The sequence below is a fragment of the Papio anubis genome, chromosome 12, assembly GCF_008728515.1.
Source record: "Papio anubis isolate 15944 chromosome 12, Panubis1.0, whole genome shotgun sequence".
Lineage (NCBI taxonomy): Eukaryota > Metazoa > Chordata > Mammalia > Primates > Cercopithecidae > Papio > Papio anubis.
The window spans coordinates 44387096-44459184 of record NC_044987.1 but is presented as its reverse complement, the minus strand read 5'-3'; the positions used below and the strand labels follow the sequence as shown (position 1 = coordinate 44459184).

General features: G+C 37.7%; 1 protein-coding gene and 2 pseudogenes across 5 annotated transcripts; 1 reads left to right on the top strand and 2 right to left on the bottom strand.

The window, feature by feature from the left end:
* Window positions 1-7563: 7563 nt before the first annotated feature.
* Window positions 7564-13185, bottom strand: LOC110741261 (annotated as a pseudogene).
* Window positions 13186-27044: 13859 nt separating this feature from the next.
* Window positions 27045-38516, top strand: LOC101026044 (tripartite motif-containing protein 64C). Of its 4 annotated transcripts, XM_031653051.1 has the most exons (8): window positions 27045-27452; window positions 28308-28412; window positions 30786-31197; window positions 31737-31832; window positions 32533-32763; window positions 33539-33561; window positions 34513-34610; window positions 35705-38516. In XM_031653051.1, the coding sequence occupies exons 3-8, from the start codon at window positions 30790-30792 to the stop codon at window positions 36196-36198; spliced, it is 1350 nt and encodes a 449-aa protein (XP_031508911.1). In that variant the 5' UTR covers window positions 27045-27452; window positions 28308-28412; window positions 30786-30789; the 3' UTR covers window positions 36199-38516. The 4 variants fall into 4 exon arrangements, with proteins under 4 accessions (XP_031508911.1, XP_031508912.1, XP_031508909.1 ...); XM_031653052.1 differs by lacking the exon at window positions 28308-28412; XM_031653049.1 differs by lacking the exon at window positions 27045-27452 and having other exon boundaries at window positions 28021-28412.
* Window positions 38517-55647: 17131 nt separating this feature from the next.
* LOC116269704 lies at window positions 55648-62481 on the bottom strand (annotated as a pseudogene). The gene is made up of 6 exons (XR_004177418.1): window positions 60840-62481; window positions 60479-60574; window positions 58530-58760; window positions 57802-57824; window positions 56836-56932; window positions 55648-55727 (listed from the first exon to the last, which is right to left on the bottom strand). The product of XR_004177418.1 is annotated as a tripartite motif-containing protein 49D-like (transcript).
* Window positions 62482-72089: the final 9608 nt, after the last annotated feature.

The window sequence follows — 72089 nt, the reverse complement described above, 5'->3', positions numbered from 1 at the left end:
AATTTTAGTGAATGCTACGATGTTGTTATAAGATATAACTTAGTGCATTTTTATATTATTTAACAAGTTTTCACTGGATACCTACTACATTCTAATATTTGAAGTAAAAATAAATGTAATAATTGGTCCTTGCCCTGGAATAGTTTATTATCTAGCTTAGGAAACAAGATATTCACACTAAATTGGTAATATCAGTAGTTAACACTAATCAGATTCTTACTATTGTTCAGTTTTTATTCTAGGTTCTTTAAATATGTTAAATCATGTAATCATATACAAACTTTGTAAGACAGGTACTGTTGTTTTTCCTTTTTTATAGAAGAAGTTACAAAATCACAGAGAATTCAGATAACTTGCCCACGATTGCACAAATAACAAGTGGTACCATTTAAACTAGTCAATGTGATTCAGTAGCCTGTGCCTTTAACCCTTACTTAATATTGTTTCTTCTAGAAGGAGATAATACCATCAGGTTGGTTGTTCAGGGTCAAACTTTAAGTCATATTGTTTTACAAGTTCCATTTTTACCATTTTATTAAACCCATTTGCCATATAATCAGTATATTAACACAACCATTTTTGGTCATTATATAATTGAAGACATTGTTTGCCATTATAATGCCCATATTTGATGACATGTTTAGGAAAAGCCTCTTCTACTTAAACATCTTCAAATTTATTTTGGGAGACTTTCTGAATAACTGCCCTAGATTGGACTAGAAAGTTACATTTAATGTGGAGATTTTATTTCCTAACTGGTCATGTAGACATACAAAAAGAGTCAAGAAAATAATGTATTATCATCAAATAAATCTACAAGAGTTGGAAATTATTTGGATTACAATGATGTATTCTAAAGGATGTTTCTGTATGTAAGGCAATTTTAGTTGTTGATACTTCCAACATTCCTGTCAGGAATTCCTTAATCCTTAATCCAGTCAGGAATGAGTGATATTTTTTTCTTCCAGTAACTTCAATAATAACATCAATAGGACTTAAATTTGATGTGAAAAAGTTTTTCAGTAAATGTATTTTACTTATTGAGTATAAATTTTCTAAGTAAGTTCAAGTAATCCCTTTGTCATTCATGGCTGAATAATTTAGGCTTTTAAAAATTTAATTTATTTTTATTATACTTTAAGTTTTGGGATACATGTGCAGAATGTGTTTGTTCTATAAGTATACATGTGCCATGGTGGTTTGCTGCACCCATCAACCTGTCATCTATATTAGGTATTTCTCTACACATATCCCTCTCATTGTCCCCCACCCCCGAACAGGCCCAAGTGTGTGATGTTCCCTTCCCTGTGCCCATATGTTCTCATTGTTAAACTGCCAGTTATGAATGAGAACATGCAGTGTTTGGTTTTTTTTTTCCTGTGTTTGCTGAGAATGATGGTTTACAGCTTCATCCATGTCCCTGCAAAGGACATGAACTCATATTTTTTAATGGTTGCATAGTATTCCATGATGTATATATGACACATTTTCTTTATCCAGTCTAACATTGTTGGGTGTTTGGGTTGGTTCCATGTCTTTGCTATTGTGAATAGTGCTGCAATAAACATATGTGTGTGTGTGTCTTTATAGTAGAATGATTTATAATCCTTTGGGTATGTACCCAGTAATGGAATTGCTGGGTCAAATGTATTTCTGGTTCTGGATCCTTGAGGAATCGCCACACTGTCTTCCGCAATGGTTGAGCTAATTTACACTCCCACCAACAGTGTAGAAGCATTCCTACTTCTCCACATCCTCTCCAGGAGCTCTTGTTTCCAGACTTTTTAATGATCGCCATTCTAACTGGCTTGAGATGGTATCTCCTTGTGGTTTTGATTTGCATTTCTCTAATGACCAGTGATGATGAGCTTTTGTTCATATGTTTGTTGGCTGCATAAATGTCTTGTTTTGAAAAGTGCCTGCTCATATCCTTTGCCGACTTTTTGATGGAGTTGTTTGTTTTTTTCTTGTAAACTTGTTTAAGTTCCTTGTAGATTCTGGATATTAGACTTTCTCAGATACGTTGCAAAAGTTTTCTCCCATTCTGTAGGTTGCCTGTTCACTCTGATGGTAGTTTCTTTTGCTGTGCAGAAGCTCTTTAGTTGAATTAGATCCAATTTGTCAATTTTGACTTTCATTGCCATTGCTTTTAGTGTTTTAGTCATGAAGTATTTGCCCATGCCTATGTCCTGAATGGTATTACCTAGGTTTTCTTCTAGGGTTTTTATGGTTTGAGGTCTTATGTTTAATTCTTTAATCCATCTTGAGATATTTTTTTTTTAAAGGTGTAAGGAAGGGGACTAGTTTCAGTTTTCCACATACGACTAGCAAGGTTTCCCAATAGCATTTATTAAATAGGAAGTCCTTTACCCAGTGCTTGTTTGTGTCAGGTTTGTCAAAGATCAGATGGTTGCAGATGTGTGGTGTTGTTTCTGAGGCCTCTGTTCTGTTCCATTGGTCTATATATCTGTTTTGGTACTACTACCATGCTATTATGGTTACCATGCCTTGTGGTATAGTTTGAAGTCAAGTAGCGTGATGCCTCCAGCTATGTTATTTTTGCTTAGGATTGTCTTGGCTCTATGGGCTCTTTTTTGGTTCCATACGAAATTTAAAGTAGTTTTTTCTAATTCTGTGAAGAAAGTCAATGGTAGCTTGATGGAAATAGCATTGAATCTACAAATTACTTTGGGCAGTATGGCCATTTTCATAATACTGACTTTTCCTATCCATGAGCATGGAATGTTTTTCCATTTGTTTGTCTTCTCTTTTTTTTTCCTTGAGCTAGTTCTCCTTGAAGAGGTCTGTCACATCACTTATGAGTTTTATTCCTAGGTATTCTATTCTCTATTTAGCAATTGTGAATGGGAGTTTGCTCATGATTTGGCTCTCTATTATCAGTGTATAGGAATGCTTGTGATTTTTGCACATTGATTTTGTTTCCTGAGACTTTGCTGAACTTGCTTATCAGCTTAAGGAGATTTTGGGCTGAGACAGTGGGGTTTTCAAAATATACAATTATGTCATCTGCAGACAGAGTCAATTTGACCTCCTCTCTTCCTATTTGAATACCTTTATTTTTTTCTCTTGCCTGATTGCCTGGCCAGAACTTCCAATACTGTGTTGAATAGGAGTACTGAGAGAGGGCGTCCTTGTCTTGTGCCGGTTTTCAAAGGGAATGCTTCCAGCTTTTGCCCATTCAGTATGATATTATCTGGGGTTTGTCATAAATAGTTTTTATTATTTTAACATATGTTCCATCAGTACCTGGTTTATTGAGTGTTTTTAACATGAAGGGGTGTTGAATTTTTTCAAAGGCCTTTTCTGCATCTATTGAAAGAATCGTGGTTTTTTTCATTGGTTCTGTTTATGTGATGGATTACGCTTGTTGATTTGTGTATGTTGAACCAGCCTTGCATCCCAGGGATGAAGCTGACTTGATCGTGATGGATAAGCTTTTTAAAGTGTCGCTGGATTTGGTTTGCCAGTATTTTATTTTGATTTTTTGCATCAAAGTTCATTAGGGATATTGGCCTGAAATTTTCTGTTTTTGTTGTGTCACTGCCAGGTTTTGGTATAAGGGTGATTCTGGCCTCATAAAATGCGTTAGAGAGGAGTCTCTCTTTTTCTATTGTTTGGAATAGTTTCAGAAGGAATGGTACCAGCTCCTCTTTGTACCACTGTTATAATTTGGCTGTGAATCTGTCTGGTCTTGTTCTTTTTTTTGGTGGGTAGGTTATTAATTACTGCCTCTATTTCAGAACTTGTTATTGGTCTATTCGAGGATTTGACTTCTTCCTGTTTCAGTCTTGAGAGGGTGTATGTTTCCAGGAATTTATCTCACTCTTCCAGATTTTCCGGCTTATTTGCATAGAATTGTTTATAGTATTTTCTGATGGTAGTTTGTATTTCTTTGGGATCAGCGGTGATATCCCCCTTATCATTTTTTATCGTGTCTAGTTGATTCTTCTTTCTTTTCTTCATTAATGTGGCTATTGGTCTATCTATTTTGTTCGTATTTTCAAAAAACCACCTCCTGGATTCACTGATTTTTTTGAAGGGTTTTTTTGTGTCTCTGTCTCCTTCAGTTCTGCTCTGATCTTAGTGATTTCTTGTCTTCTGCTAGCTTTTGAGTTTGTTTGCTCTTGTTTCTCTAGTTCTTTTAATTGTGATGTTTGGGTGTCGATTTTAGATCTTTCCTGCTTTCTTCTGTGGGCATTTAATGCTATAAATTTCCCCATAAATTCTGCTTTAACTGTGTCCCAGAGATTCTGCTATGTTGTGTCTTTGTTCTCATTGGTTTTAAATAACTTATTGATTTGTGCCTTAATTTCATTATTTACCCAGTAGTCATTCAGGAGCAGGTTGTCAGTATCCATGTAGTTGTGTAGTTTTGAGTGAGTTTCTTAATCCTGAGTTCTACTTTGATTGCACTGTTGTCTGAGAGTCTGCTTGTTATGATTTCTGTTCTTTTGCATTTGCTGAGGAGTGTTTCACTTCCAATTATGTGGTCAATTTTAGAATTAGTGCTATGCAGTGCTGAGAAGAGTGTATATTCTGTTGATTTGGGGTGGAGAGTTCTGTAGATGTCTATTAGGTCTACTTGGACCAGAACTGAGTTCAAGTCCTGAATATCTGTGTTAATTTTCTGTCTTGATGATCTGTCTGATACTGACAGTGGGGTGTTAAAGTCTCCCACTATTATTGTGTGGGTGTCTAAGTCTCTTTGTAGGTCTCTAAGAACTTGCTTTATGAGTCTGGGTGCTCCTGTGTTGGTTGCATATATATTTAGGATAGTTAGCTCTTCTTGTTGCATTGATCCCTTTACCATTATGTAATGCCCTTGTTTGTCTCTTTTGATCTTTGTTGGTTTAAAGTCTGTTTTATCATACACTAGGATTGCAACCCCTGTGTTTTTTTTTCTTTTTCTTTCCATTTGCTTGGTAGATATTCCTCCATCTCTTTATTTTGAGCCTATGTGTGTCTTTGCACGTGAGATGGGTCTCCTGAATACAGCACACTGATGGGTCTTGATTCTATCCAATTTGCCAGTCTGTGCCTTTTAATTGGGGCATTTAGCCCATTTACATTTAATGTGATTATGATGCTAGCTGCTTATTTGCTCATTAGTTGATGCTGGTTCTTCACAGTGTCGATGGTCTGTACAATTTGGTTTGTTTTTGCAGTGGCTGGTACTGGTTTTTCCTTTCCATATTTCATACTTCCTTCAGGAGCTTTTGTAAGGCAGGCTTTTTATTTCTCTAAGTCCAAGTCACTTAATTCACAGCATATCATATTTCAGCAATTGTTTGTCTCCACAACACCTAATGCTATAGAATCTAAGTGTTTATAAATTAATTTATAAAGTAGACTTCTGCCATTTAAAAACTTTATATCTACAGTTACCAACTAGTAATTAACTGAACATATCAAATAACAAGATATTATTTGAAAAAGCCTAAATTAATAAAATGTTTAAATACATTTTGAGCTTTAAAATACAATAAATAAATACGATTTATTTTGGAAAATATTTTTAAAAAGTATAAACAAAGTGGATATAGCCAAAAACATGTACAGAAAAATGTCAGAAGGACTAAATCGCTTGGAGATTTTAATGGTAAATCTTGCTGATATTATATTTATTTATTTATATATTTATTTATTTTGAGATGGAGTTTCGCTCTGTCGCCCAAGCTGGAGTGTAGTGACCGGATCTCAGCTCGCTGCAAGCTCTGCCTCCCAGGTTCACGCCATTCTCCTGCCTCAGCCTCCCGAGTAGCTGGGACTACTCGCGCCCGCCACCTCATCTGGCTAGTTTTTTGTATTTTTTAGTAGAGATGGGGGTTTCACCGTGTTAGCCAGGATGGTCTCGATCTCCTGACCTCGTGATCTGCCCGCCTCAGCCTCCCAAAGTGCTGGGATTACAGACTTGAGCCACCACGCCCGGCCGCTGATATTATTTTTAAAAGTATCATCTTTTAAAAAAACATTTTATGGCCATTTGTTAATGAGAATAAGCTTCTATTGAAAAGGAAATCTTTGATTCTATAAGAATATGCTCTCAGATAAGTATCTCTTATATACCTAACATAAATAATTATGTAGATGTCTGTAGTTACAATGAGCTTTATAGGACGGGGTTTAGAAATAGCTATAAAGCAAGCCCTTTGGATAATTCTAACACATGCTACAGTTTGGGGATGTAAGCTTAAACTGTCATCCATCTAATGACTTAAAACTTGTCTTCTACGCTAAAATACATCAACACTCACACATATATATGTGCACATGCAAATGCATACAAATAAAATATTATGCTGAAATAAAATGCCTTTTTTTTATTTGTTGGTTGGTTTTGAGAAAAGTTCTAGCTCTGTTGCCCAGAATGGAATGCAGTGGAACAATTATGGTTCACTGTAGCATCAAACTCCTAAGCTCAAGTGATCCTCCTGCCTCAACCTCCTAAGTAGCTGGAACCACAGAGGTGTGCCACCATGCCTGGCTAAGTTTTAAAAAATTTACTTTTATAGAAATAGGGTATCTCAGTGTTGTCCAGGCTCATCTTGAACTCCTGGATTCAAGCCTTCCTCCTGCATCAGCCTCCGAAAGGCTGGGATTAAAGGCGTAATAAGGCTCTGTGTCTGGACCTGAAAGGAATTTTTATTCAGTCTTATCCAGATGTTTTTGCTTTTTTCTGGTGCTAGTCCTAAGAATATTAAGAAGTCCTAAGAAAACTCTTCCCAGCATGTAAAAGATGCATTCGTTGGTTATTATGGCAATATTCCCTGCATGAGTAATTTTGGTGGTTAGCTTCTGTCTCATCATTTCTAGAAAAGATTTTTATTTCTGTCATAACCCCTAATGCTTAGTCAAAAGGCTCTTTCTTTGTATGTTGGTCTTCTTCTTGCAAATTAGACACCCAGTATTAGCTAGTATTTCACTGTTGAGGACCAAACAAACAAACAAACAAAAAAGTTGTTATTCTGCCCATGTAGTCTTAAGGTTTGGAAAACTTTAGAATTATCACATACTATCACTGCAACCCTTTTTAAATGTATTCTCATCTCTAACAATTATACCAGTAAGACCTGTTGACAGAATCTAGTTCTGATAAATTCAGGACCCTGAATTTGAGTGAGAGAGAAAGGTGTGAGTAGTGACTGCGCATTGCTGCAGCTGTCTACAAAGTGGTCTTTTTCAGGGCTAGTCCCCATAGCATAATGTGGCTCAAATCAGGAGCATTTCAAACGTAGGCCTTCCCAAAAGGGGGAAGAAGGAAATGTTAGTTTTTCCCTAATTTCTGTGTATTATCCAATGGAGACAAAAATTGAATTTTCAAATGAATTTTTTTCTTCCAGAGTTTGAATGAAATGTGCTAGAGGAGAAAACTTGTGGTAGAAAATGTTTCTATGGAAATCTAATTGCACAATTCCATAAAGCTCTCTTTCCATGATTAGGTTAGGAGTTATAGTTTATCTCTGTAATCCATGGGAATGACTCCACCATCAATGCAGGAGATGAAGAAATAATGTCTTTGGTACCTGATGGAAAACAAAGATATAAAGGCCAGCTAACATAAATTGCCTCAAGGGTCACCCTCAGTTCTTAGGTAGAGCAGCTCCACATCTGGTTTATGACACATTTCCATTAGTTCCTGATACATTTCTTTCAAGTGTTTACTCTTTTGATCCATGGTGGTCCCAACTTCTCTGGAGTTGCTGAAAAATCTCTTGGTACTCCTTGTTCAGTCTCTCTAGATGTTGTTTTTCTTCCCTATGGAGAACTGGATGCAGCTTCCTATACTCATTCCCGATCATCTGTGCCCGTAGAACTTCATTGCCCTGTGGGGACATGGATTTTGTAGGTTACATACCCAGGCCTACTTCCACCTCACAGAACCCACAAATTCATCCTCCTCATTCCTTCTTTTATTTTCCATCATTTACAAACAGTATGATGGGTTAAACAAGACCTTCCTTCAAAATTTATGTAATTCATCAATTCCCGAACACCTGTCAAAATAGCACTTTAGATTTAAATGTTTAAATATATGTCCTCCTAAATCTTAAATACCATTAGAAAACAACTAAAATTTATGATTGTTAAATTGTCATCAATAATATATATAATCTTTGTTACTCAATTAATTTGTAGTATCAAATCTTTGTACTTCATAGCCTAAACAATCACTCTTAGTAGAAATGTCGTTAGTATATTATAATCAGGATCAGAAGCCATCACACAAAAAGGATCTTAGTAAAAAATTTAGCTCCCATCTCTCAAAACAACTACCTCTTTTCTGTCTCCTATCTTTCTTCTGTCAAAAGCCATAGGCTCTATATTGCCCTGCCATTCCTAAGAATATGAATCTCCATTCCATTGTGTCTCAATATTGACATAGTTGTTCTCTCACTCCCCCAGTCATTTTTTATCCCTTCTCCTCAGCTTTTCATCATGTTACATTTTCTCCTACATGAACTGGCAGCATCTGGGTCCTTTGCTATAAGACTTCACCAGCATAGGCACATTTCTTAAATGACTGTTCCCACCTGATTTCTTCCCCCTGGACAACATCATATTCACCAGTAAATACATTTATTTTCAATTATATACTATGTAATTAATATTACATAATTCATCTTATTCAGAAAACTCTGCCTGAAATACTTCTTAATTTTAAGCACATACTGGCCTTCAGAATTTATATTTATTTTTTACTTATCTGAACATTTCCAAAAACCTGAACAAGCGTTATATTGAACAGTCTGGTTGTTTTCCAGCCTATGAATAAACACATGACAAAATCTGGCATGTGAGAATTTCAACTCAAGTTGGTAATATAAATGTTGTCAGCATGCCTGTCTCAAGCTGGTTGTGAGGACTCAGTCTCAAACTTACCCTCCAGAGGAGGCTGTTCTTCTCTCCTCATTTAGATTTCTCTGATTTTTTTTGAATCTTTTTCCATAAAATCCTCATTTGCTTCAAAACGCTGCGAAATTGGGGTTAAAAACAGAAAGTCAAATACCATGGATTCCACACTCTGAATGATATACGCAGGCAAGGGATGTAATATATAAATACATTAGAGAGGCGAAAAAAATTTCACTGCTCATCCTCAATTGATATTTTTCAATTCTGAGGTTTCAGAATGTAGAACAGTTTAGAAAACTGAAGAGTGAAGATTTCCTGTAACCCGGCTAATGTTCAGTGAAACATCCTGCTTCAGAACCCACTATGCTAGCCCCCTGATTTTGTAGTATGCTATTCCCATACTTGTTTGTCCAGTAATATTAAATAGATTTCCAAAATACGTTTCTTTGTGCTTGCAGTTTTGGTTGCTTTTCAATGCCTTTAGCATTGAACTGTAGAGTCAATAATAACATTTACTTATTCACCCTCTGTTTGGGTGCAAGCTCTTTGAAGGAAGGTAGAATTGCATATTTTATTCAAAATTTCATCACTGGTACCTAGAACAGCACCTGGCACTCAGTAAAGAATGGAGTAATCACCACGATGATTCTCATTGTCCTTCTAATCTCTTTACCTCTGGCACCCTCCAGCTTTCAGGTGATCGCATGGAGCCATCTCTTACCCGGTGTTCCTCAGCTGCCCCTTCAATGGGATAGTGTTTGTGAGCCCCGTGCTCCTGAGAGTTGGAGCACAGCAAACAGAGCAGACTCTTTTCCACATCACAGAGCATCTTCTTTGCTTCCCTATGGGTCCCACATATTTGTTTCTAGAGCTCAGGAATTGCCAGAGATTGGCTTTTCTCACAATGGTCACTAAATTATTCAGAAGAATATTGGTTTTGAAGTCCTGTTTCTGTGATGGTTCGCGGCATGCAGGGCAGTTGGTAGGACTTCGGGCTTCTTCCCAGGAAAGGCAGAGACAGGGCCTACAGAAGCTGTGCCCACAGCAGACGGTGACAGGGTCTACCAGGTAGTTCGAACAGATGACATAGGTGAGTTCCTTCTGGAAAGCATGTGAGAAGTCTGAGTCCCATTTTCCTAAGGAAAGAAAACCACAATAATTTAATCTTCTACCCTGGAGAGAAAAAGACGCAAGCAAAGTTGGAATCAGGTTGTGATTGAATAATATCCTTTTTTTTTTTTTTCTAGAGAAGAATAGGCTTTAATCTGCAATGACAGAAATAGGAAAATAGAAAAGCAAGGCACTAATAGATATTGACTTCTGTAGACAAACATGACTGTTCTCCAGTCAACACACGACCCACTTCCAAACTCTACTTTCCTGCATAGAAAATGTCAGATTTTCTGAGGTGTTAGTGTCCATCTATCAAATTGCTTGGGCTTCAAGGGTTTCATCAACCTGTAAACTCAAGGGTTGAGTCTTGAATCGTCTGAAAATCAGTAACACTCTTAATTGCCTGTGATTGATTTAGAGAAGGCAAGCTAACTAAGCTCTTCTACTCTCCTTTTTATTTAGCAGCAACCATCCTTCATTGACTTTTCCAGAAGGACCCTGCTTGAAAATGTTAGAGCAGAACTCATACTTAGACCAAAATCAGAAAAAGCTAGCCTTTGCTCTTCAAGGTAAAACAGACAAATTGAGGTAAAGGCACTTCTCCAAGTTAAAACAAGCAATCACTGTTTTTCTAGGCTGCTATGTTAATTCAATCAACAAAAACGTTCTGGAATGTTCACTATTCCTGGGCTGTCTGAGAATTTGAGGATATACTGGCTAACATATCAACCTCCTTAAAAGACAGGTAATTAAAATTACAAAAAGATTGATAAACTGTAGAAGAATACACAAAGGATACAAATAGTTTTTTAAGTTCTTTGGCAGCATTATCATTACTCTTTCACATAGTCAGAAAAATAGTAAGTATTATGCAATACTAATAGGCACTAGACAGTAAGTCAGAGTTTTAAATGTATGTTTTGAAAAAAAAAAAAAAGAAGAGAAAAGAAAGAAGAAAGAAAACGTAGGCCAGATAAGGTGGCTCAAGCCTATAATCCCAGTATTTGGGGAGGCCAAATCAGCAGGTTTTTTGAGCTCAATAGTTCTAGACTGGCGACATGGCAAAATGTTAGGTCAGCCTATCTCTATAAATATATATGTATGTATGATAGCCGAACATGATGGCCCATGCCTGTAGTCCCAGCTACTTTGGGAGATGAGGCTGAAGGATTGCTTGAAGTAAGAAGTAGAGGCAGTAGTGAGTCTTATTTCTACCACTGCATTCCAGTCTTGGTGACCCTGTCTAAAACAAAGAAACAGAGACATGAAAAAACCTAAATCCTGGTTTCTACACTTTATAAATATATGAGCCCTCTATTTCTGATATTTCTGCATGATTGCCAGTGAGACTTTTCTGTAGGAAGCTCATTTCTTGCTTTCTTTGACAGATGAACGGAGGTTTGTGAAGAGACTTTTACCATTTTTTAGGAAAAAATGTTTGCCCAAATCATTCACTGGACTCTGCCTGTATATAGCCATACATTGTAACATAGGCACATTACCACTAGTACAGTAGAATGTAACACATTCATACACATAAATTACGGTACCTGTAAGCCATTTATAGAATCTACAGAGATTAAAAAATTACTAGATAGTTGGAAACTAGTGCAAAATGTTTACAATCTATACAAACAACTAAGAAATACATTAAGTAAAAAATTAATCATAATCTTAATTTGAGGAACATGTAGCAAGACAGATGACAAAAATGTTAATTTGTAAATAGGTTAAGTAAACGGAGCTGGTAAACCTATGGATTATGTTTAGAATAATTTTAAAAAAGAAATGGTGCTGTTTCTAAAACTCAGAAAATGAGATAATTTCATGTAAAAAAAAATCTAAGTTTGCCGATAAATTAAATTCCCCAAATTGCGTTTGTTTGGATTTGTAACCTAATAGTAGCTCCTACTCTGAAATTGTGTACTTACCTCAGAAATATATCTGTGTTCTCACCAAAGCTTGCTGTCGAATATGATGGATTCCACTCAGGGATGAGAGTCTCACAGTGCAATGTTGTTAGCTTTTGGAAATCTCCAAGGCCAGTTGCAAAGCCACTTTGTGGGTTCTGGGGAAGAATGAGCTTGGTTCCTGAAGTGTCCTTCTATAAATTTTTGAAGACGACACTCTTTCTTCCAATTGATTGCATTTCAGGGGGCATGGGGGTGTTCACATAGATGATTAAGCATTTTCAAAACAGAAGTTTTTTGTTTGTTTGTTTGTTTGTTTTTTTTTGTTTTGTTTGGATGGAATCTTGTTCTAGTGCCCAAGCTGGAGTGCAGTGAAGTGATCTCAGCTCACTGCAACCTCTGCCTCCCAAATTCAAGCAATTCTCCTGCCTCAGCTTCCCAAGTAGCTGGGATTTTACAGGTGTCCACTGCCATGCCTGGCTAATTTTTTTTGCAATTTTAGAAGAGTGTTTAGTTAACGGCTGGGATTACAGGCATGAGCCACCGTGCCCAGGTGATTCACTTTTATTGTAATTAAGAATTTAATATAAAAACACTGTTGGCCTCCACTCCAGAAGGGACATTTTTCCTGCTCCTCATGCTCCAGATGAAGCCTTCCAAGGGCCTCTCAGCAACCACAGGATGTAGGATTCCCTCCTCTATTACCTGGCACTGCTCATCCCAACTCCAAGGGGTAAAGGAGAGAAAGTCTAGAAAGCTCCATCTCAGGGACCTCCCAGGTCCAAGGTAGTGTAGGACATGTTGCTCTAAGGTAAATTGAAGTGTATTTCTACTTGACAAAGTAATGATGGCAGGGCTTCATCTGAATGCATTTATGCCACTGCTCATGGAGAGGAGTGACATGCTATGTTGGACACATGAGAACATTCTCTGCCTAGTTCCCAGTGGCTCCAGATCTTCATGCAGTCATGGAAAACCATGCTGCAGATTCTGGAGAAGCAGCTCAGATCTTGTGCAGACAAGAGTTCTTCGAGAACCACCTTGGCTATGCAAAGACTATCAGGCCCAGCAACAGTCTGAGCTGGGTGAGTGATAGAGCAAAGCTCCCAGGAGCAGCAGAAGCTGTAAGGGAGAGAAAGGGAAGAAAGAAATCCTAGATTTCAGGATATCCCCTTTATATCTGTGAGAATCTCAGCACCCTCAAGGCCACCGTTCCTTTGTCTGACTCCTCTGGGATCCAGGAGGTTTCCTGGGTTAAGCCATCCAGGGATAGGACAGGAGATGCCATTTGGCTCTAGGAGCAGAGGAGAGAAACTCAGCAGGAAGAGTGTCTCTATGGGAGGAAAATTCAGTTGAGCAGGTTTGTAGGGTCACAGAGCTGGATATGGGTAGAGTTCAGTGTACATGTTTAGAAGCCACAGTTCCCCAAGATCTTCTGATTCTAACAGAAGTACACAGAGCCAATCAAATGAAGGAGGGGCGGGTCAAGGGAATTCAGGGACAAGGGGAATGAAGGATGATTAGCTGCGGGAGGATGCTGTCGAGGTCAATAGGCAGAACTTCTCCCCTCCTCTTATTTTGAGAAACAAGTAATGAAGCTTAAAAGTGTTGCTTGTGCTCTATGCCAAAGGCAGCAGAGCACTTGTCTCTGGTCTCCATATACACTTGTCATATTTTCTTTCAGTATTCTGAGTAAGATTTTGATTCATTTCACACGGAATAACACTCACCTACTATGCTAAAATTACCGTACATATTATGAGACTTTACTGATCATAAATAAGTTGTTCTCAACCTTGAGGTCTGGCTCAATTTTCTCTAATCCTTCTCCTTTATATCAGAATTTTCGTAATAGACAATGGGGGCAAATATGGTATGGAGAAATAATCAATTTAGATTTAGATATTTTTAATTTAGTTATCTCTCCCTAAAAAGCTAGGAAAAAGCTGAAATACATGAAACAGCCACATGCTTTAGTTTCTAGCCTCTTTTAGGTATCTGCCCAAATATATTCTATACTGTGTCTTTTTTGACCATGATCTTAAAAATTCAGTTTTGGGCCAGGCGCTGTGGCTCATGCCTGTAATCCCAGCACTTTGGGAGGCCGAGGTGGGCAGATCACGAGGTCAGGAGATCGAGACCATCCTGGCTAACACGGTGAAACTCTGACTCTACAATACAAAAAAATTAGCTGGGTGTGGTGGTGGGCGCCTGTAGTCCCAGCTACTGGGGAGGCTGAGGCAGGAGAATGACATGAACCTGGGAGGCAGAGCTTGCAGTGAGCCAAGATCAGGCCACTGCACTCCAGCCTGGGTGACAGAGCGAGACTCTGTCTCAAAAACAAAAACAAAACAAAACAAAAATCAATTGTGTCTATGATACTTTCTTTATTTTCCTTTCCTGCTATATTTTTCTCTAAAGAACTTATCACAATGCATCACTCTATCAATTTTTTTTTTTTTTTTTTTTTTTTTTGAGACAGGGTCTTGCTCTGTCATCCAGGCTTAAGTGTGGTGTAATACCAGTTCACTGCAGCCTTGACTTCCCATTTTCAAGCAACCTTCTCACCTAAGCCAGTATCCGAGACTACAGTAACTTACCACAACACCCAGCTAATTTTGTTTATCTTTTCTTAGAGATGGGCTCTCACTTTGTTGCTTTGGCTGGTTTTGAACTGCTAAGCATAAGTGATCCTCCTGCTTCAGAATCCTGAAGTGCTAGTATTACAGGCCAGAGCCAATGTGCCAGCTTCACTTTTTCAATGTTATATTTTGACTTTTTGATTTGTGTTTCTCAACCTACAACCTCATTAGCTCTTTAGGTGCAAGAAAATCTGTCTCTTTTTTTCATTTCCGTTTTGCCTTAGAACGCTTATTAAGACACAGTAGGCACTTTATATTTTGAAGAAAAAAGTATTGTAAGTTATATCCTTAAGGATATCACCTTTAAAGTATCAAGATGACTTATAATATAAATAATTAAGCTGATGATCTCTCTCTCTTTCACACAGAGCCAATTTCTTTCTTAGTGTGTCTTTAACATTATTTGTTTTTACTTTTCCATCAGGAAATCTTTACTTCTTTCGGAATGGGTATGTAATTTCATTTCATCTCTTCTCTTCACAATATTCATTTTATGTTTAAATCAGTAAATGATCAATACAGATTCTTCAGCCATGCATCTAGGCCCCATCTTGAACTACCCTATGTTACCTTTTCTGCTATATCTCTAGGCACTGCCTCTCTCATGATATATGTGTTAATCACATATGTGCACTATGTGGAAATCCGATAGTACAATGGTTTATCTAGTATATAGTTTCCAGCACCCGCGCATTCCCAGAAATTTCCTATTAAATTTTTTAATGTAATGTAGTTTAATTTACTTAGAAAATTGGAGAATACAGTTTTAAAGCTTTTGACCTATATATACTATTGACCCTTGAATAACACTGGTTGCAACTATGTGAGTCACTTATAATTGGAGTTTCTTCCACTTCTGCCACTCCTGAGACAGCAAGACTAACCCCTGCTCTTTCTCCTCCTTCTCTGATTACTCAACATGAAGATGATGAGGATGAAAACCCTAATATGATCCACTTCCACTAATTATATTTAGTATTCCATTAATGAATATTAAATATATTTTTCTTTTAATTTTCTTAATAATATTTTCTTTCCTTTAGCTAACTTTATTGTAAAAATACAGTATACATATAACATATATAATATGCATTAATCAACTGTGAATATTATCATCACTGCTTCTAGTCAACAATAGGCTATTGATAACTAAGTTTTGAGGAAGTCAAACGTTATATGCTGATTTCTGACTATGTGGGTTTTCGTCACCCCAACCACCACAGTGTTCAAGGCTCAACTCTAAGTTTATTAAATATCATTCAAAAAATCTGAGAATCTCCTTGTGAACATTCAAATACTTTATCTTTCTGTGAAACCCTGTGTTCATCTCATGCAGCAATTATTATATTTCATAGTGATAGTGTATTTTATCATGCTTATTGATACTTTATATCATTCCCCAGGAAACAAATATTTTTAGCTGAATATTTTCATATTAGCAAGAAATCCTAATAAAAAGTTTGCTCCCTTGTTGAAATGATTAGATGGAACCCTTTTGCTGTTGTTCTGCTGCTCACAGTAGCGTAGCAATTTACATCTCGGTTGTGCTCATTGTTCTATCTGGTACACTGAAGCATATACTCTCCATGGACTTCTGATAATATTGTGAATTACATTAATATTTTTGAAAATAATAGCTATATATTTTAAAGTGTCCAAGAACTGTTACAAAGTTTTATATTTTGTCATAGTATTTTCATTTCTTGTATTATTTCTTAAGAAAAAGTCTCAAACTTGGAAAAGAAAGATTGCTTTGAAAAAGACTTGAGTTCTAAAATGGTAATAGCAAGTATTTCAAAATAACCTCTTGCCTAAGAGAAGAGAAATTACTAAAGAAGTCGATATTCACCAACTTGAACATTTTATAATCATTAGAATCGGTGATTAGAGGCCTGGTGTGGTGACTCATGCCTGTAATTCCAGCCCTTTGGGTGAGTGAGGCAAAACTCCTGAGGTCAGGAGTTTGAAACCAGCCCGGATAACATGGTGAAATTCCATCTCTACTAAACAACAACAACAACCAGAAAAAAAAAAAAACAAAAAACAAATGAAAACAACTAGTCAGGCGCTGTGGCAGGCACTTGTAATCCCAGCTACTCAGGAGACTGAGGCAGGAGAATCGTTTGAGCCCGGGAGGTGGCCAGCCTGGACGACATAGCAAGTTTCCGTCAAAAAAAAAAAAAAAAAGATTATTACAGACACAATATAAGAAGACATTTTAAACAAAATATGAAGTAAGCAGAAAGAATATAAAGTTGTAAATATAATTTGATTAATTTTATTCAACAAATATAGGTAAAACTTAAAGGGAGTTAATCAGTTAGTATAAGCATTGTATTATCTTCAGAGGAATATTGGGAGAATTGTTCCTTATTGTTAACAATTCTTTCCAGTTTTTTTTATGTGGGTAAAAAGTCAACAATGAGAATGAAAATTTAAGCAGATTCCATAAAGCTGATTTTCTATCTTTAAAAGAAAAATGATGTTTTCTCTCCCTGACAAAAATGCCTGATCATTTGAATTATGGTTTGTTAAGGACACACAGATTTTTCTTCCTGGAGTATACCTATATTTGTTTCATTGTCTCCAAATGATAGTAAAGATTCAGTCTATGTCTCTACATGACGTTTGCAATTCCTGAAACACCTGAGCAGTGCATTGCACATAGTAATAGTAATTTCTCACTAAGTAAATTAAGCGGAATGTTGAATTTCTCAACCAAAACTTTGAAATCTAAGGAAGAGACATGTCTTCATCCTGTTTTTCTTGTGTGACTTCTTTCCCCTGTATCAAAGGACACAGGGTGTTAACACAGGATACAGAGAAAGAGAATGTGTGTGTGTGTGTGTGTGTGTGCGCGCGCGCGCGTGCATTTACATGTGTTTAGCCACATCAGTTTTTGTATTTGTAGCAATGACTTCTAAATTTGATTCAGAAACCCATAGCATTTTATTGGAATTGTGCTTGGTTTGATTGTCTCATCTGTTTACAGGAGCTGCTAACAGTCTGTGTTTCATTTACCATATACTATTAAAAAATCTGAGTTCATGATGCTAAATTCATGAATGTTGAATAGAGCTGAAATCCAAATTATGGGGGTTGTAGTTATTCCTATTTTTCCTTTGTCAACAGGGTGCAGTTGAAAAAACAATATAGACTTCTGATTTCATTCTAAAACTATCTAATGTGAGTTCAGGAAAATTATTTAACTCCTGATCCTTTATTATTTCATCGATGAAATGAGGCTACTACCCTGCCCCACTTGTAGAATTGCTCTGAAGATTAAAAATCATGTAATGTGTAAACATTCAAAACAGTAATTGGCTCATAGGAGGTGATCAGCCATTTCTAAATGCTGTGAGTAAAGCAAAATTATAAAAAATAAGAGATAAATTAATGAATATAATATTGCTTTCTTAATGTAATGATGGTTCTCATTAGTTAAGTATAGTGTGACAGAATTAGTATATTGAATTCAGTGACTCATTGTTCTTCTACCCAGAGCTTGTTGATACACTTTCAATTAGATTGAATCATTCTTATTGCAATAGCAGCCCCATCACTCCTTTTGGAATGTAAGTTCTGTGAAAGCCGGGAGTGTCTGATACATAGCAGGCATTCAGATATTGTAGAAAGACTGAAATAAACACCACGTTTTGTTTTCCTAATAGGTTTAGCTTTAAAAATAAGAATATTGTTAGTTATCACTTGGCAAATATTTATAATTTGCCAGGCATCTTACTAAACTTTAGTAGATTATCTTATTTTAATGTTGATATTACTTCTGTGAGTAGATTACTAGGAGCCCTAAGGTGAAGAAAGTCTTGCCTATATTTGTATACCAGGGTTTATCAGTTAGTTGTTATCAATGTAAACATTTTTCCCATTGGCACATGCAGCTGTTTATGTGCTTTCATAAGCCTTAACAGAATCGTATTTTATAAGATTTAAAAATACGGTAGCTATGTATTTTATTGTTCTTAATTTGCATATTATAGGAATTTAAAATATGCATTTCATACTTGAAGAACACTGATTTGAATTGCACAGGTCTACTTAAGCACAATTAAAAAAAAAAAAAAGGTCAGCCCTTTCTATCTGCAGATTTCACATCAGCAAGCGAAGATGGGTAGAAAATACAGTATTGTTCACTGTAATCCCAAGTACTTAGGAAACTGAGAAAGGAGAATTGCTTCTTGAGCCTAGGAGTTTGAGGCTGTGGTGAGGCATGATCAAGCCACTGCACTCCAGCCTGGCAAAAGAGTGAAATTCCATGTCTTAAGAAAACAAAATAAAATACAGTATTGAAGGAAAGATCCCCACGTATATAGAGGGCCAGCTTTTTATTTTTAAAGATGGTAAACTTTATTTTGCCAAATTATTTTTTTCAAACTTATCTTTTTAAATATTAGTATTGTATACAGAAAATGATTTTGTTAAAAATATCACCAAGTAGGAAGGACATAAATCCAGAAAAAAGGCTTTTAAGTGAGTAGATTTATTTCTATGGAACAAACTTCAATGATTATTTTTCCTTTAGCTTTGATATGTTAGAGCTTTTTTCACAGAATGATGCTCATTACATGAGCTTGAATCTGAGAACCTCAGATGTGGCTAATAAAGAACTAATGAAAAATGTGAAGTAAGAAAATTATGAATGTTTTTCTAGAAAACAAAACTAAATAAAACAAAACTGTTACATCCCATTTGGACTCTTAGCCATGTATTTCACAAATATTTTGTTTTATATTATTGCCTACTTCACTGTCTTAACAATATGAAGACCAGGATGTCAAAGGGCATTACGCATGTGGTGAGAGTTATATTACGACCAGTTAACCCAAGGGAGGTCAGATGTGGCTTCAGATTCCACATACACAGCTACCTTTCCTCACTGAGGCAGAGCAAGGCAATCCAGAAAGTCTTTTCAGACTCTGAGAATGCTGTACTTACTTAGAAAATCACTTGAACAGATGAAACATTAAATAATTTATACTAAAATCTGGATTATTATTCTGATAAATCAATTTGATTTGTTTAGTGGTTTGTTCACATTCAGCTTGTTAATTCCACAGAAGAGGAGGGCCTGCTTTTCATGTATATGTGTCTTTTCTTCAGCACTTAAGTATGCACAAATTTTGATGTCTATCAGTGTCCTGGAACCAATTCCCAGAGATGACTAAGTTCAGTTTTGTTCTGAATTTTTTACTTTGTGTGTAGAAATACATTTTCATGAAGTTATAACTATATTCATTTTATTTCTCATTCCAATACTATTGAAAATTATGAATAATCAACCAAGGTTTCTGTAATGAGCATTTATTGATCCTCAGGGTTACCAGATAGAAGTGTCTATAGGTAGGAAAAGAAAAAATGACTCCCTATTATAATATCACTTTTTCTTTTTTTTTGTACTGTGGAAATATATCATAGTTGATTTCTTGTAAGTCAATAGAAAATTTCAAAATATATGTAGTAAATGATCAATATAATATTTTCTCATACAATGTAATATAATTTTTGCATGTCTTTATTTTCTGTATCTTTTTGTTTCTTATTTTAAAATAATGTTTATTTTAGAAACTGTAAAGATCAAGAAAGACACAGCAGAAAATAAATATCTTCCTAATTGCATCAGAAAAATATAAAATCATGATTATATTCTTGTGTATATAATTCTAGCCTGTTACCTATTTCAAATATATTTTTGTTTATGCATACATAAAACCCAGTAAATCTCTCTATATGTAAGGTATATAATAAACACATATTTATTTGTCCTTTTTCATATTTTTGATGTTTAGAGGTTTTTTTCTTCCTAAATCTTGACTATTGTAATTTTTTTTTGCCAAACATTGACCATCCCCAGGTTGATCTTATATGTATTGCAGAAGGGGTTAGGTCATTGGACAACCAGAAGTGGCTCCGTCTTTCTGTCCAGGGATTATCAAAGTGTCTGGCTTGGGAGAAAGAGCATGCTTTAAACAGTTTGATTGGTTGGTCAATGGCAGCATATTTTTAACTTACCCATTGCCCCAGCTTATTTTGTTGTCGTTCTTAAGAGGCAGGTTCTCACACTGTCTCCCAAGCTGGAGTTCAGTGTGCAATCTTAGCTCACTGCAGCCTCAAACTCCTGGGCTTCATCAGTCTTTCCACTTCAGTGTCCAAAATCGCTAGGACTACAGTCACATGCCACAATGGCCAACTAATATTTGTACTTTTATTTGTCGAGACAGGGTGTCCCTATGTGGCCCAGGATGGTCTCAAACTCTTGGCCTCAAGCAGTTCTCCCACTTAAGCCTCTCAAATTTATGGGATTATCATCATGAGCCACCAATCCTGGCCTTATTTGTCTCTTCAGAGTTTGTCCTTCCTTTCTAGGTCTATGACATGAACTGTCTTTGCCTGTTCTATAAAACATTCGTCTGTCGTGTTCATATGAAACATTACAAAATTGTTTTTGATGTTTCCTCATGCTTTATGTTAAGTATTCTAACATGGTAGTGTAGCTTTTTTAAAAAGGACAAAAAGACACAATAGGTCGGCTAATCACAAACAAGACTTTAATGATCTCAGTTGTGCTATAATTTATTATAATATATTAAAAAAATCAGCACTTACTTGTAATGTGCCTTGAGGCAAATCATTTAGTAACTTGATTTCTCAGACCTCAGTTTCCTCCTCTGGAAAATACTAATATCAACTCTGTGTAGTTTAATTTGAAGAATTAGAAAACTTGTAAGTAAATACTTTATCACCAAGCATGATTGCTGTGATTACTTTATCGTTGTTACTGTTGTAGCATTGAACCACTTACCACTTTAAGTTATTTGTTTGAAGTCAAATATTATTAATTAATACACATTTCATAAACTAGTCTTATTTATTCATTTATTTATTAATTAATATGTGGAGCCTTGCTTTGTAGCCCAGCCTGGATTGCAGTGGTATGGCATGATCTCGGCTCACTGTGACCTCTGCTTGCTGGGTTCAAGAAGTTCTCCTGCCTCAGTCTCCTGAGTACCTGGGACAACAGGCACGTGCCACCATGCCCGGCTAATTTTTGTATTTTTAGTAGAGACCGTGTTTCACCATGCTTTCCAGGCTAGCCTCGAACTCCTAACCTCGTGATCCGCAAACCCTGGCCTACCAAAACGCTGGGGTAGCAGGCTTGAGCCACCGCGCCCGGCCAAACTAGTCTTTAGAGTTGATTGAATGTGGGAGTTCAGTTGACAAGTGGCTGATTCAAATTGTTAAATTAGAAATATTCAGTGTTAGAATTGTGGAGTGCTCTTGTGTTTCTCTTCCATATCATTTGAGCAACTAGTAAACAGCATACTGTTTTATCAACAGGCATGTTATCTATGCTCCAAGCAGCCACAGCAAGTATTCAGGGGAGTCATTTCCAGGAATTTCTAATGCTCTGTTTGATATTGAAAGGAAAGTGGACCCTTGCAAGGCTAGGGGAGAAGTGAAGAGAAAGATTTCTGTTGCAGCCTTCACAGTGCAGGCAGCTTCAGAGGCTTTGAAACAGGTAGCCTAAGAGGATTCCTTAGAGAAGCGATAATGAATTTGTGTTATGTCACTCAGAAAGAATCATGATGGGTATATTGATGAATTTTAAAATTAGTATATTAGAAATAAAGATGGATATTATATATAGTTAGGTGAGTGTACATATATTTGTCTGTGTATATATTTTTTCTTTTATTTTCTTGTCATTGATTAAAAATAAAAACAAGTTTTCAGAGGTCTCACTCCTTGCCTGGCCTCCCAAGGCTGAGAGGATCACTATCTCAACACACTCCTTGGGACAGTGATTGAATTACACTTTTAGTAGATGTAATCCCTCTATAGCATAAGAAATCTTTATTTTTTATTAAAATATTTTATTTATATAAAAGACTGTAACACACAAATATAGAGAAAAATAGTAATGAAATGAACATTTGTGAACCTACTAGTCATAGTAAGAAAATAACATTTCCAATATCTTTGGGTTCCCCATGCACTAATGACAGTTGTGCTTGATCACTTTCTTGAATTTTATTTTTATCTTTATTTCCTCTGTTATTCTTTATAATTTTATCACGCATGGCTATATTATTTACATGTTTTATGGTTTGGCTTTAGGTAGTTTTGGAATTTTTTAAATAAAATCATACCATGTATAGTTTTATGGTACTGGATTTTTTTTTCCACTGATCCTCAAGTGTTCAGATAAATAGGTAAGGAGATAGATGGATAGCATTGATGTAAATGAAAGTAAGATTCATGGTCCATCAAGAAAGAGAAAACATATAATAATGTGAATAGGGAAAGTTAATATAAAGAATGATTAATTATAACAGCATTTGGGCAAGCAAATATTGTCTAGAAGAATGTAAGAAGAAGTCTAAATAATACGTGATGAGCACATATAAGGAATTGCCATTGTTTCCAGGGGGAAGTTGGAGTAGCCATTGGAGAGTCCCCTCACCCCTTGACCTCACTGAATGTTTAGACATCGTGATACTGTTGTGCTTGAAAAACTTGCTTTAAATCCACACTTCAGAGCTCCCCAGAAACTTGCCTTCTGGGCCACTGGTGAAGCTGTTTATGAAGAAATGTCATGCCAGACGGGCTCCACTGCAAATATGGAAAAGGGCAGTATCAGGAGAAGCTCGTGGCTGCTGAGTTCTCATGGGCCCCAGTGAACTTCAGGAAGGGGGTGCTACAGCAGCAGCCTGAACTACACAATCTGGGCATTGGTGTATCCCTGTATGTCCCCTGGGCCAGACACTGGAGGTGTCATTTCCAAAGCAGATTGGAAGCGCTTTTTTGGAATTTCTCTCCAAAGTTTTCTACTCACAAAGATTGACATTATAACACGTGGCAAAGAAAAAGTATTTACAGGATCCAGATCTATTTATGTAAACAATTAAGAGTGAGTTTGTAGTGGATAACCCAAAGTTGGATGGATAAACGGTGCATCATAAAATATATTTATTCATTTTCTGCAGTTGTATATTTTGAATGATTTTTGTATTTTGATTTTTGTGAACATGCCTCCTAATGCAAATACTCAATAGATTCTCTTTCCTGACAGTATCTTCTGATAGGTGGAATGTCTGGGTTATATAATTTGTGGATCATCAATTCTACTGGGCAATGCCACAGCGATTCAAACTACTTTCACTTATTTATATTTCCACTGACAAGGTAATCATGTTATACAAAATAATAGAAGTATGGATGATTGTGGCAAGTTAAAGAAATACAAAGAACTCACCCTTACTAGAATCCAAGGCATTTGTGGGAAGAACAATTTGTACACTGAGCACCAAATACATTAAGTACATTTTGGAAGACATCGAGAGGAGTGTAACTACTTTCTTGTAGTTTGTCAAAATCCCATAATAAGGTTAAGCAGGTAGGAGTATAGGCACATTTGCATTTCAGAAAGCATTCTGGCATAGATGTAATAGAAAGACATCAACCCAGCAAGAGAACAGAACTAATATTTTTTTGAGTGTGTAAGACAGGATCTCACTCTGTCCCCCAGGCTAGAGTCAGTGGTACAATCCCAGCTCAATGCAAACTCTGTCTCCTGGGCTCAGACAATCATCCAGCCTAAGACTCCCAAGTAGTTGAGATTACAGGTGTGCACCATCATGCCTGTCTAATTTTTCTATTTTTTATGGAGATGGAGTTTCACCATGTTGCCTAGGCTTGTCTTGAACTTCTCAGCTTGACCGGTCAAGCCACCTAGGCCTCCCAAAATGCTGGGATTACAGGTATGAGCCACCATGCCAGGTCCCGAAATCTTTTCTCATGACAACTGCTGTCACATAGACTTTGCTATCAGAAAAGACAAGGCTACCCTCATCCTTTGGGTTTCAGCTTATGTGTCATTTCTTTTAGGAAGACTTTTAGGATTACTGTCCCTTCCTTTGTATCTACTACTAGACCATGAGCTCCTTAAGGACTTAGTCATGTTTTTTGTTTTTTTTTTTTTACACTGTTTTTATAAATTTTACTTTAATGTTCAGGATACATGTGCAGAACATGCAGATTTGTTACTATTTTGGCTCCAATCTCTACCAGTAAGGAGAGTCCATGGTAGACACTCATTTTGTGAGTAAATGAGACCCTCTGAGACATTCTGTGCTTTGAAAAGAAGAGCTGCACTGCACACTAGGATTTCCACAATGCCTTTGTTATGGGGTTTGGCTGAGCATGCTCACAGGATTTTTGTCATGTCATTGATAGAGAGTTGGACAGTATGGTAGATGTAAGACAGTGTGCATATTAGTATTCAAAAAAAAGGACCAAACCCTGCACAATACTTGAAAGCTTTGTCAACTTTTAATCAATTCTGCCAGCATGCAAGAAGCATCCCCCAAAAATATTGTATGTAATTTGGTGGCTTAGGAACATACTTTGACATCATATTTAACGTCACTGAAAGGAAAACCGTTTTCAGAGACAGACTCCCTGGTTTCAAACCCTAGCTCTCCTCCTTCATTACAGTATGCGTATGGGCAAATTATTAAAGTTTCCTATTCTTACATTTCTTAATCTTTAAATCAGTATTAAATATTATTTATTCCATGGGTTGTTGTAGGAATTAAGTAAGCTAGAACATGTGAAGCACTTAGAACAGTTTTTAGCACAGAGTTGGTAATCAATAAATGTTTGACATTTTCACTTGATTGAGAGTATTTTTTAGTTAGGTAAGGAAATACTACTTTGTCTCTCTTACCTATCCTGCATGGTAACGCGGTTGTAGTAAAAGAGATAATAACTTTTTCAGCTACTAACCCTAAAATTTTCAACTTTTTTTTATTCTTTTATGTACATCTCATAAGTTGCTTATTATTTATTTCTGTCTAATACAGGGCAGTCTACAAAATACAGAAATGAATTTTTCCTGAGAAGTGAGAATACTAGAAAGTCTTTCTTCTCTACAGTTAGGTAGATAATATGCAACGTTTTAAGAATTGTTTGAAGCAGTTTTCAAAGAACAGCATTTCTGGGAAAGTCTGCATATAGGTATCTCTGATTACCTTTTCTTAACTTTGTTGGATATTTTTTTGAAGCATAATGCTAATCAAATGACACTTCAAAAAACCCACTAATTTGCAATGCCATGGACCGATTAAAAAAACAGCCACTTCATCTTTTCCTAGGATATGCTGACTTTTATAAATTTTATAATTTTTTAAATGTCTATTAATATATAAATGGTGACTTTTATATAGATTTTTACTTTTTCAACTTCTAGCAAGGTTTTGTTAATTTTAAGTTTATAGAAATGAACAAAATCCCCAAACATTAGATAATTTATGAATACAACTATGTGTAAACATTGGTGATTTATTAAATCATGGTGAACGACAACAAAATCTATTAGTATGGCAACTGTGTTAAAAATAACTTTCATGCACTATTAAACATAATTATGCACATAATTATTGTGAAAATAGCAGCCAGGTGCCATGGCTCATGCCTGTAATGCCAGCAATTTGGGAGGCTGAGATGGGCAGATCACCTGAGGTCAGGAGTTCGAGACCAGCCTGGCCAACTTGGTGAAACCTTATCTCGACTAAAAATACCCAAATTAGCTGGCCATGGTGGCAGATACCTATAACACCAGCTACTCGGGAGGGTGAGGCAGGAGAATCACTTGAACCTGGGAGACAGAGGTTTCAGTGAGCTGAGATCGTGCCATTGCATTCCAGCCTGGGTGACAGAGGGAGACTGCGTCTCAAAAAAAAGAAATAACAATAATTATTATTGTGTAAGTTATTATATAATTTTTAAAATATGAATACATAACATTGTTATAGATAGTTATGTACATATATATGTAAAGTATCAGTTTTAAAATTATTGAAAAAGGTGGATGAATAAATAACAAATTTTATTTTCATATAACACAATCATTATGAAATAGTTATAAATTAGTAAAAATAAGAAAAACAGACTGATACAACTAATTCTGTAAACCATCATATATACAGTTATGTGAAACACAATTGAATTCCTTGCTGTACTTTTTTAAACAAGAGGGTTACACAGTACAGATGTGTTGGTAACCCCAGTTAATGTTTTATCTTTGAACATATTCAGATAAATAATGGTTAGGCACTTAAACAATTATAATTTTAAAATAGAGTGAGAAACAAAATTTTAAAGTTAGCATGTCACCCGGTGCAGTGACTCACGCTTGTAATCCCAGCACTTTGTGAGGCAGAGGTGGGCAGATCACCTGAGGTCAGGAGTTCAAGATCATCCTGAGCAACATGGTGAAACCCTCTGTCTCTACTAAAAATACAAAAATTAGGTGGACGTAGTGGTGGGTGCCTGTAATCCCAGCTACTTGGGAGGCTGAGGCAGGAGAATCACTTGAACTCGAGAGGCAGAGGTTGCAGTGAGCCGAGACCGAGTCATTCCACTCCAGCCTGGGCGACAGAGCGAGACTCCGTCTCAACAAAAAAAAAAAACAAACAAAAACAAACAAACAAACAAAAAAACAAAAAACAACAAAACATCACAATTAGCATGTGATAATATTTAATGAAATAATTGTTATAGTTAAAATATTTCTTTGAATAACCTGTGTTAAGTCAACTTTCTTGCATCTCATTCTAGACTTGTCTGTTGAGCTTTGGGCACCCAAGTGTGGTTTTTAATACTTTATAAACCTAATCAGTCAATTTACCCCTTTCTGTGCAATCTAATCAATCTCAGGAAGTGGGTGTGGCCTTTCATGGTCCCATACAGTTTAAAAGTACACTTGTCCAGAGATTTCTCTCTCCTTCAGGGAGGACCCACCGGATTTGTGGCTGCTGGGCTTTGGAGCACCAGGAGTTACTTGTAGTCTGGATATCTACAGAGCTTCTAGACTGAGACCATTCATAGTAGCCTTGTGAGTATAAAATCTGCAGTAAATCCATTAGGAAATAGTCAAAATAGTAAATATAAGAAAAACAGGTTGCTACAACTAATTCGATCAACCATCATATATACAATTATGTGACACACAATTGAGTTCCTTGTACTTTTTTAAACAAGAGAGTTACACAGTACAGATGTGTTGGTAATCCCAGTTAATGTTTTATCTTTGAACATATTCAGTTACATAACTGCTGGGCACTTGAGCAATTATTATTTTAAAACAGAGTGAGAAAATTTTAAAATTAGCATGTGGCCCAGTGCAGTGGCTCACACTTGTAATCCCAGCACTTTGGGAGGCCAAGGTGAGCAGATCACCTGGGGTCAGGAGTTCAAGATCAATCTGAGCATCATGGTGAAACTCCGTCTCTACTAAAAGTACAAAAATTAGCTAGGCTTAGTGGTGGGTGCCTGTAATCCCAGCTACTCGGGAGGCTGAGGCAGGAGAATTGCTTGAACTCGAGAGGCAGAGGTTGCAGTGAGCCAAGACCAAGCCATTGCACTGCAGCCTGGACGACAAAGTGAGATACCGTCTCAAAAACAGAAACAAAAACAAAAACAAAAATTAGCATGTGATATTTAATGAAATAATTCTTATACTTAAAATATTTCTTTCAATAACCTGTGTTAAGTCAGCTTTCTTACATCTCATTCCAAACTTGTCTGTTGGGTTTTGAGCCCCCAAGTGTGGTTTTCCATACTTTATAAACCTAATCAGCCAATTTACCCCTTTCTGCGCAATCTAATCAACCTCAGGAAGTGGGTGTGGTCTTTCATGGGCCCATACCCTTTAAAAGGATGCTTGTCCAGAGACTTCTCTCTCCTTCAGTGAGGACCCACCAGATTTGTGGCTGTTGGGCTTTGGAGCACCAGAGGTTACTTGTAATCTGGATATCTACAGAACTTCTAGACTGAGACCATTCATAGTAGCCTTGTGAGTATAAAATTTGCATTAAACCCATCATGCTCACTTTTTCTCTTAAAAATACTTTAAATTTACCTGACAGCACACTTGGGTCTTTTCTAAGCAAACAAGTAACTGTCTTCGTGATTTTACAGAAAATCAATATAAAGTATCTTCAATTTGTAACATATGGTTTGTGTTCCCTTGCCATTTGATTCTTCTTATGTGACTATTTTCTGTATTGTTAGATAATTTTAAGTGTGAAAAGATATATTTCCATAGTTTCATGCAATGATAGAACCCATAAACTAGATAAAATGTTCACTAGAATATGGGCATGTAGTAATGGTTATAATGTACACCAAAGTCAATGTTAAAAAAAGTTGAATTACTTTGAAAATTCTTGTTGCAAAGGTCTTATTTGCTGTCTCTTCAAAATTTGCAGTTTGCAGACTAGATTTGAAAGCTGTTGAAAATAGTTTTAATTGGCCATGTTTAGATGGCTCATGTTTGCAGCCTAGCACTTTGAGAGGCCAAGGCAGGCAGATCGCTTGAGGTCTAGAGTTAGAAACCAGCCTGGCAAACATGGTGAAACCACGTTTTTACTTAAAACACAAAAAAATTATCCTAGCATGGTGGCAGGTGTCTGTAATACCAGCTACTCGGGAGGCTGTGGCAGGAGAGTTGCTTGAACCTGGGAGGCGGAGTTTGCAGTAAGCTGAGATCAAGCCACTGCACTCCAGCCCGGGTGACAGAGTGAGACTGAATCTCAACAACAACAACAACAACAACAACAGCAAAAAGGTAAAGAAAGAAAGAAACAAAGAGAAAGCAAGCAGATGTAACCCTCTGACAAGGGCTTCCAAGAGGCAGAAACTCCCAATTTACTAAGAGGAATGGTGAATTGGTGGCCATGCTTCCATTAACTGCATTTCTAGATTTCATAGTGTAGAGTGGAAAACCTAATACATAACTTCATTTTTATTGTTGTTTTAGAAGATAATTAATTGTTGATTAATTCTTATAAATTATTATATTTTAAATATTCATTATTTCAGAATGTGAAAGTGTTATCTCTAATCATCTGAATTGACTATGGGAAAAAAATTTTCTAAATTAAAAATAATAGATATTATTTACAATTAATGTAGTGAAAGGAAGAGTTTTGATATTAAAGTTAAAAGGATAAATTTAATGACTGATAATTTTAGGAGTTCATAGTCCACTCTGATTAATCAATCTTAGATAAAACCTACTTCAAAATTGTGTGAGCAAACTTCATAGGTGAGTTTGGAGGCAGGGAGTATAGAATAATAGCATAGATACTAAGTGTCTTTCATATATTATCATCATGGAATCGTTGAGAGAGAATGACAGAGACAGAACGAGATTAAGAATGTGCTTAAGAACGAGATTAAGAATTAAGAATCAGCTTATATAAGTAACTGAGAAATCATCTCAGCTTTTACCCTCTACCCAGGCTTTAAGCTTGCTAAGTAACTGGGAATGATTGAGAGCACGGCCTGTTTATCAAAAATACCATGAGGACTCTCGTCTAATTTTCTCATTTGAATCACAGTTGGTTGTTCATATCCATAAGTTTCATACCCGTGGATTCAACTAAACTCAGAAAAAAATATTTACAGGAAGAAAAAAGCAGCTGTAATGAACATGTCCTTTTTTTTTTTTTTTTTTTTTTGGTGAGACAGAGTCTCACTCTATTACCCATGCTGGAGTGCAGTGGCATCATCTCGGCTCACTACAACCTCCACCTCCTGGGTTCAGGCGATTCTCCTGCCTCAGCCTCCTGAATAGCTGGGACTACAGGCACGTGCCACCACGCCCGGCTAATTTTTTGTATTTTTAATAGAAACTGGGTTTCACCATGTTAGCCAGGATGGTCTCGGTCTCCTGACCTCGTGATCTTCCCACCTCAGCCTTCCGAAGCGCTGGGATTACAGGCGTGAGCAACCGCGCCCTGCCAAACATATACATATTTTTAACAATCTTCTTTCTGTTCCTAAACAGTATGGCATTACAAGTATTTATACAGCATTTACATTGTATTAGGCATTCAAAGTAATCTAGACATAAAGTATTCAGGAGGATAGGTTTAGGTTACATGCAAATCCCACACCATTTACTAATAAGAGCCTGGAACATCTTAGGATCTTGGTATCTCAGGGAGTCCTGGACCCAATCTTCAATGGCTATTGAGGGGAAACTTTATAAATCCAGCACGTTTGCATTTACTATGTCTCAGTTTGTACTGAAGCTAACTTATTAGACATATTGGACAGAGCTCAAGTAGACAAGGAAAATTGTCCACTGGCCCTTTTTTCCTTTGCATCAGGGCAAATAAAAATAAGAAAAAGAAATTCTCACCTTTTTCTTCATTTTCAGAGATATGGATTCAGACACCCTGCAAGCCTTCCAGAATGAGCTCATTTGCTCCATTTGCATGAACTACTTCATAGACCCGGTCACCATTGACTGTGGGCACAGCTTTTGCAGGCCCTGCCTCCGCCTCTGCTGGGAAGAAGGCAGAGCACCAATGTGCTGCCCTGAGTGCAGAGAAATCTCAGCGAAGTGCGACTTCAACACCAATGCGGCACTCAAAAAACTGGCTTCCCTAGCCAGACAGACCAGACCTCAGAACATCAACAACTCACACAGTATCTGTGTGCTCCATAAGGAAACTAAGGAGCTCTTCTGTGAGGCTGACAAGAGATTGCTCTGTGGGCCCTGCTCTGAGTCACCAGAGCACATGGCTCACAGCCACAGTCCAATAGGATGGGCTGCTGAGGAATGCAGGGTATGTGATGCCTCTAAGGCAGTTTGATATGTATAGAGTCCCAAATAAGAATGATGAGGACCTATGACAATGATGGTGATGAGAATGCAGATGGTGGAGGTGGTGATTATTCCATGTCAATCATAACACATAAATGTGTCCTTTCAATGTTGCTGACTAATTTGGCACTCTAATCATAGCTGTGTTGAGACTTCACTAAAGGAGGTTTCCTTAGAAACATTGTTCGAACGTGTAGAATGGAGCTGTGGAACAGGTGACCAGCACCAAGAACACTTTTCAAAGTCATTTTATATAAAAGCCGGTTCCTCCAAAAATTGATGATATTATCCAAAGGGTCCCTTAAAACTCTCTATTATATTTCTATCATTTCTCACATCCAAATTATTAGGACCAAATTTGTTTAACATGGTAAAATCTGACCACTCCACTCTAACTTGAATTTATGTTTCTTTCAATTACAGACATTTTATTTAATTGATAAGGGGATTAAATCTAGTATACTGTCTTCATTATTGCTAAGCTTCTTGCTTCTTTTTCAGGAGAAACTTATAAAGAAAATGAACTCTTTGTGGAAGATCAATCAAGAGACACAAAATAATCTAAGCCAGGAAACTAGCAAATTTCGTTCGTTAGCGGTAAGAATGAAAATATTTCCTTTATTTTTACTCAAATAAACACAATGTTGGTTTACACTTTTTAGCTAAATTCAAACTATCAGTTAAAAGATAGTGATTTCATCCCAAGAAAATATAGTGATTTCAATTGATATAATAGGAATCGCAAATAGAGAAGCCCACACAAGCTAGCCAAATGAATTCTAGTATATTGGATAAATGGCATGTTATGTATTCTAGTTCAAATTTGAAGGTTGGTATACAATTTTTCAGATGACACAACATTTCACTAAGACTGGGTGTGAGGAAGAGGAAAGAAATAGAATAGTATATAGAGTAAAAATGTAGTAAAAGTAAAAAAAAAAAAAACACACACATAATATGATGTATGGCTAAATGTTCTTTAACATTTAGGTGAATTAGACATGGAAAAATCCTAAAAGAGAGAATAATAGAGGAAATAATGGACTCAGTAAGAACTGTAAAGAAGGATCACAGTGACAGAAACCAGAAGTCTTTATATAGGTTTTTGATTTAAAAGCTGAGAGAGAATAAGAATATTGAAAAAGATGGACAGAAAAAAAACACCAAATATTCAAGACTCTTTGCAAGAGCAAGGCAGAAAGTTTACAAATTGCTTGATTACACCCAGCATATAATTATTTGAAGTTTTCTATTGAGAATGAGAACATGTAATTCTTTTAACCAAACATCTCTGCAGGACTATGTGTCATTAAGGAAGGTGATAATCACTATTCAATATCAAAAGATGCATCTACTTCTCCATGAGGAAGAGCAGCTGCATCTGCAGGCACTGGAAAGAGAAGCAGAAGAGCTCTTCCAACAACTAAAAGACAGTCAAGTGAGAATGACCCAACATTTAGAAAGGATGAAAGACATGTACAGAGTGCTGTGGGAGACGTGCCACATGCCTGACGTGGACCTGCTCCAGGTGAGGAGGGAGGGTCCATCTTCAGAGACAGGAAACCCTTGCTGGACATTGCTGCCAGGACATGCACATGTCACCTGCATATGTCACTGCTCTAAGCTAAGTGACACATGCTGTCTGACTCCCACCATTACATTACATTTGTCCAGTCACTTATTACTGCATACTTTGGTATACCAATCTTTGGGAAATTTTTATCATTTTAGCAGATCACATATAACAAAATTCTCTTCAATCTACTTTAGAGTACTATCCACACATAGAGATAATCTAAAATCATTAGAACTCAAGGCTAGGGGAAGGTTACTAACACTCCATTTATATGCCCTAGTTCCTCCTCACTCTCTGATGTCCCACACAACAGTGATTTGCTGAAGACATTGAGGGTTTTCCCCTTGCCGGGGCGAGGTTTATGAAAGTTGCTCATCAATCTCCATGTACTCTGTTTCTCAAATGGTTCTGTTTTGTTTTAATAGTTGTCATGCGTGGTCAGACCTTTCCTTGGAAATAAGAGTAGGAAATTAATGACACTGGAAACCTAGACATCTTTGCTTTGCTCCACCATCTATTGCTCAGCTCCTTTCTTCTTCATGCCCACTGATGAAGCTATTCATTATTTAGTTGAGGTTCTGTTATTAACGTAGCCTTGAATGATTCCTTAGAGGGGAATAGAAAGATACACATTTTAAAAACACTAAAACAGAAAGAAACAAGAGTATGAGAAAAGATACAGAAGGAAAAATCTCTCACAATTAACATTATCTTTTATTTTTTGCAGGATGTGAGAAATGTATCGGCAAGGTGAGTTTCCACTAAAAAATGCTATTTCTGAAAAGTTCATTCTCTTGTGAATGAAGGGGATTATATACATTTTGAGGTACTAATATCATTCACAGTGGCTCTTTCCATTTTTGTTTCAAAAGAGGGCCTGAGGTCTTCTTCTCTTTGGTCTGGAAAGTTTTCATCTTAAAATTTGTATGAATTCAAATATACGTAAAAACAATTTGCCATTCTGAAGTTTGTTCTTTCCAGTCCATCCATCCTGTCCAGCCCTACTCCACAAATCTTAATACAAAATTTCTCTGAGGAATCATAGTGTTGTCTTCTATTCTAGAGGGGTGGAAAGTTTGAAAAAAAAAAAAAAGACAGAGGGAGGAGAGAGATTCCCTCTGGGTGGGCTGAGGAGGAAGGTTTTGTTCCTAAAAGCATCAATGACCAGGACCTGCTCCATCACAATACATCCATTTCTAGGAAAGACCTCAGGAAAATGGTTGCCTCAGGACCCTCAGCAGCAGGGTTCTCAGGCTGGAATTAGACTCCTTTGTTTTGCACAAAAGATTAAAGCCTTTTTTGTCAGTGAACATTCTCTGTTAGACACTGACTAACATTAGTGACAACTGCAGGCTGTGGTCGCAAATGCTTTTGTCTGAGTTTTCTGCTCTCTGAAATATTTCCAGGATTTCTTAATTCCCTCAGGAGGTGTGATGGGCAGAGGGAGGTAATGACTTTTAATGAGTTTAGAAGTTGTGTAATATCTGAAAACAGCATATCTGGCGAAATTGGGTTTTTATGCAATAAAATTCAGAAAAAGTAACATTTGTATGGCCCCTAGAGTGTGGAATAAAATGCACATGCAGTTAACCCAAACTGGCAAAATTCTGAGGAAACATCTTATATGAAAATATGATATCTTTGTATGACTGTGTGATTAGCTTTCGACCTGGAAATATAACTGAGACCATTTTTTTGCAGGGCTGATTTGGCACAGATGCAAAAGCCCCAGCCAGTGAACCCGGAGCTCACTTCATGGCGCATAACTGGAGTCCTAGACATGCTCAACAACTTCAGAGGTAAGAGCCAGCTGCTTGGCAGTCCAGCCTCAAATCATTTCTTTATTTGGTCCGTTGGTCGAGGCTTTTCCCATTAAGTTTTATTATTTTTGACGTGTAGGTAATACATAGTTTTCCAAAACATGTGCATTTTCTCTACCTGCATAGTAATACTACAATGATCAAAACTCAATTTCCTGAGTTAGAGTTTGATGAAAATGTGAAGCAAGATACATACTTTATCTTCAGAATAAGAGGACAAAGAATATTCATGTCATGTAGTTATGAAGACACTAATTCTCATGGTGGCATCAGTATTTTGTGTGTATTCAATTTAATTCAATTTTGAAGGCTTAGATTTGGCATAATGGTTTTTAATTGGTTCTATTCTATGTGCATTTACATTCATTTTACAAGTAAACTTTACTATTTATAAATTCAGAACGTTTTGATCAACAAAGAAAATGACTAAAATGTCCATAATCAGGATAATTCTAATGCCATCAGATACATCTCGTAACAACTGAAAGCTGAGGGATCTGTGAACACGGCCTAACCATGTTAGGCTCATTCTAGAGAGCAGGTCTAGGTAGCAGAGGGCAGGAACCCAGAGCAGATTGAATCGGGGGCTAAACAGATAGTTTAAAGCCAGAGTATGCTTTTCAGAAACTTATAAACTTTACATGTGTTAATTTCTACCAAAGTTTTGATGTTTGAGACTGTAACAGGCATAACTTACATTCCAATAAATACATCACAGCAAGGTGATGTCTACCTATTGATGATCTTAAAGACAAATAATATGAGAAAGTTTTTCTATTAAAGAAAAAAATTGTTGATATGTCCTGAAACAAACTGTGCAGAGGTAGACATTAAATCATTACTTTGCCCAGGGATATGGTCACATTTTTTCTCTATTATTTAAGGAACAATATATAATTGTATGTGCTGTAGAGTTGTAATGACATTTCATCTTCATGGATGCATGGCGCTGAACTCTCTTGGCTTCCTCTTTTCTGTATTTTCTTGGAAGAAAAGCAACTGAAGTGAATAATTGGGCCACAGAGCCTCTGTCCCTCATAGCTCTCACTAATACAGTATTTTTTCCTTGTCAGTGGATAATGCTCTGAGCACGGAAATGACTCCTTGCTATATAAGCCTTTCTGAGGATGTGAGACGTGTGATATTTGGAGACGACCATCGCAGTGCACCCATGGATCCCCAGGGAGTGGAGAGCTTTGCTGTGTGGGGAGCGCAAGCGTTCACCTCTGGCAGGCATTACTGGGAAGTGGATGTGACCCACTCCTCCACCTGGATTCTGGGAGTCTGTCGAGATTCCACGACAGCCGATACCAATATCGTTATTGATTCTGATGAAACATTTTTGTTAATTTCCTCAAAGAGGAGCAATCGCTATAGTCTCTCCACCATCTCTCCACCTTTAATTCAGCATGTGCAAAGGCCTCTGGGTCGGGTTGGGGTGTTTCTGGATTATGATAATGGATCTGTGAGTTTTTTTGATGTTTCTAAAGGTTCTCTTATCTATGATTTTCCTCCTTCCTCCTTCTCTTCCCCTCTGAGGCCTTTCTTTTGCTTTGGTTGTAAATGAAAATTTGGTTTCATGATGATTTATTGTGACCTCCCATATATGAGACAAATAGTGTTCTGAGACCCAATGTGTGAGAGCCTGTGAGCTCCTTGTAACTTCATGGAATGTAATTACTTTATGGTTATACATGGGATAACCACCTTGAATGTGTATATTTGTTAATTAAGTTATTTTAATTAATAAATTATTGTGGAATCTTCACTAGAGTATCGATAATGGTTTTTTATTTTTTATTTATTTATCTATTTTTTTTATGGTACAAGGTTTGTTGAGATTCATTCACTTACTGTGAAAGTCATGTTCTAATGTATTTAATTCAGAGATGGTTAGTATATCACACTTGTGCAGCCATCAGAACTCTTTACTGCTTGGGCACTTTTATCACTTCCAGAAGAATCCCAATGCTCATTAACATTTATTCTCCATTCACCTTCCCCATTCCTTCACAACACTTAATCTACTTTTTATGTTTATGCATTTAGGTAAATAAAATCATACAATATAAATTTTTTTAATCTGATTTATTTTTCTGAGAGTATGTTTTCAGTTTGTACACATTGTAAACCATTTGTCTTACTTGTATACTTGAACAGGCTGGGGTAGAAAAATGAAGTGGTGGATATCTTATCTTTACAAAGAATAAAGACGAGTGCTTATTTTCTTTTTAAGTCTGACCAAGTTAAGTTGACCTCACAGACTTTATTATTTCTCAACGTCCTAGTTATTAATCACATTTCAGCTCATGCAACAGTTTTTCAGTGCTGCATTGCTCTGTTATTACATTCTCTCTGAGTATATTATATCAGATTATAATATTCAGAAAACTCTTATATTTATTACTACCAGATTGAAAATTCCAAGGGGGCAAAGGCAGTATTTGTCTTCTTTGTTAAGATATTACCATTATCCAGTGCAATTTTTAGAATACAGTACACCATAAATAAGATGAATAAATGGATAAGTAGAGGAGTTAATATGTACAAATATTATTCTAACATTAAAATACTTTTCCACAACGTAATAAAATAGGATAGAATATACTAATGAATATCTATCAACAGATAAGAAATAAATCGATTTTCAGATTCATATCAAAGATAATACTATTATGTTATGGTTTAAAATAATTGTAGCATAATTTTTATGGGATTGATTTCAGTTGCCTTGGGTTTTTAAATATAAACCATTGAAAGAGGAAGATTCCTATGTAAAATGATGATGAAGAGGTACAAGGCTTAGAATAATGAGACTGTTCTTGCATATAAGCTGAAAATAAGTGAAGACTGGGTCAGTAATAACACTGCTTTGCTGAATTAGGAGAATTCTAATAAAATATTTTTAGTTGGGAAGCTATCTGTATTAAAAAAAAATTGATCTAAGGCTGGTTATAGTGGCCACACTTATAATCCCAGGGCTTTGGGAGGCCAAGGCAGAAAAATCACTTGAGGTCAGGAGTTTGAGATCAGCCTGGGCAACATCTCTACCACAAATAAAAAGAAAATTAGCCTTGAGTGGTGGTGTGCACCTGTTGTCCCTGCTACTCAGGAGGCTGAGTTGGGAGGATTGCTTGAATCCAGAATTTTGAGACTTCGGTGAGCTCCCATTGTGCCATCGCACTGGGCCTGGGTGACAGAGTGAGAACTTGTCTCAAAAACAGCAAGTAAATATTTTATGTAGCCATTTTACCTGAAAATTATAATTGTTTCTTCTACGATTAATAAATCTGTATATATCTAGGCCAGCTACATCAGGCAGAGCTTGTCCTTTAGTACTTACATCTATATATAAAAAGACAATTATAAGGAGGGTCTAAGGAAAGCTTTTTTTCTCATTCTGGACTTTGAGGTTATAATTTTTTAGACTGATTTTCTGTCTCAATGGTGGGTATCACCCTGAATCTTAATTTGTCCGAACACCTCACCTAGTCTGAGATTTTTACAAAACATAAAGTTCATAGGATCAATACATTCGTGTGCCTTAAAAGCCTCCAGGCATTCAAGGATACTATTATGGGGAAACTCAGGCCTTCTACTGCATTATTGGAGAAGCACATTCGAAACTCACAGCACTGGGTTGCAGGAGTCTGTTAACAGGTCTGGACAATGAGTGATGTCAGTCCAGATAATTCTGAGGAAGGCTTTCTGCCTTATTATAGGGAGAATAATCATTGGAGACTCTAGACAAGTTCCCAGTCATCATTCCAGCATTTAATTGCTGTTTTTGTAAACCAAGCATTTTGGGAGGCCTAGGCAGACAGATCACTTGAGGTCAGGAATTCAAGACTGGCCTGGCCAACATGGAAAAACTTTGTCTCTACTTAAAATACAAAAATTAGTGGGGTATGGTGGCGCACACCTACAATCCCAGCTACTCAGGAGGCTGAAGCAGGAGAATCACTTGAATCCGGGAGGCAAAGATTGCAGTGAGCCAAGATCATGCCACTGCAGTCTAGCGTGGGTGACAGACTTAGTGAGACTCTGTCTCAAAAGATAAATAATAAAAAACTCACATCTTGAATGGAGGGTGAATAAGGAGTATAACATGGGGCCTTGGAGGGAAAATATTCATTAAAAGGGAAGGAGAACATACTTAACATGCCAGTGGAAGTTGAAATTCTAAATATCTTATAAGAATAGTTTTGAGAAATATGTTTAATTATTAGTAAATCAAGATATACCCTTTGAATGACATTAAAAATTCACTAGAAGAGTGAAGAATAGTAGTTATAACGTTACATAAGTAACAAAAGTCTCAAAACATAAAGTGTTCTAAAACTTTAATTAAAGTTCATTTTTGAGATAGAGAGAATAATAGTTCATATATTAGACTTTATTATGTGAAAAAGACTTTTATAAAATTCTTCCATAATAATTGAAGATATAAATTACAATAATTATAATTCACAAAAGAATAAAAGCATTAAAATAAATTGTAAAAAAAATTTAAAAGGGTAAATTTGAAAATTATTCAAAAATCAGAAAGTGATTTTATCAATGTCCAAAAAAATTAAAATGAAAACAAACTTAATAATGTAAAAGAAGGCAGTTTTCTGCCGGGGTGGAGCGCGGGAGCTATGGCTTCTCTGGGGACGCAGAAGCGAGAAGTAGGGACCTTGGCACTTGCCCCACGCCTCACTCCCTTGGCCGCCCCCCGGGCCCTCTGCCCGCGCCTCCAGTCGCCAGCATGGTGCTTCTGACTGGGACTGGGCGGGAGGGCGGCGGGGCGCACTGCATGATCCCGCCACCGCAGTCCCCACCCCGGGGAGCGCAGGTCGAGGAGGACCGCGCTTATTATGAAGGGTTCCAGGACTTCTTGAGTCCGCCTAATACACGCAGCATCGCCTCGGACAACTCTTTCTACCCTTTAGAGGAGAAGGAGGAGCACGGCCTCGAGGGCGAGGAGAGCGTCCCGGAGGCATGGGGCTGCTGAGGACGCTGGTGCGGCGGGGGCTGAACGTCAAGGAAGCGCAGGAGACTGACCACAATGGCTGGATCGGCCGTAATGTCGCCTGCTACCATGGCTTTGTGGATATACCCTGGTGGCCTTAGCTGAGTGCCCCCACATTGACATCAACTGGTAGGACAGGGAGGGGAATACAGCCCTAATCACAGCTGCACAGGCAGCGGCTGTCCTTGGCCCCATGGGCACAGCTCTCAGCCTGGTGCTTCCTGCATCAGCAACACCTGGGCTGGTTCATCTCAGTTTTAGCCTAGATCTGGTGGAAACAGACTACCAGGTCCTGCCCCTGGAGTCTTTCTTTGAATAGGCCTGGGGTGGGGCCCAAGAATGAGCAGATCAACAGGTTTCCTGGTGAGGCTGATGCAGCTGGCCCAGGGACCCCACACTGAGGATGGAGGGCTTTGAAGTTTTCATGTCTGATGACGGTCAGCGACCCCTCTCAGTAGGCACTGAAGACCAGCAGAGTCACAGACCCCAGGAGAGATGTTGTCAGACTGACACAGAGGCATCACGGAATTAAAAAGAAAATGAGGAAAGCTGCTGAGCATCTGTTCAGGACTTCCCTGCGCTGTTTTACTAAAGAGGCCGTTCGGTCCCTATCAGGGCACACTATCATCACCAACTACTTGTTGAACTTATGTCCGGGGTCTTGACCTGGAAAGGAAAGACGCGTTCGCGTTCACCGCCCTGATGAAAGGGGCCAGGGAGGGTCGAACGGATCGCATCCAACCCCTTAGCTGGCGGGGCGGAGTCCCGCGCGGGCCCCGCCATGGGATGCTGCGGGGTGAGGCGCCCACGTCCGCCTCATGCAGTGGCTCCTGGAGCGCCCCTACTGGGAGCGGTTCAGGGAAATTACCAGCTGGCTGCCTCCGCCAGAGGGGCAGAAGCCCTAGAGTCTCCCAGGTCGCCTCCAGATGCTCACGTACTGGAGGTGTCCGCGCTGACGCCGCGCTCCGTGCGGGGTCCGGAGGACCGGGGCGCCCTGGATCACATGGTCGGGATGACCACGAGCCTCTAGCACAGCCCACTGCAGTGGCCATGGCGTGCAGAGCCGTGTGCTCGAGGCACTCCGTGCGTGGGGAAGAGACGGCTGGCGGTGCAGGAAATCCTGGCGGCGCGGGGAGAGGGGATGCAGGTGCAGGAGGCGAGCGAAGGGGAGGGCCAAGGACAGCGTAGGAGGCTCGTCCGGGCGGCCGTGGGCTCGTGGGACGGCTCCCTGAGAGCAGGACTCCGACCTGCAGTGCTGCCGGGGTCCTGGTGCCCCGCCGCGCCCGCCTCGCGGAAGGCCAGCTTCCTGCTCCTGCAGCGCATGCAACAGAGGAGCGTGTGGCCTGGCGTGGTTGTGCCCGGGGTCGGCGACAGCAAGGCGCCCGCGCCCACCTTCTAGTACCCGCGGCCGGCGCGGAAGGGCAGCACCAAGCACAGCGGTCACCTGCGGCTCCCTCAAGTGGAGTTACAAGGAGGCCAAGGAGAAGCGCCACGTCAAGGCGCAGGAGAGGATCCTGCCGCCCTGGAAGAAGAGGAAGTGAGAGGGCCCGCGAGTGCCTGGCGCGGGCTTCGAGGTCAGGGTAGGACCGAGGGACTGAACGCCATGGCTGCTCCCTGGACCTGGGGGCCTCGCGGGGTTCCAGGCTGTCTCTCTAGGATGCTCCCAGCAGGGGGGATGGAGGAGCCACATCGATTCCCCTGACTTTAGCTCCTCTACCAATCAGTACACCTAGCGGGCATGTTGGCTAAAAGGCTCCCTTAGAGAACCTCAATTAAGATTTTTTTAAAAGATCAATTTTATTCCGGCTGGGCTCCTGGCTCCTTGTAATCCTCCAGCACTTTGGGAGTGCAGAGGCGGGTGGATCACTATAGGATGGGAGTTTAGGACCAGCCTGACCAGCAATGGAGAAACCTTCTCTACTAAAATACAATGGCAGGTACATGCTTGTAATCCCACCATCTATTAGGGGGCTGATGCAGGAGAATGAAAGCCTTGAGACCCCAGAGTGAGGAGGAGGTCGTGGTGAGCCAAGATCGTGCCGCCATTGCACTCCAGCGCCAGGCAGCAAAATGAAACTGCATCTCAAATTACTTACTTACTTAGTTTAATTAAAACAATTTATTAAAAGAGTTTTCTGTGTAATTTGTAATTTTAATCACTATTTATCCAATTTGCCAAGTTTTGCAAGTGATAGGGCCCCTCGTACCCAAGGCAATTTTAATACACTTGCCTGAAGACCTTTTGTTTAAAATACTCTTTCTAGCAAAAAATATTTATAGTATCTGTAAGAGTTTACACAGAAATCATGCGAGTTTCCTCTCTTTTTTGTAGCTTATTTTTGGTGTATTTCTCATCGTGGGTGCATGTGCACACTGGATGTTCTTATTAATCAGATTAAGTGATACGGATATTTCTATTTGATGGAAGGATTGACTCGTTTAGCCACATGATCGAGTGAGACAGAGAGATCAGATTTTAGTGTATCTTTTAAAAAGTCTTATCCATGCAGTCATATATTGGAGAAAAACATTTAACATCGAAGTATAAAACAATCCAGAGATAAATATGTATGTATTACTAGAATTAAACTCATTTTAAGCAAGGAGTTTTAGATAAACTGGATACAAAATCTTTAACATGTGTCATCCGGGAAAAAACTGTCATTTTATTAAAGTAGGGCCGATGTAATAAATGGCTACCACCAGTACCAAGGAATTGAAATGCATGTAGTAATATTTCAGTAAATCAAATCCGATTACATCCATAGAGTAAAACGAATTGCGGCAAGGTAGGGAATGGAGATAGATTTTTAGGTGCAGGGCCAGGGAGGTGTTTGGAATAGCTGAGAGAGGGTAGAGATGGGAAATAGGGATTATTTTTCCGTAAGTTAACCTCCTGAAGTGCAACAGGCAAGCCCTTCTTCCAGACTCAGTTTCAAAGAGTTCCATGTAGGTATTTCTTTTTATTTACTCCTTTGAGGACTGCACTTGGTGTTAGTTCCATCCTCATGGGGACCCTCATGGAATTTCAAGGCGTGGAGCCTTGGCATTGTGGCCTTCCTGCACCGCACACACATAGTCTGGCATTACCAGAGTCCCATAGGCCCTACCCTCACCTTTGTCGGTCGAGGGACCCACCCGGAGCCAGTGCCACGTGATCCTCCCAGGCAAACCTCCCAGAGCCAGCCTATCCCTGCTCAGAGAGTTCTCCAAGGCACTGGGTCTGGGCTGGGCTCCCTGGGCTTGTCCTAAAACTCCATAGGTGGCTGGCCACTGCAGCCCACATGGGGCTGCGAAGGCTCTAACACAGGGATTTTGAGAGGCCTCAGTGGTCTTTAAGTGGCACTTCCAGGACACCCATCCTGAGCTCCACCAAAGAGCCACCTTCCCAAGAGTGTCTAGTGTCATTTGGAACAGCCAGGGTTAGGCTGGCTTCCTGCTAGAGGCCTGGCCTTGAGTCAGCCCTTGGTGGAGTTTGCCAGACATTCCTTCCTGTTTCTGCCATGGGAAGCTGGCACTGGAATGAGTATGGGCTGGGGCCCTTTCTGCCCTAAACCCTTGGAGGTTCCGTTTGCTTCAGTCAAAGAAGTGGACACTTCTGGTCTGCCAGCCACTACTGCACCCACAGCCATGCTCATAGTCTCCAGGGATGTATGGGAACAGCCATGCTTGGGACCAATATGAAACAACTGGTGATTTCCCAGGTCCCACCACGATGCTGCGTTATTGAGGTTTGGGGCTTGGGGTTAGCTCAATGTGATCAGGTAGTGATGAAATCTTCTGGGTGTAAGTGGATGCTTTGAGTTAAGCTACATTTTGTTTTGTCCAAGTGCAGCTTCCAGTATCCTTACCATGTTCTGACTTAGCTCTCTATATAGCAATATAGAGAGCTTTTTAGTGATAATAGTTTCTAGAACTATTATTTGGGGATGATGAGCTGGAGCAGTCTCTGTCCATGCTTCATGGTCTTATTCAACTAAGCACTCTGCTCTTGGTTTCCTACTAAATCCTCCTTGGACTCTTTTAAATTTCCTAAAGGTTGTTGTAAGTTTTTTCTGGATATTCTACCACAGAGAGTAAGCCCATTCTTGTCACCTCATGACCACATGACACCAAACATTTTATGCTGAAATACTTGTGCTTACTCCATATCTTTTAGGGTTGCTGAGATATGGTGAGTATATAGGCTGGGGCAAAGAGGTGAGTAGCTTGAGGTATGTTGAGTTTATTGATTATAAAACAGGTTCCTTTAGAGAGATATAAAGCACCTCCAAGTCCTTCGAGTTTTAAGCTATTTCTTGTAGTATTCTGGGGAATCGTTTTGTTAATGGTTAACTAATGGGAGCTTAGGGCTGACTAAACACAGATGGGGTATCTAATCCCAGTTTGGAGTGTAGCTGTGTGTCTTTAAGGTAATAAAACCCACTTTCATGGTATATTTTTCTTTCATCTAGGTTTTTTTTTTTTCCTAGCTGAAGCTTAGAAGTTTTACCTTTCTTCAGGGACCTTAGAAACACTCCTTATGCCGAGTGCTATTAGGTTAGCTAGGGCTGAGTATGGCCGCGGTGGCTGGCACTTGAGGTGACCAACCCTGCGACATCAGTAGACCATAGATTGGCCACATTTATTACTAAAGATTTATCACTGCTCTTTCCCATGGGAGTGTGATTGAGCAAACTGTTTTGGAGTTGCACTTTGTATTGTGTGCTTGAGTATCCTGCTCCCTTGCAATCTAGAGGATCTAGAGGCATTTCCACGGAAGTGAGGATGCTTGCATGTATAATCTTACTAAGAGTTAATAGAATAGGACCAAGCCTATTTGTTTATGGGGTTGCTTGAGAGACCCATCCTAGACATTTTCAGTGTCCTGCTTTTAATAATAAAGCAGCATTATGCAAAATACTTACGTGTAAGATTAAAATATGAAGGGAAAAAGTAATTATGAATAGTAATTTTCAGTTCTGGAATTTAGTCTTTAAAGTTGAATTGACAGAGGCTTGACTGAGAGAATATTTATAGTTAGGGTATAGCTAGTTTAAGGGTATAATGTGTGGGATATGTCTTTCAGAGGGGGATGTTCAATGTACTATACTAGTATTAGGGGTAGAGATTTGGATTGTATATTTATTATATGAAATGGAACTATGAATTTAAGTAGGAGGTCTTGGGATATTTTTAGGAAAATTACATCAATTGAAGGGTAGCTGTTGGGATATTCATAGGATTTAAAATGTGGTTTTGGATAGCTAGGTTGCATTTTAGTCTCTTGTTTTGGGGTTGGCAGGGCATTGACCTGGATTGGTAATAAGTTCAGGATAGGGGAATGGAGGTTTGCGATTTAATCCGGAAATGGATTCTTAGGAGTGAGTGTAATATGCGTGTGGGCCATTATACACCTATTGATTAATTATTATGTCCATCAAGCATGAATTAATAAGCACCTCATGGTTGGAATGCCAGTTCAGAATATTCAATATAAGTTCAGCTTCTACAATTGAGTTGGCAGGAATAAAATCCAAGTTCATCTACAGCTTATTTAGAGGGGACCAGGTCTTCTGCTATGGTGGTAATGCTTTTAAAGTTAAAAATACCAAATGCATGGCAGTGCTGCCATGACTGGTTAATAGGGTGATAGTCATTAGTCCATAGAGATGTCTTATGTAAGGGAAAGTGTAAGGTGATCACTTAATTTTACAGCCCACAGGGTAAGAACCAGATGCCAGGTATAGTTTCAATATTGTCTCCCGAAGTGCAATGGGCCCAGAGCAAGAAGGGTAGCACTCGCAAGCAGGATGATGATTTCTCAGAGGTTGTAGGTTAAGAGACCAAAGTTTGGTGGGGGATATCCATACTGATGAAAAATTTCTTGATTGGGACTTGCTGTGGCCAATGAATGAATATATGTACTATGTAATATTAAGGATTTACAGTACTAATTGGATAAAATTTGTATTGTACTGTTAATATTAGTAGGTTGATGGAGGGATTTCTAATACATGTTTATATGCATGTGGGTAAGCTTTTAATGCGCTTTCATGCAGTAATGGCCTCAGTGCAAAGGTAGCATAATCCCTTGTTCCCCAAATTGGGACTTGTATGAATGGCCACGTGAGGTACAGCTGTCTCTTACTTTTCATCAGTGAAATTGACCTATCTGTGAAGAAGCAGATGTAGATAAATAAAATGAGAAGACCCTATGGAGCTTCATTTTGTTAATGCAAATAAAAACTCAAAAAGCCTACAGGTCCTAGCCAGCATCCCTGCATTAAGATTTTGGTTAGAAAAAGTGACCACTCAGACATGAAGCTCAACCTAACTAAGACTGCATATTCTAAAGAGCATCAATATATATTAATCGAGATGAATTTGATCAATGGGAATAATTTACCCTAGGATAACAGTGCAATCCTCTTCTAGATTTCCATAACAGCAATAGAGTTTATGACCTTGATGTTTGATCGGGACATCCTAATCATGCAGCTGCTGCTAGTAAGAGTTCGTTTGTTCAACGATTAAAATCCTAGGTGATCTGAGTTCAGATCAGAGCAATCAGGTCTGTTTCTGTCTATTTAAGATTTCTCAGGAGAAGTAAGAAAGGACAAGAGAAATAGGGCCCACTCATAAAGTGCTCTTGCTTCATAAATGATGTTATCTCAATTTAACAAATCATTATATACCTTACGCAAGAACAGGGTTTGTAAAGATGACAGAACCTGGCAGTGCATAAAGGCAAAACTTTATAATCAGGTTATCCTCTTCCAACAATATGCCCCATAATTAATCTTCTCTTATTATTCCCACTCTAATCACCATTCCGCCACACTCATTGGTAACCAGGCTACATGCAACTCATAAAGGCCTAACATTGTAAGCCACTTATGGACTGCTTCCAGCCATTACGTGATGCAATAAAACTGCCCAAAATTCCCCTATGGCCCTCGTGGCTATCTGCACTAGCCCACTTGCTTACCATTGTGCTCCCAGCCCTGGTAGCCTCCTATCTCTCCTATTGTAGACACCTCCTATACCGGATCCTCTAATTAATTTGAATATAGGCCTCCTATTTTTACTAACCATATCAAGCCTAGCCATCAACTCTATTCTGTGATCAGGATGAGCATTCAAGTTCAGAATTGGCGCATTACAAGGTTGCATTGAGCAGTTGCAGGAATTAACTCCTGTAATTGTATCCCTGCTATCGTTCTACAGTAAGAGACTCATCTAACACATGCACTCATGCAATGCAAATTCCTCCTGACTGCTCCTACCATCACTTGGCCCCTCGTGATCATATGACTCATCTCCACACTAGCAGAAACTAATTGAGTCCCTATATTATACATATATACCTATTTTATATTATATAGAAATATAGATTATATAAAATATAAGTCTATAAATATTTATACATAATCTATATTTTATATATTATATATAAAATTATATATTAATTTTATACCCTCTGTAGAGAGAATTATTTTTGTTTCTATGTCTATCCATAATAAAATGCTATGTCCATAATAAAAATACTAGTGAAAAGTAGGGACTATAATCACATAAGAGATAAAAGAAAATCTGTTAGTATCGATATATTAATACATATAGATGGTGTTTGTTTATACAGAGTTTTTAGTAAGGCGATTTCCAATTTTCTAGCGATTTTCCTTACAAATATATATATTTTTCTCTCTTTCATGATTACTGGAAAGAGTGCAGCAGTATACATCCCTATACAGTCTGTCGCCAGATTTACATCTAAGGGAGTTTCTGCAGTAATAGCATTACAGAGTTAATATATTATTCTAGGTATTACAGGGTAACCAAACAACATTCCAAATTCTTTCATCAGCAAAGCCCAGTGTAATCCTAATCCAGGTAGCCACTCTAATTAATGCAATTAACTCAGGTACATATATATATATATACACACACACACACACAGACACACACACACACATTACATATGTATATATCTGCATGTGTGGATGCAGTTACATGATTATAAATACCATCGAATTTTCCTCTCAAACACTATTTTTTTGTGGAGAGAATGGGATATATTCACCTAGTTCATCAAAATATGTTTAAAAGATTCTTGGGTGATTACATTTTATTGCAGTGACTAGCTGGATTAGAATTAGATTAGGTTAAAAATGAGTGAAAGAGAATCTGCAAGGAGGGCAGAGTGTTGGCTGTTAATTAGCACATGGATCAAAGGGAGAGCACTGAGTATGTTTAAGAAGCCACAACATTGACAGAGTAAAGGAACAGACCTAAGAATCCAGCTGTAAATTTCTTTACTGTAGTAATTTTCTGCCATTTATGCTCCATAACACACACATATGCCTTTGTCTTGGTATCTGCAGCACATTCCTATTTTGAGTCTACGTAGCATTTTCTCTCAAATTCATTTGTTTCCTCTCCACCTTCATCTTCCTTCCTTCTTCCCTTCCAGCTACATTTTTTCACTAGAGAACACTAGTAGAATGTTCTCCCAAATTTCAGATTTCAGATACACATCTGCGAAATAATGTGCAATGACACAGTTTGGGTTACCCACTAGATACTTGGATTTATTTTCAAAATTTCCACAGCACATTACTACTGTCCTCCAAAAGCAGTTTACCCCATTTCACAGCTAATCATCTGATGACTCTGCCATCCAAGTTTATTCTATGCCAATCTGGAAAAATCTTGAAAAATCAATTCTGATCGATTTCACTTTTCCACCTAAATAAAACAGTGGATGACAGGGCTTTTGGGATCTGGGGACCAGGATATATGGGGACCCCGGCCACATTTCTGCATCCTCTAAAGTTCCCTGCATGAGAAGCAGCCTCAAGGCGCATGTACAGGAACTTATCTTCAGGTCCCCATACTACCAGCTCTCTGGGGCTGCCTTCCATCTGCACTGCAGCTGTTGTCTTATGTAGCCACCTCCAGCTCCACTTAGTCATTTTTCAGACATTGTAGGAAACTTATTTTAAAATTATTTTGAAGCCGTAACTTTGAAACACGATTGTCACGGGGACTTTTATTAAAAATAAATGTCTTTGAAAGCATTAATGACTTAACCGACCTGCAGATTCCGAAGAGCAAAATCCAAGATTATTGTGGATCCATGCACCAATGATCCCTTGACAAAGGAAAATACAACCCAGCAGCTATGTGGTTTTATACACTCCTAATCATAGTAGCTTCTGCCTATTTCTTTAAGGAATCTTTAAATTTATTTAGGTCAGACAAGATTCACAAACCCTTCCTTGTGCAAAGAATGACTGCAAAAGAAAGATGGGAAAATCCTTTCTTGTGGTTATGCTCCAAAGGATTTGTTAATGTTTTTGGAGTCCTGTTTCCCAGTTTAGAGCTTAAGAAAATTGGAGTAAAACAATCACAAGGGTGTAAATAATTTTGATAAATCAGAGGTTTACTACAACCTTGATTTTTCTGAGACAATTAAAGTCAAAAATTCATAAAATTTAAAAGAAAAACTTAAAGTATCAGAGTTATAAACAGAAATACGAAGACAGACTATTCCTCAAAGTACTTTGTTTTCTTTCTGATTTGTAAAGATATGTTTATGTAAATAAGGCCAGAAGCAGAGGCTCATGCCTGTAATCCCAGCACTTTGGGAGGCCAAGGCAGGCAGATCACCTGAGGTCAGGAGTTTGAGACCGAAAAGCGAAAATACATGGCACTGTTAACTAATCAAATTTTGTGAGAGACAAGGGCATAATACATCATGTGCAAGTGGAGCTTATTCTAGGACACTAGAACAGTAATTTAACATCAGAATGTGGAATAAATGTGAATCACCACAGGAACAGGACAAAATACATGTTATTGTTCCTGCAGATAGAGAAGGGAAACATTTGATTTAATTAAATGGTCATTTATGATTAACATTTGACTTAATTAAATGATCATTTATAATTTTAAAGATATTATTTAAAAACTAAAATAGATGGAAACTTTCATCATCTAATAAGAATATAAAATCTTAGAAGCAACACATTATTTAATGGATAATTTGAAAGCTTCTACCCAAGAATGGAAATCAAAGGTGAATTCTGCTATCACTGCTTGTTTTCAACACCTTGCAGGATATCCTCTTCAATGCAACCAGACAAGAAAAAGAAATAAATAATGTGAGGGTTGGATAGAAATAAAGCTATGATAATTGCATTATAAGCATAACATGATGTGCAGTTAAAAATTCCCTGAAATCTATAAACTGCTAGACGTACTAGTGAAACGAGAAAGAGATTTAGTCATTCATGCTTCTTAGACAACAATTAAAAGTGAGAATAAAATGAAAAATGTATTTAAATATTATACAAAGGACCAAATACTTAGAAATAAAGCTATGAGAAATGCACAACTCTGTGTATAAAACCATAAAACACTATTGAAAGAAATGTTTAAAATATAAGTAAATGAAGAGATATGCCGTGTTTGTGGATTTGAAGGCAATGTGGTAGGATGACAAGTATCCATTATCTCCACACAGACTTATAATTAAATACCATTTCAACAAATGAGCAAATAGGGTGTTTTTGTTTGTTTTGTTTGCTTGGGTCTTTTGCATGTGTGTGAACATTCGGAAGTTGATTTTAAAATGTATATGTGTCGTTCGGGCTCTGAAAGCATTTTTTAGACTGTAGAGTAGAGTGCAAGGGTCAGACCACAACACTACAGAGGAATTAGTACTCCGTTATTAGACTCATCACCTCTATCATACCTGAAAGGCACAGATAAAATTGTTATCATTCTGTCGAGGATGATTTGTGCAAGACAGATGATACATTCCAGTAGAAACAGAGAATAAATACCTGTCTAAAAAGCCCTTGAAAGCTTTTCACTATTCCAAGGGGGCTATCTGAGCTCACTCAGAATGTAGTGGACTTCTATTCCGCAGTAGACTCATATTCATAAGAAGTCACAAGCTTATGTATCACTCATCACCTACCACATGAAACTCTTTCAAGATTTAAATGTAATGAGATTCTTTTCAATTCTCCGAGAACATGGAAAACATAAAGGAATCACCATTTTCCACCAAGTCAGCAGGCTCTTCCCTGCCCAGCTACTTCCCAACTTCACCTCCTTCCCTTTGGGTTTCTTGAGCACCACTTAAAGAGTAACACTTGAAAACTGGTTGATTTTAAAACTAGATGATTTTATCCCTAGTAAGATAGTTAGCAGTATCTGCATCCCAGGCATGTTAGGAAACACACTATGTTCTGAAGATAGCTACGTTACAATGTACTTTCAAACGTACATTTGGAATTCAATTCTAAAGGATCTCATGGCTGCTGCATTCAGATTCTTGCTGTCCAGTGTGTTGACAATGTCAGGTGACTTTAGGGTCTGTCTTTTCTAAATCTGCTAACAAAAATTTGCTCATATTAGCCAAAAAGCACATGGTGAGCCTAATTTGGGCTGTTTTCCCTAAGCCAGTGTCCATACCTAACTCTGGAAATTCTACAAGCTGCCCGGCAACTTTGGTGAAAAGACTCACCAACTGTATTCCACCAACCACAATGATGTGAATCTGGACTTCATCACTGTTTGTTAGTAGGAAACTTACTCTGCACCACTCAGAATTTTGAGATACCAAAATCTGAAGGGAGACTGACACCAGCCTGACATATGCAAAATCCATGTAGCCATCTAGATGGATGGGTTACTGTTTATTTCCTGGCTTTATAAGATCCCTCATGTGTCTCAGGCCTTGTGATATGAGATAAATGAACTGTAGGTCTTTGTAATCTGGTTGGTGCAAACTGATCTTTCCTTGAGAATCTCTAGATCCAATGATCATTACTGTTCTTCTGAAAATAGGATTTGGTCCATCTGTATATTGTTTCACAATTACACTGTTATACTTTCGTAAGTTTACTTTGGCTAATAAAAGATATTTTTTAACATCAATTTTTATATTTATGTTTATATGAGGTTTGTAACAGACTAAATTCATATCTTGGATGAATTCACATCTGGCTAGTGTTCTAGAATTAGCACATGGTAGAAAGATACATGCATACTTCTATTGGTCGGATTTGTGGTGTCATAGCGGAAATGGAAGACTTTTTAATCAACCTTTAAAGGGCTTTTTCCCTGCTGGACAGGTCTGAGTAGTCTTGTGTTCTCCATTATATACTGATGTAAAGTATCTAATGTAAATGTTTTCATAATAGTATAATAGTTCAAAAAACATTTTATTTTTGTATTTATCAACCATTAAAAATAGTAATAAAATAGTGAATGGAAGAAAACAATTTTGTGCAAGTAAGTTCACCAATGGTTGTATATAAAATTATTTGAAACACAACTAAGTGTCTAGGTGCATTTTTGTATGAGAGAATTCCAAAGATGTGTTGCTTATTTCATTTAATATTTTATAGTTGTACATATTGAATGTGTAGGCTGGAGAATTGTTGCTTGTGCAGCCCAAAGGAGAGTGAGACTTCACTGGCTTCCCATAGTTTCTAAAGAACTCATCCTTTCCATGTTCTGAAGCCTGTACCTGCCTCTGCAGCCTCATCTCCCATCAGACCGCTGTCATTCTTGTTACTCTAGCTTCAGTGGCCCTGAGCTCAACTACACTGGGCTTCCTCCACACAGGAAGCTTTCGCATCTGCTGCTGTCACTGCAGAGAAAGTTTTTCTCTAGCTCCCTTTGCCAAGTTACTGTATGTGTTCCTATCCCTCAGATCTCAGTTCTGACATATTTTCATGAAAGCCCTGTGTGTGGTCCATTTGCTTTCCCTCCCATTACAGACCCTCACAGCATTTATTGCTCTTTTGTTGAGCTTATAGTTCTAATTCTAACTCTGTATGTCCTTGTGTGATTCTTCCATTATGGTACATCTTATTCACTAGTCTGGATATTCTAGTAGGACTGAATTTGTTTATTATTGTTTACTGTAATTTATTTCCAATTCCTCGTCCATTGTCATCAGTAAACATCTTTTGAAGATTGAATGAAAAATCTAGAATGGAAATATAGATCTGAAATTTCAGAGTTTAAAAATGGAGCAATAAAGCATACTTTTAAAATTGTGAGGGAATTGTTTGTGGAATAAAACATTACTTAATGAAATACTTGTTTCGGTTGGCAAATATCTCACGAACTAACGTATGTCAGGTGGGATTTCTTACATCTCACCCAGAGTCCTTCCCGGATTTCTGTTGGGCTGTAAGCTAGGCATGTTGTCTATGCTATAAATCAAATCCAGCTTCCAACGTTACAGCTTCTGTGTAACTAAATTACCCATTTCCTTCTTTCTCCAGAGTTACAAAAGCTAACCTCATGGAAGTGGTTGTGGTCTTAAATTGGAGATCCTAATGTTTAAAAATCAGACTTGTCCAGAGAAGACGTCTCCAGAGAATACACACTGAATATGCAGCTGTTAGGCTTCAGGCACCCAAGAATTACTGCTTACCTGGATATCCAAAAATCCTCCAGACATGAGACTATTCACAGCAGATTCTGGTGCATATCACATTTGTAATAAAACACTTTATCCTCATTTACTCTAATAAAAATACTTTTAACTTACTTCCCAGGGCACTTTTGTCTTGTCTAAGCAAACATGAACTACCCCAGCTTTCTCAGTTATTTTAAATAACATTAATGTTTGGCACAAATATCAGTAATTAGAGCATTTATAATATATTGGTTTATGTTATGTCAAGTTATTAGACTTTTTATTATTGAGACAGGGTGTCATTCTGTCACAGGTTGGACTGCAGGGGCACCACCATGGCTCACTGCAGTCTGGATTTCTGGGCTCGAGCCATCCCGCTGCATCCATCAGCCCCCTGAGTAGCTGGGTCTATAGCATGTGCCATCATGCCAGGCTGATTTTTAAAGGAATGTTTAGTAGAGATGAAGTCTCACTATGTTACCTACACTGGTCTGGAACTCCTGGCCACAAGCCATTCTCACACCTTGGTCTCCCCGAATGCTGGGATTAGAGGTGTGTGCCGCCATGCCTGGGCTCCCTTGTTTATTCAACTACCATATGCATTATCGGACATTTTGGGTCTTAAAAGTTATAATTCCACAATGTTCCAGCAGTGCCAGTCATGAGAACCTACAGTTGCTTCTTTGAATGATCGCTGCTTAACTTCAATTTTATTGTTTAAATTGACAAATGTTTATTAACTTGTTTCTGAGACACATCAGTTTTGTTGCGTTCAGGGAGTTTACTCTCTGTCTTATATGATTATTTTGTATAAACACACCACAATTTAGCCATTCTAGTGTTGAAGAATATTTTGTACCTAATTTGGAGCTACTATAAAAACTGATGCATTGAACAATATTGTGTATATCTTAAAATGTGACGAAATCCAGTTATTTATATTACCACAGAATTGAATATCTAGCCTATGCGTAAGGAATGTGAATAGTCAGTTTTCCCAAATATAATTTCCAATTATATCTCCCCAGCCATGAATAAATTTCATTTATTCTGTATCTGTGACAGCTCACAATATTATGTGTCTTTAAATTTTGGTAATTTTTATGGGGGACTGTGGTACAATTGGTGGATTAATTCTTACTTTTATAAGACTGAAAGTGAGCACATTTTCATATTTGGTCAGTTATTTATGTATCCAGTTCTGTAAAGTGTCTGTTCAGATATTGTACCCAATCTTATATCGAGTTCATTGTCTTTTATTTATTACATTTTAAGTATTCATCATGTACATGTATTGTATGTTATTTATATATATTCCGTGAGATATACTCTCCACTATTGGTTTAAGCATTTTATTTCTTGACTTTAAATGAACTTTGAGAAACACAGAGTCATCATTAGTCTAAACCAACTAATTTTTTTAATTATTAATTTTTATACTGGTTAAGAAATCCTTATGAGAATATTGTATCATGATCCCCTTACCTTCAGGACTCAAATCTATTTGGAAATGACTATGTATGGTTTGAGGTAGGAGTCAATAGTTAGTAACTTTTTAAAAAATACTCAATTAATCCAGCATTAGTCGATGCCTTATTGTATTTCAAAATTTAGAAAGAGCACACTAATAATGCAGGATTATTTATATATGTAGTGAGAATTGAAAATAAAGCCCAGCATAGAAGGTCAAATAATATTAACTCAAAGGATAGATCAGTACAATTAAACATGATGGATAAGTGTGATATAGCTAGATAAAGAGAAAGAAAAACATTTCCTAGTTATCATTGAGACTTCACTCCAAGTTTTTTCCACAAAGCAAAAGATCCTGCCTCTCTTCCATTGATTTTAACTTCATTAAGACATGTCTGTCATCTATTGTTTCACTCAGTGACACTCAGAAATAAAGAAAAAAAACCAGAGAATATATTTTATGCCATGATCATTAATAATGATTTTTCAAAAATTATTTAATAAAGTACCAATACATATACTTTTAGTATTTTTACCATATTTAATAGTGACGTGAATTTTGTATTTAGAAGACAGTGATATAAAACAGAACTTATTTGTCCTGTTTGATAAGGCACAATGAAGAGGGCTTCCTGGGATAAAGCGGTTCCCACAGCAAATGAACACATTTGTGATTTGTCACTGGTCAGAGGTGAATACAGCAAAAGATAGGCCTGAGAGGAGGTGAGAAGGAGCAATTAGGGATGGTGTATATAAGGGAGCTTTGATTAACATCAACAAAGCTCACAGTTCCAGCTTCACAATCCAGGAATAAATCTCATTGACCAGGTAGGTCTTAGGGGCCATTGCAGTGTAAGTGGGAGGTGGTAAAAGGGCCACGAACTGAATGTCATTCTTAACACATGCAAGACTAAAGAGTCCCTCCTCTCCATATATATTGTCATTCTGATTATTCTCTTTCCAAAACTTATTACAGAACTTTAAAAGCCAGTTCAAAATTCCCATGAACCTCCCAGTAGTATTTAGGAGTGAAAGTCTAGTACCCCATGCAAAAGAAAACTTGGCGTTTGAGTGGTAAATGGAAGCATTTTGGTGGGTACATCATTACAAATAATTCTCAAATCTCCATATTGAAAGATATGACTGTTGGCTTCATCATGATGCAGAGTAATATCCACTGCAAAATAAATCAATAAATAAATAAATAGAAAGAAAGAAAGCATGTGTAGACATGTGTAAATAAGGACAAATTGTTCTATCAAGAAGTTACTTTACCAGGAAATGTAAAGTCACAAGGACAATTTTGCTTGTAACTTTTAATAAAGTATAGAGATGATTAATATTATCTCCAAGACAAAATGCTAACCACAGATATTAAAAATGTTTTGAAAACTTACGTATTGAGAGAGAAATGTAAAACTAACTTCTTTCAATCCAATTTTCAAAGCAAAATTTACACATTATGTACCCTAAATGCTATGCTGTTGTGAAGATCATTACTTAGAAGCATTTCTTATTCTTAAAAACTAGTGCTATCATTTGGGAAAGAATGTGAAGACTTTCAGTTACGCAAGAACTGCTCTAGCTAACTGGATAAAAATCTATAAGTACATGTCATAAGTGACAATTTAAAGCAGATTCTGCAAAATCTTTGAGTGTATTCATTTGAACAGTTAAAATCAGTCTCTCTTGGTATATAATGCTTTGGCTTTAGGAACGAAGCTGGATTTTAGACTTAACATGTCGCTTATCATATTGCAATTAAACTGAACTTCTTTTTGTTTGTGTTTGCAAACACCAAAGTTTCTTCTTTTATTTTACCCATTAACTAATTTTTTTGTAATACATAATATATAACCATTTAAAAAAATAAAAAAACCCCCAGAATCTCAGTAAACTATATTCCCCAAAAGAATAGTTCTTAGCTGTTCAAATGAATACACTAAAGAAATGTAAAATTTTGTATTTAACATTAAATAACTCACTTTCATTCTGAGCATTGTTTCATTTGCTTCTTTTTAAGATTTGCTACACTACTCCTTTTTCCCATTATGTAACTCAGTACATATGAGGCGATAATGTATTTGTTTTTCACAATCTTTCAAACTTAATGCTGTAAGTCTGCTATAAATACAGACACAGATACAAAAGGATCGCATGATTATATTGTTCACTTATGGCTATAAAGAAGTAAAATATTTGATAAAGGGTGAAATATTACCTATGTGATTCTAACAATAATAATATTTAGATAGTGGGAGTGCTGCCTGTGGGTGGAGACTTACCTCGGAACTGTTGAGCCTGTCCCTCAGTCCAGTGATGGGCCCTGCACTGAGCTCTAGATTCAGAGGCTGGGGCATGTGCAGCAGCACGGACTCACTCCTGCAAGGAAAAACCAGCAGTTACAACATCTACAACCATAAAATAAACAAAAATCACTATTTGTATTTGGAAGACATTTCATGAGAATCCTTTGAATCCACAAATTTGACAATTCAAAAATTATTACTTCCTATTTGAAATTAATTACTATTTATAGTTTCTGAATTTTAAAGCATGGTGGGGGAGTCTGAGTCAGAATTCAGTCTGATCTTTCTTCTTTTTTGCCCCAAATATGTAACGTTCCTTAGCCTTATGGCCTTGAGAATATTTAGAAATGAAATTCTGAGTTCCACTTCTTGCTTCTTAGCAGACTCTCCTAAGATCTTTGTCTGAAATAGTGGGGTTCTGGGGAGACTGCAGCATCTGCTGTTTCCTTTTCAGGATAAAGGATGCGAAACTTGTTCTAGGCAGCGAGATCTGCTTTTTAGAAACAAGCTTCCCTAGGGACTTATACAGTTCTAACACTCCGCAGTTTTTTCAATCTATTTTTCAGAACTGTTAACTGATATGTATATATGTAGAAACAACAAATCACCAACACTTTTTCACTGCCAAAATACTTCCCCCCACTTCTCTCCTGTTTCCTCTGGCGACTTTCTCACTATCCACAAAACAAAACTTTATCTTTCACCTATGCAGGCTTTTAAGAAATAAAACAAAATCAGGAATTAACATTTTTAAAATGTTATTTCACTATCTATTTATGTATTTATTTAGTGGTCTTGTCTTTTCTGGTGTGAGAATGAAAGTAGATGCCAAAAAAAAGTAGTATCAATATCTTAATCATTTATGCCATGACTTTGGTAGAACCTGCTTTAATATTTGTGGAAACTAAAAGAACGTATGCTAAAATCTAGGTACATACTCACCTGTGTAATATGTCTCCAAAACCCTGTAAAAAAAAAATACAAAGAATTAGTGCATTTCACAAGATGCATCTTTCACTAAGTTCAGTGTGAAATTTGGTGTCAGTTTCTGAAGATATTATTTCCCTACCATCTTCTCTTCTGCAAAGCATTTTCTATTTCTTCTGTAATGAAAAACCCAGTTAGTCGTATTGTCATTAATTAATGTCCTGGGAAAGTCTGAGTCTTGAAGACAATCTCTAAAGAGGTGAGAAGGGAGAGGAAGGGGTCAGAGGGATATATGCTGGTGCCCTGCTATAACCTACTCAGTCATCTTTCCCAGAACCTATTACCCAAATGAGTGGACCCAAAAATAATATTAGTGAGATCCTAGATTCCCATAACTTCTGATCTTGCCATATCCTCGTATTAACCTAAATGTAAATGAATCACTCACTATTTTATACATGTTTAGCAACCCAAAGTATATTACTGACTTAGATGGGGAATATTTTGGGGCTGTTACCTTCATTCCACAGAGTTTTGTGGCTGGTGGATAAAGTAGGAGGGACCTTTGGCCTGGTAGAATCCCCTGGCGGGGCTATATTCTCCCAGTAAAGTAGCATTAGTTATGCAAATGTGTTTTTGGAAACACATCATGGAAATAAAGGTAGGGAGATGGATTTCAGCCATGAGGAAAATACCTATACATGTGAATATTCAAAAACCTGAACCACTTTGTAAGCTTGTACCTGAAGTAGCTCCACATCTGGTTTATGGCACATTTTCTTCAGCTCTGCATACATTCCTCTTAAAATCTGCCTCCTATGATCCATTTTGGCTTTACTTAAATGCAGTTGATGAAAAATATCTTTCCCCTTCTTTTTCAGCATCTCCAAATTATGTTTTTCTTCTTCATGGTGAAGTGCAGGCATCTTCTGATACTCAGCTCTAATTGCTTCTAGCCTTAAATTCACATAATCCTGCAGTGATAATGGGTTAGTCAAAAGAGATATGTATTTATCCATCTACTATTAAATCTCACTGATTCCTTTTGTCTCTCAAACATCCAATAGTTTAAACCTCAGTCTTGCCAGTTCTTAGAATCCACAAATTTTGTTCCTTTCCTTTCTTGTATCTGATCAATTACATTAAATTTATTCAAGATAAGGTGTTTTCTAAGATAGTTGGAAATTAAAAACAACAACAACAACCAAAAAAAAACCACTTGGATTTCTCTATTCCAACCCATATTTATGGAAAAATAAGAACAATTCATGCTTGTGAGTTGGAGTATAGAGCTGTAGTTACTAGAAAGAAAATAATTAGTTCTATTTCTGACATTCACAACAAGTTGCTTAAACTCATTCTATGTGAAATGACCCTAGACTACCATGTCCAGCTAAATGCATTTCACCCAGCAAAACCTATCCCAATAAGGTTGCATTTATGATGTGGCCATCTTTGTCTCTCTGAATTCATTTCCTTCCATTTTTTTTCTAACTCATCCCAATCTGAAACGTAGACTTCTTTGTGGTTCCTCAGGCCTCTGAATATACACAAACTCCAAATTACTGCATATGCTGTTCTCTCCAACTAGAATTTTACACACACACACATATACATTTCCATATATACACACTCATGGTCCACATATATATCCATACACACATTCGTGTTCTCCCCCCTCCTCTTTAAAATTTTGTTTCAATTTGAATTTTTCAGTGAGGCTTTTTTCTGACCACCCTATTTAAAACTCAGACACTCATCTCCAGTTTCCAGTCTCTATTGTTCTTTTCTACTTCTCTGCTTGATTATTCTCCAACAAAGAACCTACCACACTCGAACATATAATGTTTTGCACATATTTGCATATTGACCATTTGTCTCTCTCTCTTATTGTTTGGATTGTACGATTTGTGAGGACGAAGATGCTTTCTTTCTCCTATACTAGTAAACTTTCTAATTTAATATTCAACATAGACTAGATTCTTATGAAATACTTTTCAGCAAACTAATATTAGCTATCATACCCTGAAAGTATATATCCACAAAGAGAAAATCATTTTTAATATTTTTCTGAAGTCCTCAGAGTTCTCCTTATATTTAGAGACTAGATCCCTTATTTCTGGCAGGTTTATATGTCTCCCTCAAGACACAAATCTACATTTCTCAACACTTTTCTCATATGTTATGTATTATTCAATAATTAGTTGAGTTTCCTAATGTCATGGTTCCCCTAGATTTCTCCTGTCACTTTTTCTGCCTCAAATTTTCCATACAGTTCCAAATACTACTTGTCCACCAGCCTTCAGATTAATGCTGAGCCAGGTTCAGAAGGTTCACTTGAGCTTTCCATGGCTGCCAAATAAATCTTGTGCCTAGCATTTATCCAACCAGCACATATAGAATGCTGTGAGATGGCCCGGTTTCTTGTATCTGTTGGTGTACAGGTACAGGTTTGTATGAAAACAAACCAGCGTGCTTTGGGTGACATCAATGGTTTTGTAACATTAGGAATCCTATCTAACAGTCATACTATTCTACAAAAGAAATGAGGCCACTTTTTCTCAATGTTTTCTTTTTTTTTATTGACTCACAGAAACATTATGGTTTGATATCAAGTTCCTATTTATGAGTCACCCATTTGCCCACCATAAGTTCCTGGAGAAGTTAGAAGTTAGAGTAGTACAGGACTAACCTTCCAGTATCTGGTTCTGGTGGTTTCCATGTTCAGGTTTCTGTGATTTTCACAAGCTTTTTCCCATAAAGACTCCATTTTCTTTAAAAGGTTCTCCTGCAAAAGAGCCATGAATTGAAGCACCAGTGCAGACTGTGACACAGGGAGGGGACCAGAATGAGAGACAAATAAGTCCCTAGTAAATGGCATTTCTTCTGTTTCCCTTCTTGTTTGTCAAATCCCAGAGGTTTCAAGCTAAGAAAGCCCAAAAGAGAGCTGCTTAAAGGGACTCAGAGTTGGCTTTATCCAATCTGCAAGAAAGTAGACCCACAAGAATTTCATGTGTCCTTTATAGAAGTAGATGTTCAGAGGCATCACTTACCCGGTGTTCCTCAGCAGCCCACTTAATGGGACAGTGTTTGTGGTCTCGATTGCTCCTGAGCTGGAACACACAACAAACAGAAACAGGCTCTTGTCCACTCACAGAACGCTATCTTCTTTGTCTCCTGTAGATACCCACACATTTGCTCCTCAGAATCAGGAATTATGAGGGCAGCTTTTCTGGCAAGGGAAGCCATCTTCTTCAAACGAATGTTAGTTTTGAAGTTTCTGTGCTGTGTTGTCTTTATGCATTCAAAGCACTGAGTAAGATTGAATGTCTTGCCAGTTGAGGTAGAAACAGGGCCTGCAAAACTGTGCCCACAGTCTATGGTGATTGGGTCTATGAAGTAGTTCATGCAGATGGGGCAAGTGAGTTCCCTCTGGAAGGCCTGCAAGATTTCAGAATTCATGTTTCTGGGGAAGAAAGAGCAACATGTCATTTTGGGGTCTGGGTTGATGAAAAGTTTCTGAACATGTGGAGATATGTGATAGCTATAGTTTCTTCTCTTGACAGGGTTCATTAAAGCCCAGTGAACTATTCCTTCTGTAACAAAAATAAAAATCTCACACAAAGAGAGTCTCCCGGCTTTATAGTAGATGTTACTGACTAGATGACTCACAGTCCCTTCTGCTCCTAGCTGCTGTCTGTAACATAATACTAACCTCTTCAATTTCCCATTTTCTGAATGTGGATCTGGAAATTGGATTTGATTCTAAGTGGCCTAGAATAAACTGTAGTTGTTCCTATTCTTCTTTCACGTAACTGCTGAATGAGTATGAGAGAGTGGGAAAAATCACCTTGGCCAAAGAAATACGAGAGAAGATGAGACCAGAGGGTTCTATGACATATTTTTAGAGGGAGACACAACAGTGGGGCAGCAAACCACCACGGCACATGTTTACCTGTGTAACAAACCTGTAAGTCCTGCACATTTATCTCAGGACTTAAAATAATATAACACTAAAGTAAAATAAAAACCAAAACCAAAACAAAATAAAAACCAACCAATCAACAAAATAAACAAATTTTAAAAACTAGCAATTAAACTAATTTAGGTTTAATAGAAGAGAAAAAATAATTAAAGATACTGGGCCTTTTTATTTTCACCATTCGTGGATTAAATTAACTTCTCCTAGGGATACCCAGACTCTGAACTAGCATATAATAGGATTTTTGTTAAACTCAAAGAGGTGTAGTTATATTTCTATGGTGTGATGGTGAATTCGAGGTATCAGTCTGACTGGATTAACCAATACCTAGGGAACTGGTGTAGCATTGTTTCTGGGTGAGTCTGTGAAGGTGTTTCCAGAGGAAAGAGACATGTGAGTTGGTAAGCTGAGTGGGACCATCATCCCTCAATGTGAATGGGCCCCATTCAATCAGCTGATAGCTCAGATAAAAGGAAAAAGCCAGAGAAAAGGCAATTTTCTCTTTCTTTCTCCTGAAGCTGGTTCTGAGGCTTTCAGCTTTGAGCTCAGTCAGGATACTGGTGTCCTCAGGATACCAGCTATATTGCAACTGCTCTGACCCCATAATCAAGCAAACAAATTTTCCTGATGAATTCCCTCTCATGTGTAGAATCATGCGTGGCTTGAGGACAGATATATGTTCCGTGAAATGTGTAAGGAGGTATTATTTATTTAGTTTTTGAGATGGAGTCCCTCATGCCCAGGCTGGAGTGTGGTGGTGCATCTCGTCACAGCCTCCCACCTCTCAGGGCAAAGCGAGTCTCCTGCCTTAACCTCCTGAGTACCTGAGATTACAGGAACATACTACTACACATGGATAATTTTTTCTTTTTTCTTTTTTTTTAAGTAGAGACAAGATTTCGCCATGTTGGCAGGCTGGTCTTGAACTCCCTGGCCCTCCAAGTAATCACACCCGGCCACAGCCTCCCAAAGTGCTGGGATTACAGGTGTGAGCCACCACGCCCAGCCAGGTGGTTTTATTGTTTTGACATGATAGACTATACTTATACAAACCTAGATGGTATAGCCTCCTACACACCTATGGTGTACAGTACAGCCTATTGCTCCTAGGTTAAAAAACTGTACAACATCAATTTCCATTACTGGCCTGTAGGCAGTTGTAACACAATGGTAATTATTTAGTATGTAAACATATTTAAATACAGAAAAGGTACAGTAAACATACTGGTATTATAATCTTATGTGACCACCATGTGTTGTTTGTGGTTGACTGAAATGGCTCATGAATACTACATGTATACATCCTATGATTCTGTTTGGAGAGCCCTGACTAATATATAAACTATAGTCTTTGTTTGGCAATTTTGAGTCCTTTACTCTCCTTTATTTGATAAGACTGCTGAATTTTAGTGAAAGAAATGAAAAATCTTAGAATTGCAAATATTCTCCAGAGGTCATCTAAAATTGACAGGAGGACAGTTTGTAGTTGAGCTGGGTGAGATGCGATCACCGTCACGTATCCAATTTTATCTTATACATTTGGTCAAAAAATTGTGTTTTGATTTCTAAACTAGGATGTTTTGGGGAGCTTTTTCATTTTTCGGTTTTATGGCGCAAAAAGTATATACTGTACTGAGCTGAAAGCCGTAATCTAAAGCTGAATGAATGAATTAACGTCATTTCTAGCGGCATCTTCTGAATTCAATTTTACAATATTAATTCACTCATTACACATATATTTACACATATCTATGTGCTTATATGTATTAATATCAACTCCATGTATTTATTATGCATACGTATCTGTTGCAGCAAACACTAGATATTTAAATTTTTTCAAAACTATATTGAGGAATGATAGAAAACACAAAATAACAATTAGTATCCTCATAATTAGTATGAATTAGAAATGGTATCATTGTGTAGATTTAAAATAATGAGATATTTTTAACATTCTAGTATTTTGCAAAGAAGAGACGCATTTTATCGTGTAAGTTTCACTTACTGCTGGAGTTCTTTGTCGTTGCAATGATTCTTCTAAGAAACCGGTCACTGTTAAGCACTCCTCAAGGTCAGGAGCTCATTCAATGCAGTACTGAATTTCAGAGGTCACCAAAATACAGCTCCCTCTAAGTTCGGTCCTTCTCCTTTGGAGAAAACTGAGCTTGTCTATTCTAGGTCCTTTTATAAGAATTTGCGAAGACCACACCCACCTCCTTAAGTGGGTGGAGTATTGAAAGGTTGAGAATAAGATGATTAGGTTTATGCAGTATTTAGAACACACCTTTGCACCGCTGATTAAATTATCGTCACTTCTTCATTCTAAAAAACCCCGACTGAAATGAATCATATGTAACATAAATCCTATCAGATTAGACATAGACTAGAAATTAATATGCATTTTATACTGTTTATTGAGTTTCATCCAAGATACAGGCATTCCTTTAAGGGCACATTTATTCTAGAGAAACTATCTCCTTGGCCATTTCGGGTGGAGTACAGTGCTGCTCACAGCCTTGAATTCCAAGGCTCAGGATCCTCTGGCTGTACCCAAGTAGCTAGGACTACGGAAAACACACTATCCCATCTGGATAATGTTTTTTAAAACTTTTCATAGAGTCAGGGTAAGATTTTGTAGGCTGTTCTACAGCTCCTGTCTTGAAGTGATCCTCTGGTCTTAGACTTCCAAAGTGCTTGGGAGCACAGGCATAAACCACCGTGTCCAGCCTTAAATGCTGCTTTAGTACGTTTATAGGATATTCCCAGAGAAGTCCAACAGGAAGATACAACTTTTTTTGGTTTTGTTTTCTACCACTCTAAGAGAGATCACTGATTAACCAAATAGCCACACTAATTTGAGGTCTCTTATTGAATTTACAAAACTTCGTCAATCTCATGGGTGAAATGAGTTATTATTTTAGTGCTTTTCTCCACATAGTGCATGATGTTCTACGAAGACTAGAAATGCAATATAATAATTAATTTGGGGATTATAAACATGTTTTAGGATGTATGCTAATTCACAAATACAGAATCCAAATGATAGGGATGGACAGTATCTTTTTTTCTATAGCAAATACTTTTGTTGTCATGTGACAATTAAAAAGAGACTTCAGAAGCGGCTGCTCAAATATTTTCTGACAGAGGATTTTCTTTGAGGCAGAACAAGGAACATTGGGAGCCAGTGAAGACAAATCAAAGCCCCTATATGTCTGCCAAGGTTCAAAAAATCTGTCAAGGTTCAGAAATCAAAGCAGAACCCATAAGATATATGTACAGCTAGGGAGATTCACATATGAATCAAGTGCGAGGTGGAACACAGTTGATAGAAACTTAGGCAAAGTATGAGATCAGTTAAAGTCAGTCAGGAAGAAAAATCCTCAGCTGGCTGGATCTCCAATGGTCATGATTCAAAGCTTTGGTCCAAAGTCAATGGGGATCAATTGGAAGATTAGAGTCTCATCTGTAAGTGTTGTTCAAGGAATGCCTGTGTCTTTCTTTAAAGGACTTTCACTGATGAAGTCAGGCTTACCTGGGTACACTTGCTAGTTACAGGGTAAGGATTTTGGTTACATCTGCCAAAATGCCTTTAGTAGATTCACTGTGAGTGTTTCATTGAGTAATAATAAGGTTTGCCTATGCCACAAAGTCCAGTTTCATTCTCCTACTTGTGACTTGCCAATTATCCCAGGACCATTTGTTGAATAGGGATCCCTCCTCTTGCTCCTGGCAGCCCTGAACCCGCCCGGTTACAGGACCACAGGCCTCATGGAGGCTGCCCGCCGAGAGTAGCCCCAGCTCCCCTACCCTGAGCCCAGATGCCTGGCTCCTGCGACTGCGTCAAAGTGCCAGAAAAACCAGGACCCAGCGCCCACCTGACCTACGGACTGCGCCCTGGCCTGCGAGACACCGCGCTCTCCTCTGCCCTGCGAGATACCTGGAGGGGCCCTTTTGGATCGCGGCCGCTGCCACCATAGTCACCACCATAGTCGCTGCCGCGGGCGTCGGAAGGAGGGAAGGACCTGAGGGTGGCACCCAGCCCGGCACACAGGAGATCTGGATGCTTAACCTGCCCGGCCGACAGATCTTAACAAGGTAGGTATCTTGTAGGAGAACAGCTCAACCCAAAGGCAGATTGCTAGTCTGGACTTTACTACAGAATGAGACTGCGTTGATGTTTATAGCACCAGTGGAACAAGTACTTGGTGAAAGTATGGCCTCTCTGCTTTCCCCCCGAAGCACAATCATATTCACCTTGCAGACTTGAATCACTGAAGATGTAAGCCAACTGTTAACGCTCAGTTTCAGAGACCCGCTGTGGACAGCATGAAGACTGTCCCTGGTCAAAGTCTTAGCAAGTCAAGGTTAAGGGATAAAGTGCAGTTCCCCTGGTGCATGGAAAGTGAACCAAGGCTTGGGTTTTGCTCTGGAAGCCTGTCTTGCCTGCTTCTATCATCTGGCGCTCTGCATGTGAGTCTTGCAGCCATATGGACACTGCTGTATGTTACTGTCATGATTCTCTGCTCTTCTGTGAGTTCAGACTTGGCACCTTATTTTACTTCTGATCCACTCTCTGCTGTCCAGAAACGTGGTGGACCCATAGTCCAGCTATGTGGATTGCTGAGGTTGGAGGATTGTTTGATCTGGGGAGTTCCAGGCTGCAGTGTGCTGTGATCTTTTCCTCCAACCACAGAACCAGGTGAGAGCCTGTCTCAAAAACAAAACAAAACAAAACAAAACAAAAACAAAAAGCTGACCGTATTTATCCATCCTTCCTTATTGCTCTAATAGTAATATTCTAATATACAATGAGATTATATACAAGATGAGGATGGTTAAAACAGTATAATGCTATTAAAATATAAACGACTACAGAATTGTGTGTTTGCATTACTCCTATCATTGAAATATCCCATTATGCAACCCATCTGTCATTAAACTTTTGTATCAGGGTTTCTCCTTACAGATGGAGTCAGCCTTTTTTAGACTTTGTTCTCAGCAATCCTCATTAAAGGAGGCATAACTGGATTGTTTTATATAAATTCAAAAAACTTATATCAGGAACTTTTAATATGTTTGTTGTGTTCCATGTTGAGAGTAATTAAATTAAGTACTAGAAAATACACTATGAAATATGATATTTGATATACAGTTGGACTTCCATATGATAGGGTTCTGCACCCATGGATTCAACTCATCGTGCATTAAAACATTTCAGGAATGTTTTAAAAATTGAATGATTACATTTTCACTGCACATGTGCAGACTTTTTTGCTTGTCATTATTCCCTAAATAATACAATGTAACAACTACTTACACAGCATTTACATTGCATTCAGTATTTTAAGTAATCTAGAGATAATTAAAGTACATTGGAGGATGTGCTTAGTCTACTTGCAAATAATTCGCCATCTTATGTAAGGACATCTGAGGATTATTAGCATCCAGGGATTTTGGTATCTATGGGGGATCCTGGAACCAATTTCCAGTCACTACTTAAGGAAAGGCTTCATACAAAATTAACATGATCAAAATATAGGTATTTCTGATAATAAGGATAGTTTACTGCACATGTATTTTAAAAATTTCAAAGACCTAAATAAATTGGAAATTGTATTAAAATGTAATGAGGTTTCTCACTATTCCGTATTTTTCTGAAGCAAAAAGTGAGTCTTACTTTCTATTCTGGTAATGACATCTTCCCAGGTAACTGTCTGTAGGATGCCATAGGTGGAACAGAGAAAATAAAATTCCAGTTCAGAGGGAAGAAACCTGTGCTCTTGCATTAACCCATGAGTTTGGATAAACCCCTCAGGTATTCATTTGCCTGGGCTGACTTGGAAATCAAGGAGGAGGGGAAAAACAGCTTAAAAGAAAAGACATGTGCAGGATTCTAAGAGAGAGTAGTTTAATGAAAATCAAAACAAATGTATACCTCCACACTTTTAAAGATGGTGCAAAGTTTCATAGAAACAGATAAAGAAAATTGAGTAGTCAGTAGGTTAGCATTCTCAGAAGTTGGTGTTTCTGATGCCTTCAGTCAAGTTACTGACCTATCCCTGATTCTGTTAGTGCAAAGCAAAGGAAAGGTGTAAGAGGGTAAGGGAAAGAACCTCAGAGGCTACAAATGAGAAAACTGTTGGCCACATTAACAAAGCTCACCGTGCCACGTTCAAATCTAAGAAACACTGTCGGCCCTAGAGGCCTTTTGGCCATCCTAATGAGGAAAGAGACTGGGAAGAGGTCTTGAGATGACACCAGTAGTCTTCTTGACACAAAAAAGTAGAAAAATTTTCTTGGAGTTAACCAGCATGTCATTTCTCATTGTCCAAGAATCTTTGCAAAATCCAACGGCCCAGTTCCAACACTGCCCAATATCCACCTCTCAGTGATATCTTCCAAAAGTGAATGCCTGGCCTCGCCATCAAGAAAACACTTAGATTTTGTGGGACTTGGAGCAATGTTGAGATCATCAGAACCAAAGAGTAACTGTCTCAGATCTTCAAACAAGGGGAATGTAGCAAGTGGTTATTTTATTATCCCAGGAAATATGAACTGCAGGAATAAGAAAATAGTCACATGAAAACATGAAAAGTGTTATAAACTTCTAATGAATGTGGGCTTTACATAGTGTCTATGTATGCCAGGTTACCACTGCAAATATGGGTCAGGACAGCAGGCACACTAAAGAAGTTTACTGATGTTCAAGGGTTACTCCATATTCATAACAATCAACTCCTGAACCAGAAAAATGGGGAAAATTACAAAGTTTCTGGGAATATATAAAGAACAGAAATTATTGCTAAGCTCAGTTACATTCCCTAGAACATTTAAATTTGTGGAATTTTTAATAATTCAAAGTCAGTAACAAAAGCAGCTTGCTCTTACTCTCAGAAAAATAATGTAAATAATAACTCCTATTTTAAATAATCACTTTATGTCAGATTTATGGATTTTTCACTGAAGCATGCATAGGTGTAATAAAGTAAAAGAAAATCCACATATGCTTTTTAAAGATTTCTCTGTGAGAATTCTTTGTCAAAGGATCCCTTGAGAAAGGGATAAATCCAGTGAAATTAGTTGCCAGTTTACTTTATGGTTGTTATAAATATTCCTCTAATGTTTTTAATATCATTGATGATTATAGAAAGTATTTTTGTGTAATGTTATACACCACTGTGATGCTCAGTGTCAACCACAAGCTAGGGCTTGACAAGCTTAGCTTAGGCAGGCATCCTGCTTCCTAGGACCCAGGTTCCCTAAATGCACCCGATAGTATTTCCATTTGTAGTTGGAATCCACCATCTGCTACATACAAAGGCCCCAGATCCTTGAGGATCTTTTCTTTTGCTTCTTTACACCTTAATTTCACCATACACTGTCAGAAATACTTACCTTTCTGCCATTAGTCCTGGCATAATTTGGGGCCATTATGCCAATTTCTTTATACACTTTGAAAATTAAAATTGGAAATGGTAATTTTCTCTATGTGATTTCTCTATAGTTCCTTGAAACTAATAGCCCTGCCTAACAAACAAACAAAACCTTTCTACCTTTTAAGAAGGAGAAGACTACATATACTATTTTCCTCTTAAGTATATTTAAATGTCATAATGAGATTCTCAGAGGTCTTAGCAGCATTCTTCACAAAATTCATAGTGAAGGCTTAATTTATTAGATTACTAAGGATGGGTGAGCCCAAAGGTTATAGCAATTGGTATATAGAAAATGGCCATTGAGGAAATGTATTGCATGGATTCCCAAATTGCTAAATATCTAAATATATTTAAATACAAATTCAAAAAGCTTCAAATAAACTTTTTTTTTACTGCAGTATTTCAGCAACTGAATGAATTTTGAAAGGAAATTTTTTTCTGGGGTGTTTTCTACTGTTTTTGTTCGTTTGTTTTTTTGCTCCTCGATCAAGAAAAACTGACTTTGTCTCTTTTATTACTAGACAAGCAATTCACTTCCCAGCATCATGAAAGCATCATTCCAAACACATCACAGAAGGCAAAGAGGATGAGGTCATTTTTCCCAGTGGACTCTGTTTTTCTCAGTCCTAATCTGGAGCAGCTCCAGGTCTGGGTTTATGGCACATTTGCTTCAGTTTCTTATACATTCCTCCTACGGCTTTCCCTTTCATTTCATTCTGTCTTTACTGTCTTTACTTATCTTTTCTTTCCTATTCCAGTCTCTCCAAGTGACATTCCTCTTCCTCATAAAGTAAATGACAAACTCTCCAATACTCAGCATGGATCATCTTCTTCCATAGATTCACATAACCTTGAAGTAATAATGAAATCATTGGGACACATAGTCTACTTTATTCATGTCTTTTTATTTATTGTTTTATCTTAAGATATTTAGCAATTTGTTGCAATGAATGAACCAAAATTAGGGACTGGTTTCTCTTTTCTTTCTTCCTTTTCTTTTCTTCTTTTCTATGTATGTATGTTATATGTATTTGCACCAGAAGTCAAAATCTGGCCTTCAACTATTTGCCCTCAAGTATCTACATTTTATTTAAAAATGGTAATTTATGAGTTGATAATTAATTATCTTATATTACACAAAAACCTCATTACTAAATCTGTTTAGTTTCTTTATTGTCAAATATTTTACCTGCACACGGGTTCTTTATTCTTAAAAACAATAGTGGATATTATTTCATAGAATGAGATAAGACGTTTTCCAAATGTTTACTTTTAGCAGTTCAAAAACTACCTGCTAACCAGATCTCACCCCATTAGTGCAACTTGCTTCTTCTTTTCTAAGGCTTTGCACTACATGTATAAGCTGACTTCCTTGCTATCCTCAGAGACATTACTCAACAATCGCCTTCCAATATTAATTTCTCTCATTTTCTTTTTCTCACTTTATCTTTGTTATTTTCTCTCAATTTTAAAACCCACCTTATTTACTCCTATTGTTTTGAAATAAAACTAAAGAGCTACATTGACCCAATATCTTCACTTGATTTTTGTGCTATCTCCTTTGTCCATAACAAAGCATATTTCCTGACCACATGAGTATGTTCTCTGTACTCGTTTGTGAAACTTTCCATCTTTCTTCAACTCCATGAAATCTTTCATTCCCAACAGTTTACACAAACCATGTTCTTCATCTCACCACCAACATCCTTTGAACTACATTCTTTATCTGACCATGAACTTTCTTTGCTAAACACACATTTTTTATTCCTATTATTTCTAGTCCTTTCTTCCATAAAACACATATGAACTTGGTTTCAAAAAATTATTTTTTAAAATAAAATAAAATAAAACCATCTCTCCTATTTTTCTTCTATCAACTCATGTTTACCAGTTTTTCTTTCCTAGCCTGGCCCATTAATACACGGATTACAGAAGATGTTTTATTTAACCCAACCCCACCCCCCGCCTCCTTGGGACTTTCCTGATTAGCCTCCTTATGGAGGCTGTGTTGGAGTAGCCTCAGAGAAAAACAGCTTTTATATATCTCGGTAGTGGTTCAATTGTCCTTCTGGAAAATAATCATTTCGGATCACTAATTTAACCTATCCACTTTCTCTTACAGATACAAGAGAATGTGCAGGGGGAAAGCAGAGTTTTCTTTAATCCTGGAGCTGTGCATGATGGACAGAGAAGCCGACTGCTTTCTCTCTGCACACTCTCTGAAAAAGCCTTAGTTCCTCCTCCCTGCAGTCCCTGCAGCCCCTCTCTTACCCTCGAGACATTTAGTGCTCGTGCTTTATCCAGGTCATGTAGGTACTATTAGCAGTAACCAAAATCTCCTGCCATTACTAACACAAAGAGGAATAGGGAGAAACCTATCCCCTGTTCCTACACTTCTGTCAGAGCAAGACCACCCCAAACATCCTTAATCTCCAGAATTTTTCCCACTGAAGCGTAATGAATAAGTTAAGGTCAACTCTTTTGATTGGATGTTCTAATGTCTCATTTCAGTGTAGCTGACAGTTGAAACATTTCTAAACCCAAGGCACTTGAGATTTGCTGATAATTTGCTGGAGACACATTGTGGTCTGCGTACCCACATCTGGTAAATCCACACAGTAAAATGATTAGCCATTGTGGAAGATGGGGTGACTGTTGTTGTTTGTTATTAGGGATTCTATAAATTTGAATCTCTCTCTCCTATATGCAATACATATAGAATGTATTATATATGACACTGTGATGACTACAAATTAAACAACATATAATATATATATTGATGTATATCTTATGTATATATATTTATATATAGCTAAATACATAGTACATAGATTAGCATGAGTGGAGTATGTACCACTATCTCTACCTATCATTTGTTTTCTCAC

Bases quoted from the DNA above. Each gene is read 5' to 3' on its own strand.
- LOC101026044 (XM_031653052.1), top strand. From the start codon at position 30,790: ATGGATTCAGACACCCTGCAAGCCTTCCAGAATGAGCTCATTTGCTCC. The intron at 31,198-31,736 runs GTATGTGATGCC...CTTCTTTTTCAG, and splicing joins GGGCTGCTGAGGAATGCAGG to GAGAAACTTATAAAGAAAAT. The intron at 31,833-32,532 runs GTAAGAATGAAA...ACATCTCTGCAG, and splicing joins GCAAATTTCGTTCGTTAGCG to GACTATGTGTCATTAAGGAA.